Below are 72,089 nucleotides of genomic sequence, written 5' to 3' on the forward strand. Positions count from 1 at the left end.
ATGAAATGAGTGAATTTCACCTATTTTTGATGAAAAAAAACAGAACTTAACAAAAAGTTTGATCTACAAATATAGAACTCAAGAGAAACCTAAAAAGGTAAAACGAAATCTTGGGAACTATATTTCTGCTATACAGATGTATAAAAAATATATGTATACCTGGTTCTAGAAACTAGAGGTGTACCAGAAAAAGGGTAAAGTGAGGGTACTACATCTCACAAAGAGGCAAAGGAAACTTATTATATCTGAGAGAAAGAATGGAGGGGGATAAACATAGTGGGTATCTTACTGCCATCAGAATTGGTTTTAAGAGAAAAATTTTTGACATATTCAATCTGTGGTGAAACTTCTCCCACCTCATTGAAAAGTGAGAAGGGAAAAGTGAAAAGGGAAGGAATAAGCTAAGTGGAAGGGAACACAGAAACTGGGAGGGAAAGGGGTAAGATAAGGGGAGGAACTCTAAAGTAGGGGGGAGGGATACTAAAAAGGGAGGGCTTTGAGAAGCAAGTGGTGCTCACAATCTTAATACTGGAAAAGGGAGTAAGGAGGGAAGAAGGGAGAAAAGCATAAGCTGCGGTTTAACAAGATGGCAAGTAATACAGAATTGGTAATTTTAACCATAAATGTGAATGGGTTAAACTCCCCCATAAAGAGGAAGCGGTTAGCAGAATGGATTAAAAGCCAGAATCCTACAATATGTTGTTAACAGGAAACACACCTGAAGCAGGGAGATACATACAGAGTAAAGGTAAAAGGTTGGAGCAAAATCTACTATGCATCAGGTGAAGTAAAAAAAAATAAGGGTACCCATCCTGATCTCAGATCAAGCAAAAGCAAAAATTGATCTAATGAAAAGAGATAAGGGAAGGCATTATATCTTGCTAAAGAGCATAGATAATGAAGCAATATCAATATTAAACATATATGCACGAAGTGAAGTAGCATCTACATTTTTAAAAGATAAATTAAGAGTGCTGCCAGAAGAAATAGACAGCAAAACTATAATAGTGGGAGATCTCCACCTTGCACTCTCAGAATTAGATAAATCAAACCACAAAATAAATAAGAAAAAATTCAAAGAGGTAAATAGAATATTAGAAAAGTTAGATATGATAGATCTCTGGAGAAAGCAAAATGGAGACAGAAAGGAGTACACTTTCTTTTCAGCAGTTCATGGAACCTATATAAAAACTGACCATATATTAGGACATAAAAACCTCAAACTCAAATGCAGTAAGGCAGAAATAGTAAATGCATCATTTTTAGACCATGACGCCATGAAAATTACATTCAACAAATAGCCAGGGGAAATTAGACCAAAAAAGAATAGGAAACTAAATAATCTCACACTAAAGAATGATTGGGTGAAACAGCAAATCATAGACATAATTAATAACTTCACCCAAGAAAATGACAATAATGAGACATCATACCAAAATGTATGGGATGCAGCCAAAGCGGTAATAAGGGGAAATCTCATATCTCTAGAGGGCTACTTGCATAAAATAGAGAAAGAGAAGATCAATGTATTGGGCTTGAAACTAAAAATGCTAGAAAAGGAACAAATTAAAAACCCTCAGTCAAACACTAAACTTGAAATTCTAAAAATAAAAGGAGAGATCAATAAAATGGAAAGTAAAAAAAAAACCTATTGAATTAATTAACAAAAACTAAGAGTTGGTTCTATGAAAAAAACAACAAAATAGACAAACCCTTAGTAAATCTGATTTAAAAAAGGAAAAAGGAAAATCAAATTGTTAGTCTTAAAAATGAAAAGGGAAAACTCACTGCTAATGAAGAGGAAATTAGAGCAATAATTAGGAGTTACTTTGCCCAACTTCATGCCAATAAATTAGAAAACTTAAATGAAATGGAAGAATATCTTCAAAAATATAGCTTACCCAAACTAACAGAGGAAGAAATAAATATCGTAAAGAGTCCTATCTCAAAAAAAGAAATAGAACAAGCTAACTCCCTAAGAAAAAACCCTGGGGACCAGAGGGATTTACATGTGAATTCTACCAAACATTTAAAGAACAATTAACTCCAATGCTAAATAAATTATTCGAAAAAATAGGGATTGAAGAAGTCCTACCAAACTCCTTTTATGACACAGACATGGTACTGATACCTAAACCAGGTAGGCTGAAAACAGAGAAAGAAAATTATAGACCAATTTCCCTAATGAATATTGATGCTAAAATCTTAAATAAAATATTAGCAAAAAGATTACAGAAAATCATCCCCAGGATAATATGCTATGACAAAGTAGGATTTATACCAGGAATGGTTCAATATTAGGAAAACTATTAGCATAATCAACTATATCTATAACCAAACAAACCAAAACCATATGATCATCTCAAAAGATGCACAAAAAGCATTTGATAAAATCCAACATCCATTAATAATAAAAACACTTGAGAGTATAGGAATAAATGGAATTTTCCTTAAAATAGTCAGGAGCATATTTTTAAAACTGTCAGTAAGCATCATATGCAATGGGGAAAAACTGGAACCTTTCCCAGTAAGATCTGGAATGAAGCAAGGTTGCCCACTATCACCATTATTATTCAATGTTGTATTAGAAAGACTAGCCTTGGCAATAACAGTCAAGAAAAAGATTAAAGGAATTAGAGTAAGCAATGAGGAAACCAAACCATCACTCTTTGCAGATGATATGATGGTATAACTAGAGAACCCCAGAGATTCTACTAAAAAGCTGTTAGAAATAATTCATAACTTTAGCAAACTTGCAGGATACAAAATAAATCCCCATAAATCCTCAGCATTTTTTATACATCACCAACAAAATCCAACAACAAGAGATACAAAGAGAAATTGTATTCAAAATAACTGTCGACAGCATAAAATATTTGAGAATCTATCTACCAAAGGAAAATCAGGAATTATATGAGCAAAATTACAAAAAAGTCTCCACACAAATAAAGTCAGACTTAAATAATTGGAAAGATATTAAGTGCTTTTGGATAGGCCGAGTGAATATAATAAAGATGACAATACTCCCTAAAGTAATCTATTTATTTAGTGCTATACCAATCAGACTTCCAAGAAAATATTTTAATGATCTAGAAAACATACCAACAAAATTCATATGGAAGAATAAAAGGTCGAGAATTTCAAGGGAATTAATGAAAAAGAAAATCAAATGAAAGTGGCCTTGCTGTATCTGATCTAAAACTATATTATAAAGCAGCAGTCACCAAAACCATTTGGTATTGACTAAGAAATAGATTAGTTGAACAGTGGAATAGATCAGATATACAAGACAGAATAGTCAATTATAGCAATCTAGTGTTTGACAAACCCAAAGATCCTAACTTTTGGGATAAGAATTCATTATTTGATAAAAACTGCTGGGATGACTGGAAATTTGTATGGCAGAAATTAGGCATGTACCCACAATTAACACCGTACACCAAGATAAGATCAAAATGGGTCCATGATTTAGGCATACAGAATGAGATTATCAATAAATTAGAAGAATTTAGGATAGTTTATCTCTCAGACTTGTGGATGAGAAAGAAATTTGTGAACAAAGATGAACTAGAGACCATTACTGATCACAAAATAGAAATTTTTGATTATATCCAAGTAAAAAGCCTTTGTACAAACAAAACTAATGCAAACAAGATTAGAAGGGAAGCAATAAACTGGGAAAACATCTTCACAGTTAAAGGTTCTGATAAAGACTTCATTTCCAAAATATATAGAGAATTGACTCTAATTTATATGAAATCAAGCCATTCTCCAATTGATAAATGGTCAAAGGATATGAACAAACAATTTTCAGATGATGAAATTGAAACTATTACCACTCATATGAAAGAATGTTCCAAATCACTACTGATCAGTGAAATGCAAATTAAGACAACTCTGTGATACCACTACACACCTGTCAGATTAGCTAAGATGACAGGAAAAAAATAATGATGAATGTTGGAGAAGATGCGGGAAAACAGGGACACTGATGCATTTTTGGTGGAGTTGTGAAGGAATGCAACCATTCTGGAGAGCAAACTGAAATTATATCCAAAAGTTATCAAACTATTCATACCCTTTGATGTAACAGTGTTACTTCTGGACTTATATGCCAAAGAAATACTAAAGAAGGGAAAGGGATCTGTATGTGCCAAAATGTTTGTGGCAGTCCTGTTTGTAGTGGCTAGAAACTGGAAATTGAATGGATGCTCATCAATTGGAGAATGGCTGGGTAAATTGTGGTATATGAACATTATGGAATATTATTGTTTTGTAAAAAATGACCAGCAGGATGAATACAGAGAGGCTTGGAGATACTTACATGAACTGATGATAAGTGAAATGAGCAGAACCAGGAGATCATTATACACTTTGGCAATGATCTTGGATGAGGATGTATTCTGATGGAAATGGATTTCTTTGACAAAGAAACCTAACTGAGTTTCAATTGATAAATGATGGACAGAAGCAGCTACACCCAAAGAAAGCACACTGGGAAATGAATGTAAACTATTTGCATTTTTGTTTTTCTTCCCGGGTTATTTTTACCTTCTGAATCCAATTCTCTCTGTGCAACAAGAGAACTGTTCAGTTCTGCATACATATATTGTATCTAGGATATACTGCAACATATTTAACATATATAGGACTACTTTCCATCTAGGAGAGTGGATGGAGGGAGGAAGGGAAAAAATTGGAACAGAAGTGAGTGCAAAGGATAATGTTGTAAAAAATTACCCTGGCATGGGTTCTGTCAATATATAAAATAAAATAAAAAAGAAAAGAAAGGGTTGGATAGGACTGAAATGACTGAGCAACAATATTTTGAAAAGTCACAATTCTTTTATTTTAAGAATATGTTTGTGTGTGCAAGTGTAGTTTAAATATGTGATTCTTTACAGCCAGAATATCTAGTAAGGCCTTTTCCATACTAAATGTGGGAAGCAAACTTTCCAGGAGACTTTCCATAATATAAAGGAATAATCACCAAAATGTTAGTGTTGGTAAAAGTGGTATGCGTGAACATAATGAACTATTATATCTGCCTTGCATTTGGACTACTTTGTATGGATTACAACTTCTCAATATAAATGAATCTAAACATTTTGAGGATTATCTGGTATGTTTCTTATATAATTATTTCAGTCTTCATTCTTCTTTCCTACTTAATAGTTCTAAGACACTTCAAACATGTAGGTACATAACACTATTACAATTCATGAAATGTAGTAGCTAATGAATACAAATAGAAAAGGGTGATCACTAAATTGTATGTGAGTCTTGTAAGCATATAATGACTTGGAACACCAACTTAACATTTTCTTTGTCTTTGCTAAATACTTCATAATTAAATTTTTATTTTGGCTCCTGCCACATTTGAGAACAGGCTAATAACTATGTGTTTCTAACCACAGATAAAATACATAAAATTTTGGGGAGAGAAAATTGTATTCAAACATTGTCAAAAACAAGTTATGCTGTGAAACCAAAAGGAAAATGGAATTAATCTGGGGCAAAACAGCTACCTAAAGTTTATTCTTAGCATGAGTGTTTTTCAAATGAGTTAGAGAGGAAACTGGAGTAGGAGGATGTTTTTAGGATCATGTTTGGAGCCTGAGAGTTTTTAGGTTGTACAATGTTAAAGTGCAGTTAAGGTCCAAGATGATTCAGTTAAATATAGAACAAATAATTTCAAGTGAGAAAAGTATTTCAGTGGTTGCACAACAGATAATGACTGAATCAGTGCAAGACAGGAATAATGCAAATCTACATTGCATTGTATTGGCAATGGATTTGGCAAATATGCCCTGAATGTCTTTTGGGATTCTATGTGAAAAATACAATGATTAATATAATATGCTGCCTGGGTTCAGATAATCTGCATTGCCATAAATTGCCAATGAAACTGTCATACAATTAACCCCAGTTCTATTACTAGAACCCAGATTTTTATAAAACAACATTAAAAACAAGACCTGGAGGAGTTTGACTTAACTTTTCCTCCAGGTAGATTGATGTAAGACCTATCTCTGTTGTCCAACCATATTTTAATTTTATTTTTATTGCTGCTTATTTGCTTTCTATTTTGAGGGGGTTACTTAACCTGGGGATTATTCAAAATAAGTTTATTAAAGGAATCAGGTATCTTAATCTCCAAGCTCCAAGTATTCCATTGCACCAAATATGACAGCATGCCTAAGACTCTGAACTACTTAGTTGCTGAGAATGCAGATGAAAAATAGTAATTTCATATGTCTCATATTATATTATTTAGCACATGAAATAATTATAACAGCTGTGTGACAAAAGCCATCAGTTACAAAAAATTCTTTTCTGAAAAGAAAATGGACATAAAGCTTTTTTATGAAACCAGTAAAATCATTTATTAATTTTTCATAGTATTCATAACATATTGGGAATTTCAGGAAAAATATAAAAGAAAATATGCAATCCCTGCCATCACTGAAATTTCAATGTAGCTAAAAAATTGGAAACTGTTGTTAGTACATATTGTCAGCCATTTTGTTTGTATAAACTTACTAAACTGAAAGCCCAGGAACACTGTTATTTTATACTGAACCTTAAAATGCTGTTTTGCATGTAGTGAAATTTTAAAATATTTGTTGAATACAAAAATATGATATGACTTTATACAATTTAAATATCAAAAATATTAAAATATAGTATAACTCCAAATATAAATATAATTAAAATATAAATCCAAAATAAAAGTATCCATTATAATTATTATGAATATAGATAGATCTCCAAATATAAATCCAACTATCTACTTTTAATGGATTTTAATATCATATGTAAATTGAGAGGCCTGGATGAGATAACTCTAAGATACTTGACAAAACCTACCAGAAATCTATAAAATTATAGTCAAATAATTATTGCTTAAAAGTTCTGATAGAAATTGATTAAAATAAAGATTATTTTTAAGCTCATAGTCACATTTTAGGCTTAGTTGTGACCATGTGATTTCTACTAAGACAATAGACATGGGTGTTCAGAAGAAAAAAAAATGGAAAATAATCATCATTGTTATTATTAATATTATTGTTAATCTTATCAGTCCTGAGTGACAGACCTCAGAATGTGCATCATTTCCTCTCTGAATTCTCATCATTTTGTGACTTCAATTCAGTTTTGAATTCATCCATATTCTCAGAGATGGACACATTAAATTACATGTATTTCCTCCCTCTTCAATTGTTAAAATCTAGGAAAGACAGATTAGAGAAGAAAACTGCAAGAAAAAATTCATGATCAATAGATAGCAGTGATCTAACTGAGTGTTTCTGATGCTTAGAAAGCAAGGGTAATATACTAACAGTTTAAAAAATACAGAAACATAATAGTACATTGTCTGTGGTTTTAATAAAAAACACTAGTTCTTAATTCATTCAAGCATATTGTCTTTAGTTTTTTGCCCTGAAACCATGGTGAAATTCCTATTTAACTTACCTTGATATTACTTTTTCCCATGTGTTTCTCTTTTTTACTTATGGATTTAACATGAAGGTGCTATTTCCCACAGCCTTCACTACTTTGACATGTTTAACACAAATTGTTGGAATGACTGGAGCTTCAGTCTTTCCGACAATCTGTCTATAAGATAATCCCTTTAACTTTTCCCTAAGAGCCTCATGTCTTTATTTCCTTCAGTTGTTTTTCTTCTCAGTCATGATTATCAACATGGCTGATTGTTTTTGTGATGGCTCTTACTAGGCTAAGAGGAGCTCATGACATAAAGACAAATTAAAATTGGAGACATACTGTCCATTGCCAGCCTTAGGGAATTTTGAGTCAGTCATTTAGAAGTTAAATTTACTTATCAATCACCTCATATGCCCAGGGATAACAGAAACTTTTCAAATGGAAAAAAAATATATTTTACGGATGGTTTTGGTTTGATACTGAGAACATGTATTTAATAACTAGGTTGAAAAAAATAAATTGAAATAAATGCTCAGTTTCTATCCTCTAGAAAATTTAAATTATGACATATCAATAATAATATTATTTTAATTTGTGAACAACTTTCATTGAATTAAATTTTTTCATGATTTTTTGATTCATTTTGTTTTCTATAACAAAAAATTCCAAAAATATGCTCCCTAATCCCATTAGGCTTCTTTACAACAAATAAAAATGATTAAATAAAAACAATTGAAACCATCTGACAGGATACTCAAAATTGCATTCATATGGCATGCTACTGGTCTATTCTGAGAAAAGAGTATATTTCAGAACCCACAGAAGTTACATGAGCTTACAATGGTTAACTAATAAATCAATAAACAAGTATTAAATAAGTGTTTGTTATGTGGCAATCATTGAATTAGGCATTATAGTTATTATTTAAAAATAAAATCCTTATACTCAGGTAGCTTACATACCAGCCAACAAATATATATATATATATATATATATCCAAGTTTAAACAGAATAAATTTAAATTTTACAAATGCAAATAAATACTAAGGAGTTAAATAAAAAGTGGGGGGAAGTGCTATTAATTTGGGGAAACCAAAAAAGTTTTCAGGTAGAACATGACAGTTCAGCTGAATATCAAAGAAAAAACTCCTTTTTGAGGCAGAGGTGAAGAAGGGGTTCATTCTAAGCATCATTTAGTACAAACACATGTGCAGAAAATGTAATACTATGTTTAAGTAACTGAAATTTTCTTGAATTAAAAGCTATGAGATTAAGGAAAACATTCAATGAGGCTAGAAAGATAGGTTGGGAGCAGCCTTTGAAGAGTTGTAGAAATTAAACAAAAAAGTTTATGTTTTATCATAGAAGGGAATTAAAACATTAGGAGACCCCATATATATTGAGTAACATGGTAAGATCTGGACTTTTAGAATTTATATATATATGTTTGAAACTTCAATTGGAATGCAGAAAAAAAGAGAGGAGGAAAGGAGAACTGTTAGGAGTCAGGGTTTTTTTTTTTATTTTCTAGGCATGCATTTTTTTTTTTTGCAGTTGAGCTATTTTTTTTTTTTTAAATAGCCTTTTATTTACAAGTTATATGTATGGGTAATTTTACAACATTCACAATTGCCAAACCTTTTGTTTCGATTTTTCCCTTCCTTCCCCCCACCACTTCCCCTAGATGGCAGGATGATCAGTAAATGTTAAATATATTAAAGTATAAATTAGATACACAATAAATATACATGATCAAACCATTATTTTGCTGTACAAAAAGAATCAGACTCTAAAATATTGTACAATTAGCCTGTGAAGGAAATCCAAAACGCTGGCTGGCAAAAATATAGGGATTGTTAATTCAATGTAATGGTTCTTAGTCATCTCCCAGAGTTCTTTCACTGGGCGTAGCTGTTTCAGTTCATTATTGCTCCATTGGAACTGGTTTGGTTCATCTCATTGCTGAGGATGGCCAGATCCATCAGAATTGGTCATCATATAGTATTATTGTTGAAGTATATAATGATCTCCTGTTCCTGCTCATTGCACTTAGCATCAATTCATGTAAGTCTCTCCAGGCCTTTCTGAAATCATCCTGTTAATCATTTCTTTCCAAATAATAATATTCCATAATATTCCTATACCACAATTTATTCAGTCATTATCCAATTGATGGGCATCCACTCATTTTCCAGTTTCTTGCCACTACAAACAGGGCTGCTACAAACATTCATGCACATACAGATCCCTTTCCCTTCTTTATGATCTCTTTGGGATATAAGCCCAGTAGTAACACTGCTGGATGAAAGGGTATGCACAGTTTGATAACTTTTAGAGCATAGTTCCAAATTAGGCATGCATTGTTAAGAATACAAAATAAATATCTGGCAATGAGAATACAAATGAAGTGGCATATGTGAGAGATGGTGCACTGAAATGTATAACAAGATTTGGAAATTGACTAGATAATGTAGAGAGGAAACAAAATGAGCTAAGGATGATTCCAAGATATAAAACTCCAAACTGCAAATAGTCATAGCTTCCACAGAAATAGGAAAATTCAGAAATATTAGGTTTGGGAGGAAAAAAAAATAACTTCTTTCTAGTTATTTCCATTTGAAATGCTTGATAGGTACTGTGTGTCGTGGAAATGAAGCCTGAGTTAAAGAGATTGACATTTTATATAGAAGAAACCTGGAAGCCATTTACCTTAAGATAATAATTTAATCTATGGTAAATAATTATATCACTAAAAGAAAAAGGATAGGAAGATAATAAAAGAGGAGAAGTGACATAGTTTTGGGGAAGACCATCATAGTTAAAGGGCACGACACTGATGAGAACCAAAAAAAAAAAAAAAAAAAAGAAAAGAAAAGAAAGAAAGAAAGAAAGAAAGAAAAAAGAATCTAAGGAGTGACTAAACAAGTAGAACCAGAAGAGAGTATTGTTATGAAAAACATTGAGAAGAGAGTACTCTTTAAAGAGCATAGTCAACATTGTCAAATATAGCAGAGAAGTAGAGTGAAGACTGAAAGACCAAAACATTTGATAATTAAAAAGGTAACTGGTTATTTTAGAAAAGTAGTCTCAGCTTAGTGATGGGAATGGAAATCAAATTACAAATAATGAATGAGAGAAGTGGGAGTAATATGGACAGATTTTTCTAGGAATTTGGATGAATAAAAGAGGTGAGAAACTAAGGAGTTGGTAAAATCTAATGAAAGTTACTAAGTTAGTAAACAAGAAACTAAAATTGAAAATGGATCCCCTGAATTGATAAAAAAAAAGTTCATATTTTTAATTAAGGACAAACTTTTAATTAATATGATTTTTAAGAGAGATAACATTAAAATCAACAAAAAGAAAAAGAAAAATTAGAAGAGATGAAGAGGAAATGAAGAAAATACATTCAAAACAATTTTGCCCAATTAATCCCAATGAAATAGATAACTGAAGTGGAATAAACATATTTTACATTAATATAAAATACACAGATTAACTAAGCTTGAAATAGAAATTTTAAATAATTTGTTTGTAGAAAAATAAAGTGAATAAGTCATAAAAGAGCAATCATAGGAGGAAAAATCACTTCCAGATGGATTTAAATGTGAATTCTAGAAAACATTTTTAGAGAAATTTCTTCCAATGGAACATGGTGTGCAAAGATAAAGAAAGACAAGTTTTTATAAAGCTCATTTTTTGAGACAAATATGGCTCTAATGTCAAATTAGAGAAAAATTGGAAAAAAATTCTAGAACAATATCTCAAATAGCTCTAAATACAAAAATACTGACTAAAGCAATAGCTCCATTAACCAATTAATAAGTCTATAAATTATATCTACATTAGGTTTATACTAGGAATAAAATGTGTATATGTAAATATATACCTTTGAATTAGAATATATATTTACACAAACATATATAAATATATATCTAGCAATTTTGGAAGTCTATGTTAAAATATAGAAAGCATGAGTAAATTTCAATTCAAGAAAGAGTTTTTTAAAGTATTATATCCATTTATGTTCTTTAAAAAATATTGCTTTTCCTAAATGCAATGAAACAAAGATATATTGTCAGATACATTAGCCATGGTCTATATTCAATCTTCAACACAGCTGAAATTGTGCTAAATCAAATAAAACTTTAATTAGAAAATATTGAACAAAATAAATAAAAATGCAGTAAGATATAGATGATAACATGTAGAATTCTAAGTCAGCATGCATCTCCAAGAATCTTTCTATAGTTTTGTTAAACATCCCAACTTCTTCTTTATAGTAGAGTTTCACACCATTGACATACACAAATGTTCTATAACTAAAAACTAGTATTATTCCTTTTCTGGGTTTTAAATTATGATTTATATTTAACATGCTTTTTAAAATTTGAGTTTGATTCTGTTTACTTTCATCCCTCACTCACCTACTGAGAAGGCAAAATATTTGATACCAATTATACATATGAAATCATGCAAACACATTTCCATTTTAGCCAATGAATAAATAAAGATTTAAAAAGCGAGAATATTATAATTCAAATTGCAGTCGGCATTAATCACTTTTTCTCTCTGGAGTTGTAGAGCATTTATTTTTTTATCATGAGTCCTTTGGAATTGTCTTTGATAACTATGTTGTTCAAAGTAGCCAATTCTTTCACAGGTGATCATCATTACATTAAAACAACTTCAAGTTCTTCTCAACTGCACTTTTCATAACTTCATATAAGTTTGCCATGATTTTTTTTCTTCTGAAACCACCTATCATTATTTCATAGAGCAAATAGTATTCCATCACAATCTTATGCCACAATTGGTTTAAGCATTACCAGATTGATAAGCATCCCTTCAATTTCTTATTTTTGCCACTAGAAAAAGGAACTGCTATAAATATTTTTGTTCAAATAGTTTATTTTTATTTTCCTTTGTATTTGAGCTCTTTGGGAAATAGACTTAGAAGTTGTATTGCTGTATCAAAAGTTATGCTTCATTTAATATTTCTTAGGGCATATTTGAAAAATATTTTTGAGTGACTAAAGTACTCTGAGTATTATTAATATTTAAATCAACTACAAAGGAATTTATAAAGGAAGATGTATTCAACTTGCAGAGAAAAAACTGATATAGAGAAGAATGATTTTACATTTAATTCTATGTGTCAAATGATGATCTTCTCTAATGTGAGGTGGAGAGAAAAGAAGGGAGACTTCAGAACTTAAAATGTTACAAAAGACAAATTAAATTAAATTTAAAAATAATTCTTTGGTGCAATATTGCTTTCCAGACTGATTGGACCAATTCATTACTCCATAACCAATTCATTAAAAACCTATTATTCCTCATCTTCTCAAACATTTGTGATTTCTGATAGGTATGAGATGGTGCATGAGTTGATTTTAATTTGTCTTACTCTAATCAATAGTGATTTAGAACATTTTTATGTGATATTTTATTGATAGCTTTGATTTCTTCTCATAAAACATTTTACTCTCTTCAAGTCTGTCTAGTTTCTAATTACTTACTCCCAGAATTCAGCCTTCCCCTTAAGATTCTCTGCTCCTACTATTACTACAGCTATCATATCCGTAATATCTGTACTCCTGCCATGCTCCGGATCTGAGCCCATCCTGGTATTAATACTTTTTATGTGGACCTCACAAGATGTCCTATGAAGGAAAAATGTCTACTTCTGGCTTTTTGTTGATCTATTGCACACACACACACACACACACACAACATATATATATATATATATATATACACACACACACACACACACTTCGGGTGTTGTTTTAAAGTTGGCAGGAGGGAAATGTTTGGAGAGTGCATCTGGATCTCATTCCATACTCCAACATTTTTCCTTAGGCACCAACTAGCATTATTTCTGATTGAGAAATAGTAGAGACAATTCTGGAAAGAACAAGGGCAAAACAAGCATATTAATTGTTACCTTTATATTCCGATAAAGTTCTGGAAATGTCAGCAATTGGAGTAACACAGAAAAGGAAATTGAAAGAATAATTATAAATAAAAAAGAAAATGAAACATCACTCATGTCAGATGGTGTCACAGTTTCCTTAAAGATACCACTATTTTTAGTTATTCAATGTAAAGGGCCACAGATAGTGGGGAACTCTGGGAAAAGTATACTTTTTTTTTTAATTTTTATTTAATAATTACTTTATATTGACACTCGTTCTGTTCCGATTTTTTTTTCCCTCCCTCCCTCCACCCCCTCCCCTAGATGGCAAGCAGTCCTTTATATGTTGGATATGTTGCAGTATATCCTAGATACAATATATGTTTGCAGAACCGAACAGTTCTCTTGTTGCATAGGGAGAATTGGATTCAGAAGGTATAAATAACCCAGGAAGAAAAACAAACATGCAGATAGTTCACATTCGTTTCCCGGTGTTCTTTCTTTGGGTGTAGCTGCTTTTGTCCGTCATTTATCAATTGAAACTCAGGTCTCTTTGTCAAAGAAACCCACTTCCATCAAAATATGTCCTCATACAATATCGTTGTTGAAGTGTATAATGATCTCCTGTGGGAAAAGTATACTTGAAGCAAAGATACAGCAGGATGTTTACTCAATGTGATTCATGAGATAATGGTTTTCTATTTCACATATACTTAGTGTGATATAATGATATAATCACTCTAGTTGGCATATACTTATCGTGATGTAATGGTTTTACAGTTGGCACATGCTCAGTGTGCTGTAGTGATGTAATCACACTAAGGTATTTAAGGGCTGAGAGGGCTGGAGAGGAAAGCTATCAAGCTCAGAATCTCAAGTCAAAGCTCAAGTTCAAGCTCAAGCTCAATCTCAGACTCAGACTCAGACACAGACACAGAGAAGACACAGAAGACAGAGACAGAAACAAAGATCTTCCTGGTGGCTCTCCTGCCTTCATCACTCCTCCACCTAAAACCAAGGCTCATTCAGAAATCCTTCAGAGAGCTAGTCTAGACATTACAATTCAAACAATATTTTACTATTTAAAATATAAAAGTTATGTTAAAAGTTAAATTTATAACATATAAAAGCAAATGAATATAATGGCATAGTGTTCCTTAAAGGGTAAGATATTAATTACAGATATAAGAATTCCCCATTAATTAAATACTTCTAGGAGAACTGAAAAGTATTATTGCAAAAATTGTGTAGACCAAAATCTCTTATATACTGAAATGTAGAGGGCCAGAACTTTGGAGAAATGTACTTGAACCAAGGATACTTACAACAAGGTATTAACTTTGTGAAATTGATGAGGTAATGGTCCTTTAGTATACATATTCTTAGTACTTAGCATGGTGATGTAATGGTTTTCTACTTCACACATAAACAGTATGCTGTAATGATGTAATTGCAATAGAGTATTTAAGGGCTGAGAAGGAATGGAAATGAGACATTCCATTTTTGACCATCCTTCTGGTGGCTCTCCCGCCCCTGAACTCCTCTGCTAAAATCAATATTGGTCCAGAATAAAGACTCTAGATTCTATTCCTGACTAGTCTCATGGAGTTTATCCCACTGAGATCAAGGCCTGTTCAAAGGACCTCCAGCAAGCTAGCCTGGACATTACACTGAAAGAAATTTATACTCTGTTATAAAATGTCAAATCATAATTAATGAATAAGTATTTATTTAAAACTTACTATTTAACTATTGGTCTCATAGGGATACAAAGGAAGGTGTTTGTTTTGTTTTGTTTTTTTAAAGTCTGCACCCTAAAGAAACTTACATTCTAGCAGGGGACACACCATGTAAATAAGTATCTACATATATGATATTTACAAAACATATAAGGAATCACACAGGAAAAGATACAAGCATATAAAGAAATCCATATGAAAGAGTTAAAAAATAATTTTGTAACCCTTGATATAGCATAATATCTTGATCCAGGAAAAACAAAAATAATTATAGAAGATAAAATGAATAATTCTGATTAAGTAAAATTTTTACAATTAAAATCATTATAGTTATAATTAGAAGAAACACTGTTAAATTGGAAATGATCTTTAAAACAAATTTCTCCTGTCATGTTTTTATATCATGTGTATTTAGGTATTATCTATAATTCATATTGACATTTTCCTATCTTCATATCCATCAAATATATAAAAATATTAAAATTATGTGCCATCATGCAGGAGTTAAATATTCAGAGTATATTATCAGTTTTCAAAAGAAAAACTGCAAGTTATCAACTTAGTTCCAGATTATAATGTAGTAGTAGGGAGTAAATAAATAGACACTAAATCAGTGAGGATATTATGTAATATTCTTCTAGACACAGGATCCTTGTACACAAGAAGGCTACATTCTTTTGGGAGTCAAACAACATAAACACAGATAAATTCTCACAAATTATATGCAAAATTAAAAAATGTAAGGAACTAGTCACCTGTGTAAGCAGTTAGATGATGGAATGGATAGAGTGTGTAGTGATGCCTTAAAATCAGGAAATTTTTATTCAAAACCTGTATCAGAAAATTATAAAAGAAAAAAATAGCCTCCCTTCGGAAAACTCTTTAGATTCTCTGTTTTCTATTTCTCTAGTCTCCTTATCTGAAAATCAGAATGAAAATAGGATTCGCCACACAATATTTTTTCTGAATATCAAATGAATTTACATGATTAAATTATTTATAATTCTTAAAGTGTTGTATAAATTCTTGTTATTATGATTGTAATGGTCTGAGGCTTGAGTTGATGCACTGAGGTCCCAAGCACATGAGGCTAAATAGTAACTGGACTATAATCTATTAATATATAAGCTAGGAGAAAGAACGGCCCCCGCCCACTCTTTGTGCAAGTCCTGATGTGTTGTATGGGAAATGACGATTTTGGTGGGTGGAGGCAGGGGAGTGGAAAAGGAAGGGGAAGGAGAGAATTTTGGGATTGCTATTGAGACGGTTTGCTCAGTGCAGATCTCTCTCTGTTAGCTGGCTTCCTATAGCAGCTGCCCATATTGCTATAGCAATCTTTCTTGCCCATATTGCTATTGCAATCTTTATTCACCTCTTCACTTTAATAAATATTGAAGATTTTTCCCTTAACCTGAATTCCTGACTCCGGCTGATTTTAAATACGCGGTCATTGCATATGATGGTCATTTTTATGTAATTATGCTATAGTAGATGGAACAGAGCCTAGAATATTAGAGATTATAAGAGGCAACAATTGATTCAATTGCTATGTAGATTAGATAAGACATACATAATCTAAAGTTACATCTTGTATAGAATACTGTAAAACCTTTTTGTACAAAGATAGAAATGTTTCCCTAAAGAGTACATGCACACATATTTTCCCTTTAAAAATTGCTTTGAAAAATAAATATACTTTATATATTTATTAAGGAAAGCAGCACATTTCTGTGGTTTTCATGTCCTGCTGTTGTACAATTTTAGATATTAAGGTTTAAGTATGGAACAGGAAATCATCAGACAATACTCATAATTTGCCTTGGGCCTAAGCATAAGACCTAATCACCCCAATACTTCATCCAACAAGGAATATAAGAGAGAATACAAAAAGAAGCATATGTAGTTCTTTAGTGACTGAGATCCTAAATATGATTAATGACATATCAACTTCAACTTGCCCAGAGATTTCTCTTGGACAAAAGCCAAAGAATAAATTCTCATATTAAAGGAGAATATGATCAAATAAACACACTATTCCTTAATGCTATTTTTCCACTAGTTTGTTAAATACCTTCAGTTTTATAATAGTTTATGTGAATTCTCTTGTCACCAAAAACCTGAAATGATGGAAAAACTCAATTCAAAAGAAAAAAAGAAAGAAAAGAAGGAAGGAAGAAAGAAAGAAAGAGAAAGAAAGAAAGAAAGAAAGAAAGAAACAAAGAAAGAAAGAAGGGACAGAGGGAGGGAGGGAAAAGAGAGAAAGAAAGAATAAGGAAATATAGGAAGGGGGAGGAAGGATGAAAAAAAGAAAGCAAGAATGGAAAAAAATGACTACATTCCACAAAACCTGTAGGTAGGATTATGTTGTAATAATTTAGTCTGTTTTAAAGTTAACAGAATCTGTTCTCTATTGTTCCTCTAATCTCTGATTTTTTTTCAATTCCTTTCATTTCTTCCTTATTGAGCTTATGATTGAAATATATGGAGAAACCCAAAGACCAAAATATATCATGAAAAATGTATGATTAAATTTAAATTGGTGACTGCCTTACTTTGATCACTACAGTATATATGTGAGTTCCAGCATAGGCATCTCTCCCCCTGACCCCCAAGTGTATTCAGAGTAAATAAGAGCAGGGAAACTCTCTGTATGTGTTCATATGGATCTTTCTTAAACTGTAGGATTTTCTCTATGTAAAGACAAATTCATTCTTTCATTCCAAAGGTTGTTCCCTAGATACTGTCTGCCTGAATAGTTATTTATTTGGGGATTGATGAATAATATTATTTAAAAGCATATGATATTCTTAAGACATTGTGAAATACTTGTGATTGTGGTTCCATAACTTAGGACTTTCTTTTTACTTATTCTACAGATTTATGTATACATGCACATGTAAATTATTTACTTTGTTTTTTGTGAGGGGATTACATTAAGTGACTTATTCAGTTACATATCTAATAAGTATCTAGTATCTAAGGCTGGATTTGAACTCAGATTCTCTCAATAGCAAAGCCAGTGCTCTATCTATTGAGTTCCTTACCTGCCACATAAATGATTTACATTAAAAATATTGTGTTTTACATTAATCAAATAAATTCCTAAAAAATATTTCTCCAACAATTAAGTGTTATGCTATTTCAAAATTTCTAATATAATTTATCATATTATATATTTCTCAACACATGCAAAATTTTAACATTGACTGAAAAATTCTACATTTCAAATTCTCTCCATCCTTCCCTCCCTCATATACCTTGAAAAAGTAGGCAAAATGATACAAATATCATATGTAAAGGCAGCAAAACATTTTCATATTAGCCAAGTTGCAAAAGAAAACAGACAAAAAAAGAAAAGAAAATAGGGTAAAATAAATATTCTTCAATATACATTTAGAATTTATCATTTTTCTCTCTGGAAGTAAAAAGCATTTCTCTTCATAAGTTCTTTAGAATTGTCTTGAATTGTTGTGTTGATCAAAGTAGATAAGTGTTTCACAGGTGATCATTTTTACAATATTGATATTACTATATGTAATGTTTTTCTTAGGTTTCATTTTACTTTGCATTTATTCATGTAATTCTACCCAGGTTTTTTTTTTTTTTTAATATCCTATTTATCATTTCTTGCAGGACATTACTATTCTGTCACAGTCATATACAAGAACGTGTTACTCTATTTTCCAATTAATGAAAATTCCCACAATGTTGAATTCTTTTACATAAAAAACAAGTATCAAAATCAATAGTGCAGATAGATATAGATATGTTATTGATCAGAGAAATGTAAATTAATACAAGGTACCACTACATATCTCATAAACAAAACTAAAAGTTGATTTTATGAAAAAAAACTAACAAAATAGATAAGTCTTTGATGAATTTGATAAAAAAAAATTAAAGAAAAAAATCACCAGCATCAAAAATGAAAGGAATAAACTCACCATCAATGAAAAAAACATTAAAGAAATACTTAGGAGCTACTTTACCCAATTCTATGATATCAGGTCTGAACAATCTAACATAAATGGTTGAGTGTTTACAATACTATAAATTGCCATGGATAACAAGGATAACAAAAAATATATATATAAAATACTTAAATAGTCCAATTTTAGAAAAAGAAATTTAACAAATCATTAATGAACTCCCTAAGAAAATATCTCCAGGACCAGATGGATTCACAAGTGAATTCTACAAACATTCTCCATTTTGATAAATTGTCAAAGAATATGAAGAGACAATTTTCAGATGAAAGTTCTAGTATATGACTGTGATAGAATATTAATGTACTACAAGAAATGACAAATAGGGTGCTTTCAGAAAGAAAATTTTATTTTACATTTCAGGGTTCTGATAAAGTCTTTATTTCAAAAATATATAGAAAATTCATTCAACTTTATAAAAATTCAAGCCATTCTCCAATTGATAAATGACCAAAGGATATGAACAATTTTCACATAAAGAAATTGAAACCCTTTCTAGTTATATGAAAAGATGCTCTAATTCACTATTTATCAGAGAAATGAAGATTTAGACAACTCTGAGATACCAGTACATACCATTCAGATTGGCTAAAATGACAGTAAAATTTAATGCAAATGTTGGAGGGGATGTGGGAAAACTGTGACACTAACACACTGTTGTTGAAGTTGTGAACTGATTCAACCATTTTAGAGAGGAATTTGAAGCCCTAAAGTGTTATCAAAATGTGTATACTATTTGATCCAGGAGTGTCTCTTGGGTCTGCATCTCAAAGATATAATAAAGGAGGGAAAATGACCCACATGTGCAAAAACATTTGAGGCAGCCTTTTTTGTAGTGTCAAGAAACTGAAAACTAAGTAGATGTTCATCAGTTGGAAAATGGCTGAATAAGTTATGGTATGTGAATGTTATGAAATAATATTGTTTATAAGAAACAATCAGCAGGAAGATTTCAGAAAAGCCTGGAGAGATTGATGCTAAGTGAAATGATTAGAACCAGGAGATCATTATACACAGCAGCAAGATTATGCAAAGATCAATTCTGAGGAATGTGGCTCTTTTCAACAGTGATATGATTCAGACCAGTTCCAATGGTCTTGTGATAAAGAGAATCATCTGCACCCAAAGAGAGGACTATGGGAACTGAGTGTGTTTTACAACACAGCATTTTCAATTTTTTGTTGTTGTTTACTTGCATTGCATTTCCTTTATTATTTCTTTCTTTTTTGTTCTGATTTTTCTTGTGCAGATGATAACTGTGGAAATATGCATAGAAGAATTGCACATGGGTAACATATATTACTTGTAGTCTAAAAAGGAAGCATTTACTATCTCTGCCTTTTTGCATTTTATTGTGAGGTTCTTATGGTTTAATACGTGTTTTTTTTTTTTTTTTTTTTTTTTTTTTTTTTTTTTAATGTGAGTGTGTAGGTGCCTAGTTCCGGGGATGGAACCAAGATGTGGGAAGTAAAGCCAGAAACCTACTCAAGCTCTCCCAGTTTCCTTCAAAAACCCCATAAAACAAAGCCTCTGAATAGAGTCTTAATAGAATGAAATCATTCTCCAGCTCAAGATAGACTGAAAAAATTCAATAAAAGTCAGCCAACCCAAAGAAAGAACACTGGGAGATGAATATAAACTGCTTACATTTTTTGTTTTTCTTCCCAGATTATTTATACTCTCTGAATTCAATTCTCCCTGTGCAACAAGACAACTGTTCAGTTCTGCACACGTATATTGTATCCAGGATATACTGTAACCTATTCAACATGTAAAGGATTGCTTGCCATCTGGGGGAGGAGGTGGAGGGAGGGAGGGGAAAAATCGGAACAGAAGTGAATGCAAGGGATAATGTTGTAAAAAATTACCCTGGCATGAGTTCTATCAATAAAAAGTTATTTAAAAAAATAAATAAATAAAATTAAAAAAAAAAAAAAAAGTCAGCCAAACGGGGGTGAAAAGGGTGTTCAGCTCAGGTCAGACAGACGGCCTGTGAGAGGGTCTTAATCACATAAAATCAGTAACTAAGACCTTCAGTCCTGGCTCAGTAGAGGAGTAGATAAATGGAGCAGTTTCCAGTCCCAGCTCAGAAGACAAATTCTGGAAAACCAGGCTGTTTCCTGAAAAGAATAGGCAAAGCTAGACACTGCAAAAAGAAACTCCCCCTGTGCTAAAAGCCAAGGCTCAGAGAAGCATAGGAAGTTTGGGACAGAGCTACCTCTATCTTAATAGCAGAGGTCACCTTAAAAGTAAAAAAAAAGAAAGAAAAAAGAAAGAAAGAAAGAAAGAAAAAAAAGAAAAAAGAAAGAAAGAAGAAAGAAAGAAAGAAAGAAAGGAAGGAAGGAAGGAAGGAAGGAAGGCAGGAAGAAAGAAAGAAAGAAAGAAGAAAGAAAGAAAGAAAGAAAGAAAGAAAGAAAGAAAGAAAGAAAGAAAGAAAGAAAGAAAGAAAGAAAAGGGAAAGAAAAAAAAGAAAAAGAAAAGGAAAGAAAATGAAAAAGCAACAGAAAATAACCTTAATCATAGATAGATATTATGGTGACAGGACAGACCAAAACACAAACTCAGACTAGGACGGGATATCCACAGCAGAAATCTCAAAGAGTGATATAATTCGGTCTGAAGCCCAAAGAGGCTTCTTGAAAATGCTCATAAAAGAAAAATAACAGAGATAGAAGAAAAATTGAGAAAAGAAATGAAAGGTTTGTATGAGAGAGTCAACAATTTGGAAAAGTAGGGGGAAAATTGTCTGAAGAAAACAACTCCTTAAACAGTAAAATAAACCAACTGGGAAAAAAGAGATATAAAAGATAATTGAAGAAAATCACACATTAAAAATAAGAATAGGACAATGGAAGCTAATGACTTTGTGAGACAGCAAGAATCAGTCAAACAAACTAAAAAGAATGAAAAAAATGCAAGAAAATGTGAAATACCTCAGAGGCAAAACAGCCAATTTGGAAAATAGATCCAGAAGAAATATTTTTTTAAATTGGCTTACCTGAAGGCCATAATCAAAAAATGATCCTGGATAGCATTCTGGAAGAGTTCATTAAGGATAACTACCCAGATATTATAGAAATAGAGGGGGAAATATTCATTGAAAGAATTCACCCATCACCTCTAGAAAGAAATCCCACAAGGCAAACTCCAAGGAAAATTGTTGCAAAACTTCAAAACTATGTCTCAAGGAAAACATACACCAAGGTGCCAGTCAAAAGAAAAAAAGGTTTGGAGGGCCTGGAATACCATATTCCAGAAGACAAAGGATCTGGGGTTGCAACCAAGAATTAACTATCCAGAGAAACTCAGCATCATCTTTCCAGGGAGGACATGTAACTTCAATGAAATAAAAAATTTTGAATCACTTCTATTGAAAACAACAACAACAACAACAACAACAACAACAACAACAACAACAACAACAAAACAGAGGTAAATGGAAAATTTGATTTATAAGCACAGGGCACAAGAGAATTATAAAAAGGTAAATGGGGAAAATATACATTTAAAAGTTAAACTGCTTATATCCCTAGAGAAAATGTACTTCCTCTTATTACCTCTTTTAATGAAATCTATTTTTACTTTTCTTTTATCTAAGATAAGAATTGTTACCACTGCTTTTTTTTATTCAGCTGAAACATAAGAAATTATGTTCCAAACTCTGACCTTTACTCTGTATGTGTCTCTCTGTGTCAAATGGGTTTCTTATAAACAACATATTGTAGAGTTTTGTTTTTTAATCAGCTCTGCTAATTGCTTATGAAAGAAAGACAGAAAAGCACTGTGAACAAAGAGAAAAAAAAACCTCAGATCTACTAAAGAACCTTGCATTTTTTTCTGAAATGAAAATCAGAGAATTAAGAGTATGAATGGTTTGCAACCTATATTTATAAATGGAGCTGTACAAATTGTGTAGGCATCCTTCAAAATAATACCTTAAATCATTTTACTTACTTGAAGCCCTTTTAGTATTGACATCTAATTAGTGTTCTCTTTACATTAATTCGTTAGAAAGTTATCAACTATCTCCCATTCTCACTAAATTATTCCAACTTTTAAAAACTTTTCTTTAAAATTCAATAAAAGTAAATAAATAGAAAGATAAATTACAGATAGATACATTCATAAAAGTTTTTTTATCACCTTATTGCTTTTTAGTGAACTTCATGATTTATATGTAAGACAATGAAGAAGGCTGATGTCTTTATTATTAAAACAAAATCCTTGTCTAATGTTAATAGATGACACAGCAAACAAATTCACTTTCCAGTTTTAGGTATGTCGATTTTTTTTTCCTACTCTCTTAAGTTTCCTGAAGGAGATAATTTGGAGACTCTTCTTTCTTTTGGAGGTCCTATAGAATTTTCATATTCTCCAAGGTACTAATAATTAGGTAATTTAAAATAATTTCATTTTTTGCATTGAAAAACATCAGCTTAAATGTTTGCATAAAAAGGCAGAGCCAAAATCTGTAGAGGGAAGCCAAAAAGCTGCTTGGAGTCTCTAAGTTTCATCAACAACCACATGAAACCAAACCTCTGAACAAAGTCTAGAATGACAGAGACTATCAAGAGACATATTGAAGCAATTTTCCAGTTCAAGATAGGTTGAAAGGACTTCAAGAAAAATGATGCTCTGAAAGGAGTGTGAAACCCAGCTCAGACAATGTCTGGAAAGACCAATGGGAGCATCGTAGACATTAAGGATCAAACACTGAGGATCAATAAGGATATTCTTGATTCTGACTCAGTAGAATAATATAAGAGCAAATTAGTGGGGCAGCCACAAGTTCTAGTGAAGAAGGAAAATTGCTAGTCTTGGAATGCAGACAATAACATGTGAGACTAGGCTACCCCAGCACTGTGGGAAAATCACCAAACAGAAGGGGCCTTTTTGCTCAAAACCAAAGCTCAAATGTTAAGAGTTCAAATGTTGGAGTTTGTTCTCAGAGGACAGCCGGTTTAGAGGCTTAGAGCCCTTCGGATGTCTCCAAATCCAAAGGTTCTGTCCTTCAGCCTCTGCCTCTGCCTTCTTCTGCCTCCAACAGAGATGGAAGATCTCTCTTATCTCCTTCTGGGGGGCCCAGCCACCAATTTGCCGCGGAGAGAGGGCTTCTGGCGTAGCTCCACTGAAGTCCGTCAAAAGTGTTCTCTGCAGCAGAGTCGTTTCTCTCGAGTCTAGCGCGATCAGCCAGCCAAGAGGAAAAAATGTGTATTCTGGAATGGCTGTCTCGCCTTATATGTGAACCTTCTGAGAGAATGGGATTATGGGTTTTCTCCCATAGTGCTCTCTGGCCCAAAGAGCTTTAAGGTGTGGACTTTGAGTAAAGGTGGGAACACAAGCCTTGTCTTGATTAGTTCTACTTAGCACCTTGTTTCAGGTTCTGGCCAAAACAACTTCTTGTAAGATTAGATCAACTCTAATTACTTAGCAGTTAGTAAGGATTCCAACACAAAGCTACCACAAGAAGCTTGAGAAAGCAATCTCTGTGCCCCAGGAGCAGAGCTTAAAGATAAAAGTCAGGAAACAGGAAGAAAGGATAAAAAAAAGAAAGAAAAACAGACAAAAATAAACAAATAAACAACAACAACACACAAACAAATCTTGACCATAGAAAATTACTATGGTGACAAGGAAGACTTAAAAAAAAAAAAAAAAAAAAACAATTGAGAATAAGACCAAATGCCTAACCTCAAAAGGGGATATGAATTGGTCTCAGGCCCAAAGAACCTTCTTGGAAGATCCCCAAAATGATTTTAAAAGTTCAATAAGAGAGAGAGAAGAGATATTGGGAATAGAAGAATAGAGCAACAGACTGGAATATAAAAAACCAAAAAAATGACTAAAGAAAACTGTAGAGGGCTGAAACTATTGGGTTGATACACTGAGGTCGGGACTTCTAAGTGTTTGAGGCTAACTACTGATTGGATGATATTCTATGATCATATGCTTGGGAAATGGTCCTTTCCACTATCCTTTGCTGGCTCAATGATTGGAGTATAAAGGATTGTAGGAGGGACTAGGGGGCAGAGTAAAACTAGCCAGACACACTCTCGGTGGTAGAGGGGGAGAAGGCGGTTGTGGAGATTCTGCTTCCATCCTGTTCAATCCCGAGTCTAAGACCGAGAATAAAGAAGGACTTGTGCTTATCCTGACTCCACTTGATTCTGGGGTGTCCTGGATGTGAATGTGGTCATTACAGAAAATGATTTTTAAAATAATTCCAAAAACTATCTTAGCATATATTTTAAACATTAAATATATATATATATATAATATATATATATATATATATAATATATATATATATATATATATAATATATATATATATATTACAATTGGCCAAATTAAAAAAAAAAAATCACTGAAATAAAATTAACCAAGCAGAAAAGAACATAAAAGCTAATTGAATAATATCATACATCAAAAAGTAGAATCAGACAACTAATGATTCCATAAGGCATCAATAATCAGTGAAATAAACTAAAAGACTTGGGGAAAATAGAAAAAAAGTAAAATAACTCATTGGAAAAACCACACACCCAGAAAATAGATCCAGAAGAGATTATTTTAAAATTTTGCAGTACCTTAAGCCAAGGCCAAAAGAAAATGATTCTAGACAGCATATTTCAAAAAGTCATCCCCCCAAAAAAAAAAAAAAAACTCTCCTAATATACTAGAACTAGAGGGGTAAAAAGTCATTGAAAGAATTCATTGATCAGCTCCTGAAGGAGATCACAGAAGGAAATCGATAAAACTTATAAGGTCAAGGAAAGGGACTTCCAGCCAAGATGGCGGAGAGCAGGCATACAGCTGCATAAGCTCTGCGTTTTCTCTCAGAATCCATTTCATTACAAGCCTCAGAATTAAAGCTTGACTGAAAAAAAAAATACCCACAAATAGTTACCAGGAGAAGACATCCTTAAAATTCGCCAGGAAAGGTCTGTTTTAGTTTGAGGGCAGGGATGGTTTTAGATTGGGTACAGGCTGAGTGCAGGCAGCGGCAATGAGAGCATGGGAGGCAGCTCAAAGCCGAGCACACTGGAGCAGGGTGGGGTGTGATCTCAGCCGTCTCTGAGGAGAGATTTGCTACAGGACTGGATATTTTGCCCTGGCAGCAAGCCAGTAGCCCAGCAGAGAAGCTAAAAATACAAGGGGTGAAGAATACAACCCAGAACAGCTAGAATCTCTCAGGACCTGGCCACCCCTCCCCCACAGAGTCTCAGCTCGTTTTCAGAGAGCAGGCCCAGCACAGTCTTGCTAGTGCCTCGCTGCTGCCCCCGCAGTCTGTAGAGGAAACTCGGTAACACCACCCCCGCAAAAAGCAGATTCCATTTGGGGTTTTTTCCTTCTTTTCTTTGCTAGTTTGTCTTTGATACTTCTCTGACAAAATGAGCAAAAAATTGAAAAGGACCTTAACCACTAACAGCTTCTATATGGATAGAGAACAGACTCTAAACCCTGATGAAACACACTGTCTTCAGGTGATTCCCCAAAGGAGGAGATCATCTGTTCCTCATCACAGATGAATTGCATAGAAGAAATTAAAAAGGCTCTCAAAAGAGAGCTGGAAGAAAAATGGGAAAAGGAGAGGGAGGCTTGGCAAGACAGTCTGGAGAAGTCATCCCACTCATTTAAAGACAGAGTGGATAAAGAAATCAAATCCTTGAAAAATAGGATTAGTGAACTGGAAATAGAAAATAGCTCTCTAAAAAATAAAATGGGTGAAATGGAAAAAATCCATAGAACAAAAGAACTCAATTAGATGATTAAAAAAAGATGTTAAAAAGGTGAGTGAAGAAAATACTTTATTGAAAATCAGAATCGAACAAATGAAATTAAACGACTCGAGACAACAAGAATCAGTCAAGCAAAACCAAAAAAATCAAACAATGGAAAATAATGTGAAATAGCTTCTTGGGAAAACAACAGACCTGGAAAATGAGATCAAGGAGAGACAATCTGAGAATTGTTGGACTCCCAGAAAAGTATGATGAAAAAAAGAGCCTGGACACTATTTTCCAGGAAATTATCAAAGAAAACTTCCCAGAAGTCATAGAAACAGAGGGCAAAATAGACATTGAAAGAATTCATTGATCACCTACTGAAAGGGATCCTAAAATCAAAACACCAAGAAATATAGTGGACAAAGGCCAGCACCCTCAGACGAAGGAAAAAATACTGCAAGTGGCTAGAAAAACCCAATTCAAATATAGAGGAGCCACAGTAAAGATTACCCAGAATCTAGCAGCATCCACATTAAAAGATTGAAGGGCCTGGAATATGCTATTCCAAAAGGCTAAGGAACTCGGTATGCAACCAAAAATAACTTACTCAACCAGAATGAGCATCTTTTTCCAGGGAAGAAGATGGTCATTCAATGAAATAAGTGAATTTCACCTATTTTTGATGAAAAAACCAGAATTGGACAAAAAGTTTGATCTACAAATATAGAACTCAAGAGACACCTAAAAAGGTAAAAAGAAATCTTGGGAACTATATTTCTGCTATAAATATGTATAAAGAATATATGTATACCTGATTCTAAAAACTAGATGGGAAAGGACATAGTACCAGAAAAAAGGGGAAAGTGGGGCTACTACATCTCACGAAGAGGCAAAGGAAACATATTATATCTGAGAGAAAGAATGGAGGGGGATGAATATAGTGGGTATCTTACTGCCATTAGAATTGGCTTTAAGAGAAAAAATTTTAGACATATTCAATTTATGGTGAAACTTCTCCCACCTCATTGAAAAGTGAGAAGGGAAAAGTGAAAAGAGAAGGAATAAGCTAAGTGGAGGGGAATACAGAAACTGTGAGGGAAAGGAGTAAGATAGGGGGAGGAACTCTAAAGTGGGAGGAGGGATACTAAAAAGGGAGAGCTGTGAGAAGCAGGTGTTGCTCACGAGCTTAATACTGGGAAGAGGGGTAAGGGGGAAAGAAGGGAGAAAAGCAAAAACAGGGGTTAACAAGATGGCAAGTAATACAGAATTGGTAATTTTTTTTCTTTAAATAACTTTTTATTGACAGAACCCATGCCAGGGTAATTTTTTTACAGCATTATCCTTTGCACTCACTTATGTTCTGATTTTTCCCCTCCCTCCCTCCATTCCCTCCCCCAGATGGCAAGCAGTCCTTTACATGTTGAATAGGTTACAGTATATCCTAGATACAATAGAATGTGTGCAGAACTGAACAGTTTTCTTGTTGCACAGGGAGAATTGGATTCAGAAGGTATTAATAACCCGGGAAGAAAAACAAAAATGAAAATAGTTTGTATTCATTTCCCAGTGTTCTTTCTTTGGATGTAACTGTTTCTGTCCATCCTTGATCAGTTGAAACTGAATTAGCTCTCTTTATCGAAGAGATCCACTTCCATCAGAATACATCCTCCAACAGTATCGTTGTTGAGATATATAATGATCTCCTGGTTCTGCTCATTTAACTTAGCATCAGTTCATGTAAGTCTCACCAGTCCTCTCTGTATTCATCCTGCTGGTCATTCCTTACAGATCAATAATATTCCATAACGTTCATATACCACAATTCACTCAACCATTCTCCAATTGATGGACATCCATTCATTTTCCAGCTTCTAGCCACTACAAACAGGGCTGCCACAAATGTTTTGGCACACACAGGTCCCTTTCGCTTCTTTAGTATCTCTTTGGGGGTATAAGACCAGTAGAAACACTGCTGGATCAAAGGGTATGCACAGTTTGATAACTTTTTGAGCATAGTTCCAAATTGCTCTCCAGAATGGCTGGATGTGTTCACAATTCCAGCAAAAATGTATCAGTGTCCCTGTTTTGCCACATCCTCTCCAACATTCTGCATTATCTTTCCCTATCACTCTAGCCAATCTGACAGGTGTGTAATGGTCAGAATTGGTAATTTTACCCATAAATGTGAATGGGATAAACCCTTCCATAAAGTGGAAGCAGATAGTAGAATGGATCAAAACCCAGAATCCTACAATATGCTGTTTGCAGGAAACACATTTAAAACAGGGTGATACATACAGAGTAAAGGTGAAAAGCTGGAGCAGAATCTATTATGCTTCAGGTGAAGTCAAAAAAGCAGGGGTAGCTATCCTGATCTCAGATCAAGCAAAGACAAAAATTAATCTAATTAAAAGAGATAAGGAAGGGCACTATATCTTGCTAAAGGGTAGCATAGATAATAAGCAATATCAATACTAAACATATATGCACCAAGTGGTGTATCATCTAAATTCTTAAAAGAAAAATTAAGAGAGCTGCAAGAAGAAATAAACAGCAAAATTATAATAGTGAGAGATCTCAACCTTACACTCTCAGAATAAGATAAAACAAACCACAAAATAAATAAGAAAGAAGTCAAAGAGGTAAATCGAATATTAGAAAAGTTAGATATGATAGATCTCTGGAAAAAACAAATGGAGACAGAAAGGAGTACACTTTCTTTTCAGCAGTTCATGGAACCTATATAAAAATTGACCATATAATAGGACATAAAGACCTCAAACTCAAATGCAGTAATGCAGAAATAGTAAATGCATCCTTTTCAGACCATAGTGCAATGAAAATTACATTCAACAAAGAGCCAGGGGAAAGTAGACCAAAAAATAATTGGAAACTAAATAATATCATACTAAAGAATGATTGGTGAAACAGCAAATCATCGACATAATTAATAACTTCATCCAAGAAAATGACAATAATGAGACATTATACCAAAATGTATGGGATGCAGCCAAAGTGGTAATAAGGGGTAATTTCATATCTCTAGAGGCCTACTTGCATAAAAATAGAGAAAGAGAAGGTCAATGAATTGGGCTTGCAACTAAAAATGCTAGAAAAGGAACAAATTAAAAACCCCCAGTCAAACACGAACTTGAAATTCTAAAAATAAAAGGAGAGATTTAAAACAAAAATTGAAAGTTAAAAAAAAACTATTGAATTAATTAATAAAACTAAGAGTTGGTTCTATGAAAAAACCAATAAAAAAGAAAAACACTTATTAAATCTGATTTTAAAAAGGAAAGAGGAAAATCAAATTCTTAGTCTTAAAAATGAAAAGGGAGAACTCGCCACTAATGAAGAGGAAATTAGAGCAATAATTAGGAGTTACTTTGCCCAAATTTATGCCAATAAATTCGACAACTTAAATGAAATGGAAGAATACCTTCAAAAATATAGCTTGCTCAAAATAACAGAGGAAGAAATAAGTATTCTAAACAGTCCCATCTCAGAAAAAGAAATAGAACAAGCTATCAGTCAGCTCCCTAAGAAAAAATCCTCAGGACCAGATGGATTTACATGTGAATTCTACCAAACATTTAAAGAACAATTAACTCCATGCTATATAAATTATTTGAAAAAATAGGGATTGAAGGAATCCTACCAGACTACTTTTACGACACAGGCATGGTACTGACACCTAAACCACATAGGCTGAAAACAGAGAAAGAAAATTATAAACCAATCTCCCTGATGAATATTGATGCTAAAATCTTAAATAAAATATTAGCAGAAAGATTACAGAAAATCATCCCCAGGATAATATACTATGACCAAGTAGGATTTATACAAGGAATGCAGGACTGGTTGAATATTAGGAAAACTATCAGTATAATTGATCATATTAATAACCAAACAAACAAGAAACATAAGATCATCTCAATAGATACAGAAAAAGCACTTGATAAAACTTGATAAAACTTGATAGTTGATCAGTGGAATACGTCCATTCCTATTAAAAACACTTGAAAGTATAGAAATAAATGGACTTTTCCTTAAAATAGTCACGAGCATATATTTAAAACCATCAGTAAGCATCACATGCAATGGGGAAAAACTGGAACCTTTCCCAGTAAGATGTGAAGTGAAGCAAGTTTTCCCACTATCACCATTATTATTCAGTATTGTATTAGAAACACTAGCCTCTGCAATAAGAGTCGAGAAAAAGATTAAAAGAATTAGAGTAGGCAATGAGGAAACCAAACTATCACTCTTTGCAGATGATATGATGGTATACCTAGAGAACCCCAGAGATTCTACTAAAAAGCTATTAGAAATAATTCATAATTTTAGCAATGTAGGAGGATACAAAATAAATCCCCACAAATCCTCAGCATTTTTTATACATCACCAACAAAATCCAACAGCAAGAGATACAAAGAGAAATTCCATTCAAAATAACTGTCAGCAGCATAAAATATTTGGGAATCTATCTACCAAAGGAAAGTCAGGAAATATATGAGCAAAATTACAAAAAACTTTCCACACAAATAAGGTCAGACTTAAATAATTGGAAAAATAGTAAGTGCTCTTGCATAGGCTAAGAGAATATTATAAAGATGACAATACTCCCTACACTAATCTATTTATTTAGTGCTATGCCAGGCAGACTTTCAAGAAAATATTTTCATGATCTAGAAAAAATAACAACAAAATTCATATGGAACAATAAAATGTCGAGAATCTCAGGGGAATTAATGAAAAAAAAATCAAATGAAGGTGGCCTAGCTGTACCTGATCTAAAACTATATTATAAAGCAGCAGTCACCAAAACCATTTGGTATTGGCTAAGAAATAGATTAGTTGATCAGTGGAATACGTTAGGTTCACAAGACAGAATAGTCAACTATAGCAATCTAGTGTTTGACAAATGCAAAGATTCTAAATTTTGGGATAAGAATTCATTATTTGATAAAAACTGCTGGGATAACTGGAAATTAGTATGGTAGAAATTAGGCATGGACCCACACTTAACACAGTATACCAATATAATATCAAAATGGGTCCATGATCTAGGCATACAGAACGAGATTATAAATAAATTAGAAGAATTTAGCATAGTTTATCTCTCAGACTTGTGGATGAGAAAGAAATTTGTGACCAAAGATGAACTAGTGACTATTACTGATCACAAAATCAAAAATTTTGATTACATCAAATTAAAAAGCCTTTGTACAAACAAAACTAATGCAAACAAGATTAGAAGGGAAGCAACAAACTGGGAAAAATCTTCACAGTTAAAGGTTCTGATAAAGGCCTCATTTCCAAAATATATAGAGAATTGGCTCAAATTTATAAGAAATCAAGCCATTCTCCAAGATAATTGCTCAAAGGATATGAACAGACAATTTTCAGATGATGACATTGAAACTATTACCACTCACATGAAAGAGTGTTCCAAATCACTATTGATCAGAGAAACGCAAATTAAGACAACTCTGAGATACCACTGCACACATGTCAGATTGGCTTAGATGACAGAAAAAAACTATGTTCAAAAAATTGTAAAATTGTGCATAACTTTTGCTATAGCTATCTGACTTCTGAGGCTAAAATCAAAGGGAATCTTAAAGTATAAAGTCCAATCTAGCTCCCTGGAGACCTCAAGATCAGGCAGAGTCAGGAAAAGCAAAAGTCTTTGGTCTTTAGGAGGAAAAGTGAAGGAGATGGACAAAACTGCCAGGAGTTTTGCCAAGTATACCTCCTTGATTCTAGATTCCAGAATCTCCACACTTTTCTCCTCATCATCCTGTAGCCAAGTGAAGTTATTTTGCCTCTCTCACTTCACCCCCTAATCCTTCTTATGATTATCTCTATACACCAAAAATCGAGCCAGCATGGAGCAGTGAGAAAGGCCATTTTCCCAAACATATGCTAGGAGAATCATTGTCCAATAGGTAATTAACCTTAAGTACTTGGTTGTATGATTCAAGCACACATTTTAAGAGTTTCAGCCCTTCTGGTTCAATATTAGGAAAACTATCAGTATAATTGATCATATTAATAACCAAACAAACAAAAACCATAAAATCATCTCAATAGATACAGAAAAAGCATTTGATAAAATCCAACATCCATTCCTAATAAAAACACTTGAAAGTATAGAAATAAATGGACTTTTCCTTAAAATAGTTAGGAGCATCTATTTAAAACCATCAAGAAGCACCATATGTAATGGGGACAAACTGAAACCATTCCCAATAAGACCAGGAGTGAAACAAGGTTGCCTACTATCACTGTTACTATTCAATATTGTATTAGAAATGCTAGCTTTGGCAATAAGAATTGAGAAAAGATTAAGACTAGGCAATGAGAAGACCAAATTATCTCTCTTTGCTGATGATATGATTATAAATTTAGAGAACCCCAGAGATTCTACTAAAAAGTTATTAGAAATCAAGCCATTCTCCAAGATAATTGCTCAAAGGATATGAACAGACAATTTTCAGATGATGACATTGAAACTATTACCACTCACATGAAAGAGTGTTCCAAATCACTATTGATCAGAGAAACGCAAATTAAGACAACTCTGAGATACCACTGCACACATGTCAGATTGGCTTAGATGACAGAAAAAAACTATGTTCAAAAAATTGTAAAATTGTGCATAACTTTTGCTATAGCTATCTGACTTCTGAGGCTAAAATCAAAGGGAATCTTAAAGTATAAAGTCCAATCTAGCTCCCTGGAGACCTCAAGATCAGGCAGAGTCAGGAAAAGCAAAAGTCTTTGGTCTTTAGGAGGAAAAGTGAAGGAGATGGACAAAACTGCCAGGAGTTTTGCCAAGTATACCTCCTTGATTCTAGAGTCCAGAATCTCCACACTTTTCTCCTCATCATCCTGTAGCCAAGTGAAGTTATTTTGCCTCTCTCACTTCACCCCCTAATCCTTCTTATGATTATCTCTATACACCAAAAATCGAGCCAGCATGGAGCAGTGAGAAAGGCCATTTTCCCAAACATATGCTAGGAGAATCATTGTCCAATAGGTAATTAACCTTAAGTACTTGGTTGTCTGATTCAAGCACACATTTTAAGAGTTTCAGCCCTTCTGGTTCAATATTAGGAAAACTATCAGTATAATTGATCATATTAATAACCAAACAAACAAAAACCATAAAATCATCTCAATAGATACAGAAAAAGCATTTGATAAAATCCAACATCCATTCCTAATAAAAACACTTGAAAGTATAGAAATAAATGGACTTTTCCTTAAAATAGTTAGGAGCATCTATTTAAAACCATCAAGAAGCACCATATGTAATGGGGACAAACTGAAACCATTCCCAATAAGACCAGGAGTGAAACAAGGTTGCCTACTATCACTGTTACTATTCAATATTGTATTAGAAATGCTAGCTTTGGCAATAAGAATTGAGAAAAGATTAAGACTAGGCAATGAGAAGACCAAATTATCTCTCTTTGCTGATGATATGATTATAAATTTAGAGAACCCCAGAGATTCTACTAAAAAGTTATTAGAAATAATCCACACTTTCAGCAAAGTTGCAGGATACAAAATAAACCCACAAAAGTCATCAGCATTCTTATACATCACTAACAAATTCCAACAGTTAGAGTTGCAAAGAGAAATTCCATTTAAAGTAACTACTGATAATATAAAATACTTAGGAATCTATCTGCCAAGGGAAAATCAGAAACTTTATGAACAAAACTACAAAACACTTTCCACACAAATTAAGTCTGATCTAACCAACCGGAAAAATATTAAATGCTCTTTGATAGGGTGAGCAAATATAATAAAGATGATAATACTACATAAACTAATTTATTTGTTTAACCCCATACCAATCAGACTCCCAAAAAACCATTTTAATGACTTAGAAGTAATAACACAAAGTTTATGTAAAAAAAAAAAACAAAAGGTCAAGAATTTCAATGAAATTAATGAAAACAAAATCAAATGAAGATCTAAAATTATATTATAAAGCAGCAGTTACCAAAACCTTATGATATTGGCTAAGAAATAAACTAGTTGATCAGTGGAATAAGTTACATTCAAAGGACAAAACAGTTAATAACTTTAATACTCTAGTCTTTGAGAAACCCAAAGACCCCAGCTTTTGGGATAAGAACTCACTGTTTGACAAAAATTTGCTAGGAAAATTGGAAACTAGTGTGGCAGAAACTAGGCATTGACCCACACTTAACACTGCACACCATGATAAGATCAAAATGGGTTCATGACCTAGGCATAAATTGGAAAGTTTTTGTACAAACAAAACTAATGCAGACAAGATTAGAAGGGAAGCAATAAATTGGGAAAATATTTTTACAGTCAAAGGTTCTGATAAAGGCCTCATTTCCAAATTATATTGAGAATTGACTCTAATTTATACAAAATCAGGCCATTCTCCATTTGATATATGGTCAAAGGATATGAACAGACAATTCTCAGATGAAGAAATTGTAACTATTTCTAGCCATATGAAAAGATACTCCAAGTCATTATTAATCAAAGAAATGCAAATTAAGACAACTCTGAGATACCACTACACACCTGTAAGACTGGCTAGAATGACAGGAAAAAAAATAATGATGAATGTTGGTGGGGATGCGGGAAAACTGGGATACTGATGCCTTGTTGGTGGAGTTGTGAACGAATCCTACAATTCAGGAGAACAATTTGGAACTATGCTCAAAAAGTTATCAAATTGTGCATATCCTTTGATCCAGCAGTGTTACTACTGGGCTTATATCCCAAAGAGATTTTAAAGAAGGGAAAGGGACGTGTATGTGCAAGAATGTTTGTGGCAGCCCTCTTTGTAGTGGCCAGAAACTGGAAATTAAGTGGATGCCCATCAATTGGACAATGGCTGAATAAAATGTGGTATATGAATATTATGGAATATTTTTGTTTGGTAAGAAATGACCAATAGGATGATTTCAGAAAGGCCTGGAGAGACTTAGATGAACTGATGCTGAGTGAAATGAGCAGGACCGGGAGATCATTATATACTTCAACAACAATACTATATGATGATCAATTCTGATGGACATGGCCATCTCCAGCAATGAGATGAACCAAATCAGTTCCAATAGAGCATTAATGAATTGAACCCGCTACACCCAGTGAAAGAACTCTGGGAGATGACTATGAACCATTACATAGAATTCCTAATCCCTTTATTTTTGACCGCCTATATTTTTTATTTCCTTCACAGGCTAATAGTACACTATTTCAAAGTCTGATTCTTTTTGTACAGTAAAATAACTGTTTGAGCATGTATACGTATGTTATATTTAATTTATACTTTAATGTATTTAACATGTCTTGGTCAATGTGCCACCTGGGAAAGGGGATGGGGGAAGGAGGGGAAAATTTGGAACAAAATGTTTGGCAATTGCCAATGCTCTAAAATTACCCATGCATATAACTTGTAAAAAAAAAAAAAAAAAAAAAAAAAAAAAAAACTATCATTTTGAGAGAGAGAAAGAGAGAGAGAGAGAGAGAGAGAGAGAGAGAGAAGTTTCATCCCTTTACATCTCCTGCTTTCTTTTGTGTTAGAACACAGTTGGTCACACCATCCCTGACTTCTCAGGGATATGAAAATCCAAAAAGGAGGTGATCATGCTCCCCCTTACTTCTCTGGAAACAACGTAAAAACACCAGAAAGGAGGTGATCATCTCACCCTGACTTCTCAGGAAGAGAGATGAAAAACACCAAAGGGAATTGGGGAGTCAAGCCAGATATTGTTAGTGACTTTCTGAGTTGAAGGGTCTAGAAACAGGTATACACAAACTCATCAGCATGGGCGGTATTATACAAGAACATTGCAATAAAACACAGGTTAGAAGTGATGACTCTCCCCACAGCCTGTGCAGGCTCAATGTGGTGTAACAAACATAAATTGTACATGCAAGTAGTGCAAGTCTTGCAACAGTGTTTTTAATTGTTACAATGATTGCTGCAGATTTTGAAGTCCTGCAACAGTCATCATTTCTCAGAGAATCCAATGATTCCTGAAGGTTTTCAAGTCCTAAGACAGTCTTATCTTGTCTCAGAGAATTCAATGGTTCTTGATTGTTTTCAAGTCCTAAAACAGTCTTATCATGTCTCAGAGAATCCAATGATTCCTGAGGGTTTTCAAGTCCTACAGGAGGGAAAAGGATCCACATGTGTAAACATGTTGTAGCAGCTTTTTTTGTGCTGGCAAAGAATGGGAAAAGGAGTAGATTCCCATCAACTGGGGAATGGCTAAACAAACTGTGATACATGAAGGTAATTGAATAGGATTGTCTGTTGTGATCTAGTTCAGATGGATCTGAATCGGTCCTTGTTCGGGCACCAAAATGTGGTGAGCTTTTTCTTCTCAAAGCGCAGCCAGGTGATAAAAGTTCAGATCTTTTATTATCTCCAATATAGCCCGGTTAGCTTAGAGGCCTCTCTGTTTGATTCCAAGAGCTCTCTCCGAATGTCGCCAAATCCAAAGGTTCTGTCCTTCAGCCTCTGCCTCTGCTTTCTTCAGCCTCCAGCCAGCTCCACTCTTCATGTCATTCCGGTGAAATCTCTCAAAGTGCTCTGTGTCTGTTTCTTTTATACAAGAGGGAGGAATTGTGGGATACGAGAGAGAGGGATTATGGGTTTTCTCCCATAGTGCTCTCTGGCCCAAAGAGCTTCAAGGGACGTGTGAACTCATTGAACTCCAATGAGTAAAGGTGTGAAGACAAGCCTTGTATTAATTAGTTCTACTTAGTACCTTGTTTCAGGTTCTGGCCAAAATCTTCTTGTAAGATTAGATCAACTCTAATTAGTTAGCAGTTAGTAAGGATTCCAACAATTGTCCTATAGTAAATGGTCAATAGACTTATTTTAGAAATGCTTGGAAAGATTTACATGAACTGATTCTCAGTAAAACAAGCAGAATGAGGAAAATATTATACACAGAAACAGCAAGATTATGTGATGCACTTCTCAGTAATTCTGATCCAAGACAATTCCAATAATTGGATGGAAAATGCCATTTGTATCCAGAGAGAGAATTATAAGATTGAATGCCAATTAAAATATATTATTTTGACTGTTTTCTTGTTCTTTTTTCTCATAGTTTTTTTTTCCTTTTGCTCTGATTTTTCTTCCTCAACATGACCCAGATGAAAATATGTTGAAATGAATATACATGTATGAACTTCCCCAAAGAAAAAATGAAGAAAAAATTGGGAAAAAATGTTCATAAAATCTCATGATGGTTTGCTGTCATCAATTAATATATATTGTTGTAGCATTTACTATATAATAGGTATCATGCTGGTGCTTGGAAAACAAAAAAGATCAAATTCTTGACCTCAAGGAGCTCGTGTTTTATGGGTGACAAAAGCAATTCCTTCAGAGGAGAGCATATATTGGAGATTTGAAAAACAAGTGTATATAATCAAGCAGAGGAAGATAAATAATATCTGGTGAAATTTGGAAAGATTTTTAAGTAGATAATAATCGGGCTAATCATAGGAAAGAAAGATTTAATTTCCAAGAAACAGAAGAGAGGATGACGAGTGTTTCATCTTTGAGGCACAATATTTTTGATGCAATACAGGCAGGGGCATGGAACCAATACAAAAACAGGTTTCTAGAGTTAAAGAATATGGGTGGAATAATGTATCATCTGCTTGGCAACAAAGCCAAGCATTTTTTTTTAAACAAAGACAAGACTATGACACACTTTATACCCCAAACAAAGCAGTTTGCATTTTTGTTTCCTTGTAAGCAGGTATTTTTAATTTTTTTTGGTGTTCTCAATAAGTCTACTAAAGTCTATGGAGCCCTTCTCAGAATAAAGTTTAAAAATATATTCTATATACAAAATATAAAAATATTTATTATATTTTTAAAATATATAGCATTTGAAAAGAAATTGATTTTATTGAAATTCAGATGTTAATTTTTTTAAGGTCATAGATTCCTCCATTAAGAATTCCTGTTTTAAGAGTAGAGTTGAAACCATCAGTTTGTCTTAAGTAGGTGAGAAGCTGTCTTAATTTTTAGGCTGTAGACTAAATTCTAAAAAGCCCTTTAAATAGTATGACTGTTGCATAGTTTTATGAAGCTTGGCTGATTCAAGAATCATTTACAACATATCAAGCAAATTGATCAAGTGTTTATTTCCAGAAATTGCAACAAGTATGATGTTTCCTATAAATTATTTTTTCTCCCAGAAATAATTCTTGGAGGGCATAACAAAGAAAGTTACAACAACAACAACAACAACAACAAAAATGACAGATTCCCCAAGTACAAAAATAAATTATGATGCAATAATACCATACAAAGATTTTCTTGAGAGTATTTTGGTTACAGGGCAGACTTACAATGATTCCAGTGAGAAGGATATTGGACTTCATATTTTCACTTAGGTGTACTGACTAAATTCTTTGAATTAGAATTTACCAAGGATATATGGATACAGATTTGTTGTGCATAAGAGTAATTTCCTAGGCCTATCACACAGGAAATAAAATAAAATTTACAGCCCTATATCCCTTCTACTGATTCACAAGTTCTTGCTTGAGATCCCCATTTTGTGAAAAATTCAGGTCATCCTTTCTTACCTTTCTGGTTTCTACTCCAGACTTTAGATTTCTCCACCTTATTTTCATACTGGTTTCCTCTCCTATATCAACCCACTTTGCAATTCTCTTTTATGAATTTTTATATACTTTTTATATACTCTCTTCCTCTTTATAAGCTCAACTCCTTCAGAGTAAGGACTTTCTTTTTAAAAAATCTTTTATTTGCATTAATAATACTTCAAATGGTATCTGGCACATAATAAATGTATCATTTATTGTCTATCTATCTATCTATCCATCTATCTATCTATCTATCTATCATCTATCCATCTATCACTTATCATGTGGTTGTCTATCAATATTTCTATCTTACCTATATCTAACTTCTAGAAACAAGGAATTGGTTTACACTTTTGCCATGGGAGTCTCTAAGCTGGAGGTCACTTTCCCTTAGACATAGTATCTACCAGAGAGTATATTACAAACTTTTGGGAGTATTTTTTGAATTATTTTTATTAAGCTTAAGTGATTAAATGATAATCATAAGAGTAGGAGAAAGAAGCCAATCAAGCCTGAACTTCATGCTATTAGAGAATTACTTTTCGATCCTCAGGGAATGCCTAAAACCTTGATAAGCAGATGTATGTAGCCTTGCTCCATGACCTAAAACTTATCTATGAGAGCAGGTGCTATGATAAGGTTCCTCAGAGCTTAAAAGAGATTTCTCCTTAAAGCAATGGGGAGCCCCTAAAAATTATTATAGAAAGGAGTAACATTATCATATTTTGCTTTTTGAATATCCATTTGACAATTCACTGAAAGATGCATGAGGGATGGAATAGGATGGATTCAGGAAGACATATAAAGAATGTTATAATATGTGAGTTGATAAAGACTTACATTAGGTTGTTATGGTATGAAAAAAGGTAAAAGTAAACTGCACAGCATAAACCACTCCCACATGAAGAGTTATTTAAACTTGAAATTCGCAATTATTGGTCTAAATCTTGGATACTACACTAAAAATCATTGTGTACATGTACTTATTCTTCTTTACCTTCTTAATCCATTTTATATATATATATTATATATATATATATAATATATATATATAAAACAACTTCAGAGTCATAATGAGAAAAGAATTAAAAAGAAAAAGTATTAAATATGTTATCATATATAGTTCACTATAATTGGATAATGTACTTTTTAATGTAATATTTTAGTACAATATTTCTGCAACTTTTTTCATATGTACCCACATCTAATTATTTCTCTTTAGCACTTGAAAATGAAGTTCAAAATAGTATATGTATCACAATAGAAAGAGTCATATTTAAAATGTAAGCAGTTTTGATTTTCAAAATAAAATTAGTACTCTGCCAGTTTTCTAGTATATAATGTGATTCTTACCAGTCATATAATAACCTTAGACTACACATTTCTGATTCTATCAATTCATTCATTGATGTTTTCATTTCCATATCAAAGAATAAAATAAAGAAAGAAAATGTAAGGTTTTAGATTCTAAGTATAAGTTTAAAAAAAAAAAAGCCTGATAAAGAACGAGATTATAAATAAATTAGAGGAACATAGAATAGTTTATCTCTCAGACTTGTGGAGGAGAAAGAAATTTGTGACCAAAGATGAACTAGAGACCATTACTGATCACAAAATAGAAAACTTCGATTACATCAAATTAAAAAGCCTTTGTACAAATAAAACTAATGCAAACAAGATTAGAAGGGAAGCAACAAACGGGGAAAACATTTTCACAGTTAAAGGTTCTGATAAAGGCCTCATTTCCAAAATATATAGAGAACTGACTCAAATTTATAAGAAATCAAGCCATTCTCCAATTGATAAATGGTCAAAGGATATGAACAGACAATTTTCAGAGGATGAAATTGAAACTATTACCACTCATATGAAAGAGTGTTCCAAATCATTATTGATCAGAGAAATGCAAATTAAGACAACTCTGAGATACCACTACACACCTGTCAGATTGGCTAAGATGACAGGAAAAAATAATGATGAATGTTGGAGGGGATGCGGGAAAACTGGGACACTAATGCATTGTTGGTGGAGTTGTGAACGAATCCAACCATTCTGGAGAGCAATCTGGAATTATGCCCAAAAAATTATCAAATTGTGCATACCCTTTGATCCAGCAGTGTTTCTATTGGGCTTATATCCCAAAGAAATACTAAAGAAGGGAAAGGGACCTGTATGTGCCAAAATGTTTGTAGCAGCCCTGTTTGTAGTGGCCAGAAACTGGAAAATGAATGGATGCCCATCAATTGGAGAATGGCTGGGTAAATTGTGGTATATGAATGTTATGGAATATTATTGTTCTGTAAGAAATCACCAGCAGGATGAATACAGAGAGGACTGGCCAGACTTACATGAACTGATGCTAAGTGAAATGAGCAGAACCAGGAGATCATTATACACTTCGACAACGATATTGTATGAGGACATATTTTGATGGAAGTGGATTTCTTTGACAAAGAGACCTGAGTTTCAATTGATAAATGACGGACAAAAGCAGCTACACCCAAAGAAAGAACACTGGGAAACGAATGTGAACTATCTGCATTTTTGTTTTTCTTCCCGGGTTATTTATACCTTCTGAATCCAATTCTCCCTATGCAACAAGAGAACTGTTCGGTTCTGCAAACATATATTGTATCTAGGATATACTGCAACATATCCAACATATAAAGGACTGCTTGCCATCTAGGGGAGGGGGTGGAGGGAGGGAGGGGAAAAAAATCGGAACAGAAACGAGTGTCAATATAAAGTAATTATTAAATAAAAAATTTAAAAAAAAAATAAAAAATAAAAAATAAAAAATAAAAAAAGCCTGGAGTAGTTTATTTGGAGCCAAAGATTCTTAGTTTAAATTCTATTTCAAATCTTTATTTCCTTTTTGAATATGGACAAACCACTTATCCTTTCTGAACCACAGCTTATTTTTAAAAATAGTGTAATATTTATAATACTATTTACTTCATATGAATCAAAGACATTCTTTACCTTAAAAATGTTAATGACAGGAATTACTTTTTTGAACTGAAATAATGTCCATTAAGCTTTCAGATTAATCAAAAATAATCTAAGAAATGATAAAAATGAAAACATTTCAATTTCAAATACTTCTATCCTGATATTTGGACAAATGCTCCTATGAATAAGAATGAGCATTTATACAACATTTCAACATTTTCAAAGCACTTTACAAAAATTATCTAACCTCACAACAGATCTAAGAGGTAGGTATTATTTCTATTTTTCAAATGGGGAAATTAAGGCAGTCAGAGATCAAGTAACTTGAACAGGATCATATAGTTTCTGAATGTGTAAGAAAATATTTGAGTCATCTAGAGTCATCTTGACGCTAGATCCAGTACTTACCACTGAATCATATCTATTACCTTCCTAAGCTGTACTCTTCCAGAAGTTTTATTCAAATTAAATCAATTAATATGCAATTATACATAAAGTGTTTATAATGTAAATTTCTTACAAGTGTCTCTGATTTTTTTTCATAAAAATATTCTTTTACTTTTCATTCAACTCTTACAGCTTCATATTATAAAATAGACCTATTGTAAAAATATAACCCCAGAAAGGTTAATTCTAGAAGATTTGCATGGATTAAGATATTGATAATTAATAGAGCTCTAGTTTTCAAAAAATAAAAGTTCATGGAAAAAAGAGAACTAATGTAGATACTGTGAAATGTTAAGCACAAAATAAAAGGATTATTCTTATTTTCTCTCTCTACCACCAATTTCAATTCTAACTATAGGAAGGAGGAAAAAAATAATAAATTCTTGGAAAGAAGGGCTAAAATCTCTCATTTCTTCTTTCCATTATAGATCTTATAGCCTATGTCCAGAAATAAATTTACCTATACTTTCCTAACCAGAAAAAAAGAGAAAGACTGACAAAAACACTTGCCAAGCGAGACTTACATGAACTGATGCTAAGTGAAATGAGCAGAACCAGGAGATCATTATACACTTCGACAACGATATTGTATGAGGACATATTTTGATGGAAGTGGATTTCCTTGACAAAGAGACCTAACTAAGTTTCAAGTGATAAATGATGGACAAAAGCAGCTACACCCAAAGAACGAACACTGGGAAACGAGTGTGAACTATCTGCATTTTTGTTTTTCTTCCCGGGTCATTTATACCTTCTGAATCCAATTCTCCCTATGCAACAAGAGAACTGTTTGGTTCTGCAAACATATATTGTATCTAGGATATACTGCAACATATCCAACATATAAAGGACTGCTTGCCATCTAGGGGAGGGGGTGGAGGGAGGGAGGGGGAAAAAATCGGAAAAGAAACGAGTGCAAGGAATAATGTTGTCATTATAAAGTAATCATTAAATAAAAAATTAAAAAAAAAAAAAAAAAAAAAAACACTTGCCAAGTAGTTTAACTCAATGATTTTCCTTGACCCTTGCAAAGTACTTTTTAAATTATGTATGCTGAAGATAAGTACTTACACATGCCAGACCCATAACAGACTCCAATAATGCTTTAATTTTTATAATAATTCCAGAGTCTAGATCTTCTACATAGCATTGTTGAGAACATACCTTAACCGAATCAATTGAAGCACTAAGGCATTTCATCTAGCCACAACCATATCTAAAGTTCTTATCCTTTAGAAAATATAATTTAGATGTTATATAAACAACATTAATGACTTTTCTTTGCCTGAGGGTACAGAAGCAATCATAAGGATTTATTAGATTCAACTTTTTTCTTTTTCTGACTTATGAGTCTCATAATTTTAGAACTGACATTTTTTTCCCTTTGAATCCTTCCTTCCCCCTTTAGTTTTAACTATCTTATTAACTATATTATATATTAACTAATTGATAGGCTAAATACTTATATTAATAAATGATGTGAATCCTGACCCCAATTTTTCCAAAAGAAAAGCTTGAAAATGTATTTTAAGATTTATTTATTTTGAGTATTCAGTTAAAATTTCTGAATTATTTCTTCTCTGACCACTTCCCTATATGTTATGAAGTCTAGAACTCACATCAATTATGCACATGAAATCATGTAAGCAATATTTCCATGTTATCTAAAATGGTGCCAAAAATGAAAAAAAAGAAAAGAAAATGGGAGGAAAAGCTTAAATCTTCACTAAGATATCATCAACTATTTCTGTGGAGATAGATATCAATTTTCATTATAAGTCCTTCATTATTGTCTTGGATCACTATATTAATCAAAACAGTTAAGTCATTAACAGTTAATTATCATTACAATATTGTTTTTGCTGTTTACAATGTTCTCTGTTCTGCTCATTTCATTTTGCTTTAGTTCATATAAACCTTCCTGGATTTTTCAGGAATCATTCTGCTTACTATTTCTTATAGCACAATAGCATCTTTTTTTTTTTAATTTTTTATTTAATAATTACTTTATATTGACACTTGTTTCTGTTCCGATTTTTTTTCCCCTCCCTCCCTCCACCCCCTCCCCTAGATGGCAAGCAGTCCTTTATATGTTGTATATGTTGCAGTATATCCTAGATACAATATATGTTTGCAGAACCGAACAGTTCTCTTGTTGCTTAGGGAGAATTGGATTCAGAAGGTATAAATAACCCGGGAAGAAAAACAAAAATGCAGATAGTTCACATTCGTTTCCCAGTGTTCTTTCTTTGGGTGTAGCTGCTTTTGTCCGTCATTTATCAATTGAAACTCAGGTCTCTTTGTCAAAGAAATCCACTTCCATCAAAATATGTCCTCATACAATATCGTTGTCGAAGTGTATAATGATCTCCTGGTTCTGCTCATTTCACTTAGCATCAGTTCATGTAAGTCTCGCCAGTCCTCTCTGTATTCATCCTGCTGGTCATTTCTTACAGAACAATAATATTCCATAACATTCATATACCACAATTTACCCAGCCATTCTCCAATTGATGGGCATCCATTCATTTTCCAGTTTCTGGCCACTACAAACAGGGCTGCTACAAACATTTTGGCACATACAGGTCCCTTTCCCTTCTTTAGTATTTCTTTGGGATATAAGCCCAATAGAAACACTGCTGGATCAAAGGGTATGCACAATTTGATAATTTTTTGGGCATAATTCCAGATTGCTCTCCAGAATGGTTGGATTCGTTCACAACTCCACCAACAATGCATTAGTGTCCCAGTTTTCCCGCATCCCCTCCAACATTCATCATTACTTTTTCCTGTCATCTTAGCCAATCTGACAGGTGTGTAGTGGTATCTCAGAGTTGTCTTAATTTGCATTTCTCTGATCAATAATGATTTGGAACACTCTTTCATATGAGTGGTAATAGTTTCAATTTCATCCTCTGAAAATTGTCTGTTCATATCCTTTGACCATTTATCAATTGGAGAATGGCTTGATTTCTTATAAATTTGAGTCAGTTCTCTATATATTTTGGAAATGAGGCCTTTATCAGAACCTTTAACTGTGAAAATGTTTTCCCAGTTTGTTGCTTCCCTTCTAATCTTGTTTGCATTAGTTTTGTTTGTACAAAGGCTTTTTAATTTGATGTAATCGAAATTTTCTATTTTGTGATCAGTAATGGTCTCTAGTTCATCTTTGGTCACAAATTTCTTTCTCCTCCACAAGTCTGAGAGATAAACTATTCTATGTTCCTCTAATTTATTTATAATCTCGTTCTTTATGCCTAGGTCATAGACCCATTTTGATCTTATCTTGGTATATGGTGTTAAGTGTGGGTCCATGCCTAATTTCTGCCATACTAATTTCCAATTATCCCAGCAGTTTTTATCAAATAATGAATTCTTTTCCCAGAAGTTAGGGGCTTTGGGTTTGTCAAACACTAGATTGCTATAATTGACTATTCTGTCTTGTGAGCCTAGCCTTTTCCACTGATCCACTAATCTATTTCTTAGCCAATACCAAATGGTTTTGGTGACTGCTGCTTTATAATATAATTTTAGATCAGGTACAGCTAGGCCACCTTCATTTGATTTTTTTTTTTCATTAATTCCCTTGAGATTCTCGACTTTTTATTGTTCCATATGAATTTTGTTGTTATTTTTTCTAGATCAATAAAATATTTTCTTGGAAGTCTGATTGGTATAGCACTAAATAAATAGATTAGTTTAGGGAGTATTGTCATCTTTATTATGTTCGCTCGGCCGATCCAAGAGCACTTAATATTTTTTAAATTATTTAAGTCTGACTTTATTTGTGTGGAGATTTTTTTATAATTTTGCTCATATAATTCCTGACTTTCCTTTGGTAGATAGATTCCCAAATATTTTATGGTATCAACAGTTATTCTGAATGGAATTTCTCTTTGTATCTCTTGCTATTGGGTTTTGTTGGTGATGTATACAAATGCTGAGGATTTATGGGGATTTATTTTGTAGCCAGCTACTTTGCTAAAATTATGAATTATTTCCAATAGCTTTTTAGTAGAATCTCTGGGGTTCTCTAGGTATACCATCATATCATCTGTAAAGAGTGATAGTTTGGTTTCCTCATTGCCTACTCTAATTCCTTTAATATCTTTCTCGACTCTTATTGCCGAGGCTAGTGTTTCTAATACGATATTAAATAATAATGGTGATATTGGGCAACCTTGCTTCACTCCAGATCTTACTGGGAAAGGTTCCAGTTTTTCCCCATTGCATATGATGCTTACTGATGGTTTTAAATATATGCTCCTGACTATTTTAAGGAAAAGTCCATTTATTCCTATGCTCTCAAGTGTTTTTATTAGGAATGGATGTTGGATTTTATCAAATGATAAAGAGCATCTATTTTTCTGCATCTATTGAGATGATCATGTGGTTTTTGTTTGGTTGGTTATTGATATAGTCAATTATGCTAATAGTTTTCCTAATATTGAACCAGCCCTGCATTCCTGGTATAAATCCTACTTGGTCATAGTGTATTATCCTGGTGACGATTTTCTGTAATCTTTTTGCTAATATTTTATTTAAGATTTTAGCATCAATATTCATTAGGGAGATTGGTCTATAATTTTCTTTCTCTGTTTTCAGCCTACCTGGTTTAGGTATCAGTACCATGTCTGTGTCATAAAAGGAGTTTGGTAGGACTCCTTCAATCCCTATTTTTTCAAATAGTTTATATAACATTGGAGTTAATTGTTCTTTAAATGTTTGGTAGAATTCACATGTAAATCCATCTGGTCCTGGGAATTTTTTCTTAGGGAGTTGATTGATAGTTTGTTCTATTTCTTTTTCTGAGATGGGACTGTTTAGGATATTTACTTCTTCCTCTGTTAGTTTGGGCAAGCTGTATTTTTGGAGGTATTTTTCTATTTCATTTAAGTTGTCGAATTTATTGGCATAAAGTTGGGCAAAGTAACTCCTAATTATTGCTCTAATTTCCTTTTCGTTAGTGGTGAGTTCTCCCTTTTCATTTTTAAGACTAACAATTTGATTTTCCTCTTTCCTTTTTTTAATCAGATTTACTAAGGGTTTGTCTATTTTGTTGGTTTTTTCATAGAACCAACTCTTAGTTTTATTAATCAATTCAATAGTTTTTTTTACTTTCAATTTTATTGATCTTACCTTTTGTTTTTAGAATTTCAAGTTTAGTGTTTGACTGGGGGTTTTTAATTTGTTCCTTTTCTAGCATTTTTAATTGCAAACCCAATTCATTGACCTTCTCTTTCTCTATTTTATACAAATAGGCCTCTAGAGATATGAAATTTCCCCTTATTACCACTTTGGCTGCATCCCATACATTTTGGTATGATGTCTCATTATTATCGTTTTCTTGGGTGAAGTTATTAATTATGTCTATGATTTGCTGTTTCACCCAATCATTCTTTAGTATGAGATTATTTAGTTTCCAATTATTTTTTGGTCTACTTCCCCCTGGTTTTTTGTTGAATGTAATTTTCATTGCATCGTGGTCTGAAAAGGATGCATTTACTATTTCTGCCTTACTGCATTTGAGTTTGAGGTTTTTATGTCCTAATATATGGTCAATTTTTGTATAGGTTCCATGAACTGCTGAAAAGAAAGTGTATTCCTTTCTGTCTCCATTACATTTTCTCCAGAGATCTATCATATCTAACTTTTCTAGTATTCTATTTACCTCTTTGACTTCTTTCTTATTTATTTTGTGGTTTGATTTATCTAATTCTGAGAGTGCAAGGTTAAGATCTCCCACTATTATAGTTTTACTGTCTATTTCTTCTTGCAGCTCTCTTAGTTTCTCTTTTAAGAATTTAGATGCTACCCCACTTGGTGCATATATGTTTAATATAGATAGTGCTTCATTATCCATGCTACCCTTTAGCAAGATATAGTGTCCTTCCTTATCTCTTTTAATTAGATCAATTTTTGCTTTAGCTTGATCTGAGATCAGGATGGCTACCCCTGCTTTTTTGACTTCACCTGAAGCATAGTAGATTTTGCTCCAACCTTTTACCTTTAACCTGCATGTATCTCCCCGCTTCAGGTGTGTTTCCTGTAAACAACATATTGTAGGATTCTGGCTTTTAATCCATTCTGCTAACCGCTTCCTCTTTATGGGGGAGTTTACCCCATTCACGTTTATGGTTAGAATGACCAATTCTGTATTACTTGCCATCTTGTTAACCCCGGTTTATGCTTTTCTCCCTTCTTTCCCCTTTCCCCCCCTTCCCAGTATTAAGCTTGTGAGCACCACTTGCTTCTCACAGCTCTCCCTTTTTAGTATCCCTCCCCCCGCCTTAGAGTTCCTCCCCCTATCTTACCCCTTTCCCTCCCAGTTCCCGTATTCCCTTCCGCTTAGCTTATTCCTTCCCTTTTCACTTTTCCCTTCTCACTTTTCAATGAGGTGGGAGAAGTTTCACCATAGATTGAATATGTCTTAAGATTTTTCACTTAAAGCCAATTCTGAAGGCAGTAAGATACCCACTATATTCATCCCCCTCCATTCTTTCTCTCAGATATAATAGGTTTCCTATGCCTCTTCATGAGATGTACTACCCCCACTTTACCCTTTTTCTGGTACAATGTCCTTTCCACATCAATTTCTAGAACAAGGTATACATGTATTCTTTATACATCTATATAGTCAAAATATAGTTCCCAAGATTAATCTTTACCTTTTTAGATTTCTCTTGAGTTCTATATTTGTAGATCAAACTTTTTGTTAAGTTCTGGTTTTTTCATCAGAAATAGATGAAATTCGCTTACTTCGTTGAATGTCCATCTTCTTCCCTGGAAAAAGATGCTCATTCTCGCTGGGTAAGTTATTTATGGTTGCATACCAAGTTCCTTAGCCTTTCAGAATATCATATTCCAGGCCCTTCGATCTTTTAATGTGGATGCTGCCAGATCCTGGGTGATCCTTATTGTGGCTCCTTGATACTTGAATTGGGTTTTTCTAGCCGCTTGCAATATTTTTTCCTTCATCTGAGGGTTCTGGCATTTGGCCACTATATTCCTTGGTGTTTTGATTTTAGGATCCCTTTCAGTGGGTGATCGATGAATCCTTTCAATGTTTATTTTTTCCTCTGTTCCTATGACTTCTGGGCAGTTCTCTTTGATAATTTCCTGGAAAATAGTGTCCAGGCTCTTTTTTTCATCATGTTTTTCTGGGAGTCCAATGATTCTCAGATTGTCTCTCCTGGATCTGTTTTCCAGGTCTGTTTTCTTCCCCAGAAGGTATTTCACATTTTTCTCCATTGTTTGATTTTTTTGTATTTGCTTGACTGATTCTTCTTGTCTCCTCGAGTCATTCAATTCCACTTGTTCAAGTCTGATTTTCAGTGAAGTATTCTCTTCACTCACTTTTTTAAAATCTTTTTCTAATTGTCCAATTGAGTTCTTTTGTTCTGTGGAATTTTTTTCCATTTTGCCAATTTTGTTTTTTAGAGAGCTGTTTTCTGTTTCCAGTTCACTAATCCTATTTTTCAAGGATTTTACTTCTTTATCCACTCTCTCTTTAACTGACTTCTCCAGGCTCTTTTGCCAAGCCTCCCATTTTTCTTCTAGCTCCCTTGTGAGAGCCTTTTTAATCACTTCTATGAGGTTCATCAGTGCTGAGGAACAGATGATCTCCTCCTTTGGGGATTCACCTGGGGACTGCCTGTTTTTAGTCTCCTCAGGATTTAGAGTCTGCTCTCTATCTGTATAGAAGCTGTCAAGGGTTAAAGTCCTCTTCAGCTTCTTGCTCATTCTGTCCAATAATCAAAGACAAACTATCAAAGAAAAACAGAAAAAACTGGAGTCTTTCTTTGGGGGGGGGGCTGGGTGTGTTATCGAGCTTCCTCTACAGACTGCAGGGGGCAGCAGTGAGGCACTAGCAGGACTGTGTGTGCCTGTGCTCTGAAGTCCCAGAGCATGCTGAGTCACTGTGGGAGGGGGAAAGGGGGGGGCGGCCAGGTCCCGAGAGACTCCAGCTGTTTGGGGTTGTATTCTTCAGCCCTGGTGTTTTTAGCTTCTCTGCTGGGCTGCTGACTTGCTGCCAGAGCAAAGTATCCAAACCTGTAGTGAAGCTCTCCCCGCAGAGACGGCTGCGATCCCTCCCCACCCCCTCTCCAGTCTGCTCCCGTGCTCTCACTGCCGCTGCCCGCAGCCTGCACCCGATCTAAAACCGTCCCAGCCCTCCAGTAAAGACAGACCTTTCTTGGCGGATCTCAAGGATGGCTTCTCTTGGTAACTATATGTGGGTTTTTTTCAGTCAAGCATTGATTCAGAGGCTTGTAATGAAGTAGATAGTGAGACAAAGCGTTGAGCTTATGCAGCTGTGAGCCTCCTCTCCGTCATCTTAACCGGAAGTCCCCACAATAGCATCTTATCAAAGTCATATACCCCAACTTGCTCAGCCATTCCCCAGTTGATGGGCATCGCCTAAATTTCCACTCATTTGCCACCACAAAAAATATAATCTACAAATATATTTTTGTATAAATAGGTCATTTCCCCTTTACTTTGATCTCTTTGGGACACAACTTTAGTAGTGGGTTAAAAAGTATGTACAGTTTTATAATCCATTAGACAAAACTCCAAATTGCTCTCCAAAATGATTGGACCACTTCATAACTCTATAGACACTACATTAGTGTTCCAATTTTTAAATATCTCATCCAATATTTTTCATTTTTCTATTCTGTCATATTAGTCAATCTTATAGATATAAATTGGTACCTCAAAATTGTTTTAATTTGTATTTCTCTAATCAACAATGATTTAGAACTTTTTTTATATGACTATAGAGAGCATTGGTTTCTTCTGAAAACTGCCTGTTTAGATTCTTTGACTATTAATCAACTGAGGAATGAATCATATATATTTGACTCAGTTTTCTATGTATTTAGGAAACGAGGCCTTTGTCAAAGAAACTTACTATAAAATTTTCTCCTGAGTTTTTTTTTTTTCTTTTAATATTGGCTGTATTGTTTCTGTTTGCACAAAACATTTTTTATTTTAATCTGATTAAAATTATCCTTTTACTTCTTCCTGTGATCCTATCTTTGGTCATAAATTTTTTCTATATCCATATATCTGACCAGAAAATTTTTACATGTATCACTAATTCACTTATGATATCCTCCATTATTTTTAGATCATGTATCCATTTTGATCTTGTTAAATGATGTGAAATAATAGTCTATGCCTAGTTTCCTGAATACTGCTTTCATTTTCCTTATGATTTTTTTAGGGTTGAATTGTGGCCCTCAAATCATGGATTTTTAGGCCTATCAAACATTAGATTACTATGGGTAGTTACTAGAGCACATTGTGTATCTAAACTATTCACACTGATCTATCACTCTTTTTTTTACTCAATGATCAGATTATTTTGATGATAACTGCATTGAAATAGATCCAGAGTGTCTTTAAGGATATTTTGATAAACTCAAATCTTCTTTGACAGGAACAAAATCTTTGACTTTCCCAATAACCCCTAATAAATTGTCATGCACACAATAGGTACCAAACAAGTTTATTGAATCTTTCAAACAACCTTGTCATTTTGATCATCTTTCTACAATAATCTTACATTCTAAATTAACTTTAGTCAAAATCTTTTCATTTTGTCAAATGACTGTTACCATAGCTATAAATGCCAACAAATTATTTTGCCATTTTTTCTTAATGAATTAATTATATTGGAACTTCTATCACCTTGTCTTTGTTAATACATTTGAAATGTTCAGTACTGAGAATATATTTGATTTTATTACATAATTCACTTGTTCCAAGAATATTTCAGTATAATGGAAGTTGCAAACAAATACTTGCTCTAAATATTTGTACATATTATATGCAGAAGAATAAAATCTGTCTGGTTTGAGATCTTCAATTAGATGGGAAGAAGCACTCAAAACTTGTCTGATACATATTTCCTCCTGGATAATTTGAATAGTAATTTTCAAATTATTTATAAGAAAAAATCCACACTTGTAAATTTGTTTTTCCCTTTGTTAAAATTTTATGATTTCTTAACATCCTGAATTACTCAAAAGGTAAATGGGTATTTCTAATTAAAACACAAATACAGTAATTACAGTTTATATGCTATTATCCCAAATCTACACTGGATGAGTTTAAACAGCAAAACAGCCATTAATTTTACTGTTCAAAGAAACGCTCATAATCTTTTTAAAATGTCATATAAAATATTCATTTCTAAATGCCCTACGGTGATTTCTGAATTTATTTAAAGTGGGCTGTTGATAGCTCTTTTTATAAATAAGCAATTACTCTGAATATATCATGGCCCATCACATTATACATTCTATAATTTCATGGATGAAAGGCCTACAGCTGATCTGCATAAATGTGCTGCATATCGCAGCAGGTGAAGGGTTTGATTACACAGGATAATCAGTGTTATTATTTATAGTAACCATTTATATCTGTTATTTATTAAAACTCAATAAATCAGATATAAGTTTCACCAAAAGAAGCACCAAGGTAGAGTTTACATGGGATATAGATCTTTATCAGATTGTTTACACAAAGCTTTTCTAATCAGAAATTAAGTCTTTAAATGTTTTGTAGTCTACTCAAAAAGAGTTTATATGTGATTATAGTTCTTCTGGGACTGAAATTAAAATCATAAGTATAATTTACAAAACGCCACTGAACTCATTTTAATTAAGTAAGTCACCTTGCAACTCAGAGCTCAAGTTGGTAATGATGAGGGCAACCTCCAGTTAATAACCTATGGGAATTTTAAAACATTCTTTCTGTATAAGAGTTCATATTATGTCAAAAAATAAGCTTTAACTTTGGTTAAGAAATTATACCATTATTCTGTACCTCAATATCCTCATCTATAAAATAGAATAATTGGATGGGATATTTTCAAAGAACTCATAGAGGCTGGATAGTCTGTAATTTTTAAAAATAATTTTGTAAAGTTATGCTTAGTGTCATCCTTTGTTAAACTAACTAATCAGAAAGGGCTTGAAAAAGTTGAAAACAGTGATACTATCATTATTTTCAGAATTCCATATGAAGTTTTGAGTTGTAATTATTTGCTACTTAGAAGGTATTTCCTTCTAAGGAAATCTCAGAAAATTCACAAAAGATTGAACAACTAAAATAAACAGGCATACAACATAAAGAAAATGAAGAAAGTCACAAGGGTTGTTACATGGATGGACAATTGTTCAGGAAGGGCATAACTTCAGATATATATGTTTAAAATAGATATTAACAGTGATGAGATCAAAGATTCAATGGGAATAATCAAAAATATATTCTATATTTTTTCAAATTAATTTACCATTAAAGATAGACAGAATTCTAGAGAGTGTTTACTATTACACAAATAATATATGGAATAAAGTCCCAAGAAATACTCTTTCAAATAATAAAATACATTTTCCTAATTTCCTAGTACTCTCTTCCCCATGAAATGTCCTTGGGTTTGTTTCATATCTGTTTGTTTCATATCTGTTTTTTTTTTTTTTTTTTTGTATATACAGGCTGGTTTCTTCCTAAAGTTTTAAATTATTAAAATTTGTATGTGTGTATATTTGTGTGTGTGTGTGTGTGTGTGTGTGTGTGTGTGTGTATATGTGTGTGTGTGTGTGTGTGTGTATGTGTGTGTGTGTGTGTATATATATATATTTATATATGTATGTATATGTATACACACACACATATATTTGTTTTCTCTCCTCCGAAGAATCTAACATTCTTCAAGATAAAAACTGTTTTATTTTTATGCTTGTGCCCCCCAGTACCTAGTGGAGAGTAGTTGATTAACTAATGCTTGTTCATTCATTTAGTGAAAATTATAAATATGAAAACTTTGTATCCCGTTGTCTATCTGTAATATTTTAAATAAGGAGCTAGCTTCAGGAAAAAAAAAAAAAAAAAAAAAAAAAAAAAAAAAAAAAAAAAAAACATTTCATCTGAGCTATTCTCACAGAACTATTTGATGATGTTACACTTGCAATTTATATGGCATTGTACATTTTAATGTAGGTGGGATTGTTTCTTTTAACTTAGTGAAGTTCAGAGTCATTATCATTTGCTTATAGTCTTCTAATAATTTTATTTAAGTGTCAATGAATTAGCAAAGTTTAAGGATGTTTCACTAAAATGCATATAATCTCTCCCTAAAAGTTAGAAATTACACGATTTTTATCTCAAAACAAAATAAAATGTTGGGCTAAATGTGGGATGGGAAACAAAAGAATTTCACCTTTTCTGTTTACCACATTGATCAAATAAAGTTGCATGCTTTTTTGTAACTGAGCCCAGATTTTTGAACGCAGGTTCTCCTGACTTCAGGGCTAGTGCTCTATCCACTACATCAACTAGCTACACTAAACTTACATTCTTGTAAATCTGTAATGATTTACAAATTCAAGTATGTCTTCTTCAGCATGTTCTAGAAAATGAAATAAAATTTCCTGTATTAAAGTAAAAAACAAAAACAAACAAAACAAACAAATAACAACAACAAAACATTAAAACATGAGTGGATAATGGATAGTTAGATTACTCATCATTGGAAGGCACTTGTGGCCCCTCTAAAATATTTAAATTACATACTTTGGAAAATACTTACTACTGCTTCTTTTCTCTGCTCAGGTAAATCTTTAAGCTTGAAATAAGGAAAATAGTCCATTATGACAAATTACCCAGTGCTTTGAATTATATCAACAAGAATTAGATCATTAACTTCTCCAGACAACTAATTCAGGTTTGACCTTGTACAGCATGTGCCAATGATATCAACTGAGTAGGAAATTGAAATGTGAACTTCAAGAGACAAGAAAATGTCATTTCTCCAAAGTAGAAGAACAAGTATCCTGGGGAATGAAACAATTGATAGCATGTATTTTAGTGACTAAAAAATAGATACATGACAACAAAGTATGTATATATATGTGTGTGTGTGTGTGTGTGTATATATATATTAGAAATTAGTGTTAGTCAACTCAATAAAATTGATTTTTGACTCACAAATTGGAAGTTAGAGTACCATGAATCTGCTCAGGAAAGACTTCTATTAGATTATTTCAAGATAAGAAAATTTGATTAATTCCTTTGGATAGCAAAGCTTGTTGGTAAGAGTTGGAACCAAGATTCAGGTCTCATGATTCCTGGTTCCATGCTTTTTTGATGTAATCATATTTCTTCTCTTGACTTGTCATGACAAAGGTTTTATATTAAGTTGGCTTTTTCTATGCATTTCAATGATTTGTTATGTGCTTGAATGGAAGATAAAAGGAATTGTCTACCTGTGCTGGGTTTTAATCCCATGAAGACACTTCATCCCTACATTCTTCTGCTTAATTGGCTAGCACATTAACCATCTATTTACTATTATAAGCACTATTCTCATATTGAATTCCTTTCACTTAAATCTTTTGAAAGGGGTTATATTTCTTGAAACATCTCAGAGGAACCCTCAGTCAGTCAGTAAGAAAGTATTTATTAAGCCATATACTGTACTTAATGCTGTCAAAAGATAATTTTAGATGGCTAATTTTTCTCATCCAAGTTATAAATATTCATTCAGAAATTTAACTGTTTGAAATAATCTTTTTTTAAGTTTTCATGTTTATATTTTTCACTAAATGAATCAACTTACCAAAAAGAAAAAAATACATTTTGTCTAACCTATCATTTTCTGTCTCTGAAATGAAACATGTTTGTTTTCTATATTTGCCAACTGTTTTTGTGAAGAGGAAAACAAAAAAGGTAGAATTTATTAGTTGTTTTTAATTAGATTTCTGATTTTATTGAGGTAAGGACCTCCTAAAGAGGAACTCTTTCTATCAAAGTGAACCATCATCTTCTTTGAAAGTTGTCTAGGCCATTGAAAGATTATACTTGCTTAGGATAATACACGCAACATGTGTCCAAGGCATATCTTGAATTCACATCACTCTAATTTTAAATCCAGCTCTCTAAACATTATATGATACTACCTCTCATAAGAAAAAAAGTGAGATATAAAATAATAAATGAAAGGAAAACATAACAAAGTGCAATTTTTTAAAAAAACTTACAAAAATAAATAATGTTGAATTTCAATGGAAAATATCATAATGGAAATATAAATTTAAATGAATCCATTTGATTTATCTATGGACATTCATTTCTTTTTCAAATAAAGAAACTAAAACAGAGAATTTAAGCAATTTGTCCAAGTACAAACTTGGTTAATGACTAAGCTAGACCAAAACTTTTAACTTTCTAATTCCCAATCTAATAATAATAATGATAATTAACTTTTATATACATTATATATCAGGAGTTTAGAGGCAACTAGGTGGTACAGAGTGACAAGCTTGAAGTCAGAAACCTTCTTCTTTCTAAGTTCAAATCTGGTTTCAGATTTTTACTAGCTTTGTGGCCACAAGCAAATCACTAACGCTGATAGGCTTAACTTCTTCAAGTAAAATAAGCTGAAGAAGGAAATGGTAATCAACTACATTATCTCTGCAAAGAAAACTCCAAATGGGATCACAAAGAGTCAGACACAACTGAAAAATGACAGAAAAAAGCCATCAACAAATCCAGGCATTGTAGTAAGTTCTTTATAATCATTATCTCATTTGGTCTTCACAATCCTGGGAGATAGGTATTATTATTAACTCCAATATTGTATAGATAAGGAAGTTGAGGCAACCAGAAGTTACTTGTATAGAGTCAAATAAATGAAAAAGTATCTAAGGCCAAATTTGAATTCAAATCTCTCTGATTCCTGATCTGTTGCTTTATCCATTGTACTGAGGCCAAATTTGAATTCAAATCTTTCTGATTCTTGATCTGTTGCTTTATCCATTGTACCACCTAGCTCAATTTTTTTTCTCTTCCCCTTTAGTCAGATTTACCAAAAATTTATCTCCATTGCACATGAAATTAATTTATCATACATTAGATTAAGGTATATTTAGATTGCCAAACTTGCTACCTAGTCTTATCTTTAGGTGTTGTACCTTACTTTGTAAAACTATTAATTCTATTTGTTCTTTCCAAAATCTAATATCCTCCTACTGGCTTTTTGTCAAACTGAACTGACCTTATCATACTTTTTCCTTTTGTGGAGGTCACAGTAAATCTTGCTCCCTAGAAAACCTACCAACATGCTTGAAGCCTTGATCTTCTTAGTCAATTCAGTTTGACTGAAAATAATTCAATTGCCAATAGTCAAAGTTAATATTTGAAAGGAATCTTAGACATCTTTATGAATAAGAAAATGATAACAAAAGACACAAACTTATTGCTAAAATTAATATAATTAGTGGTAAAAAAAATAGAAAGAAAATTTCTTTCCTGTTTTCTAATTCAATGTTCTATCCATTATACTAGGCCACCTCTCACATCTACTCTTCAGATTAATCTCAGTTTTTTAAAATCTAATATTGTGGATTGTAATGGGCTGAAACTGAGTTGATGCGCTGAGGTCTGAGCAATTAAGGCTAATTATCAATTGGACAATGCTCTATGAGCATATGCTTGGAGAAAGAATGGCCCTGCCCACTACTTTGTGCAGGCTTGATCTGATGGCTTATAGAGAGATTGGGTGGAGGATTTAGAGGGTGAAGTAGGACAAGCGAGGTGGCTCCGGGCAGAAGAAGAAAGAGGAAATTCCTGTGTCCAGTCTTCCTCTGGCTTCAAAAAAGAATAAAGATTGCTCATCCTGACTCTGGCTGATTCTAAAGAATCCAGGGTGCTAACGCGGTCTTCAGTGGACTAGAAAACAAATTGATTCTTCTAGAAGTGACAAAGCCTATAAATAAATAAATAAAGCCTACAAATAAATAAATAAATGAAGTGGTCAATAAACATTTATTTCATGTATCTTGTTGCTATGCAATGTGCTAAGCACCAAGGATACAAAAAGAGACAAAAGATGGTCCCTACTTTCAAGGAACTTCCAAAGTCATGGAAGATACAACATGGGAATAAATATATACAAAACAAGCTACATATGGGATAAATAAGAAGTAATTAACAGAAGAAGGACACTAGAATTAAAAAGTAAAAAAAGGGAGCTAAGATGGCGGAGAAGGCATACCCGACTTTCTAAGCTCCTCTCATGCCCTCACAGACAACATTAAATTCAACCTCAAAAATAGCACTTGACTGGTAAAACCCATGAAGATTAGAAGCACAACAACTCACCAGCCAAAGATACTCTGGGAGATCACCAGGAAAGGTTTGTCCTGAGGGGCTAGGAACCAGCATGGGCAGGAAAAGATTAGCTTCCAGAGCAGACCAGAGGCAGGGGTGACTTCTAAGGCTAGAGATGACTCTCCCATAGGCTAACTGCTCTGCCTTAATTATAAAGCAGTAGAACAGATAAATTAAAGCCAAAGACAGAGGGTACTCTCTAAAAAATGCCAGAACATAACAAGATCTGGCTTTAATCACTCAAAACTGGAAGTGACTCAGGCAGGCCTGTAACACAGACCTATAACCACACTCTATAGTTCAGAGCTTTGGTGGGGACAGTTACAAATCTGCACAGCAGAGGGATACAGCCCAGGGCAGCTTCTAATCTGCACAGAGTAGGGCTCAGCTTGGGGCAATAGAAGTTTTGTAGCACAACTGTGCTTCCTGGGGCAGAGATACTTCCTGTTCCTGCAGGGCTATTCACTGCTTAGCCACTAAAATCCACAGCCCCAGAGCAGGCTTTGGCTTGGGATAGTAAAACTTTCACTGCTCAGCATCTAGCCCCAGGGTAGTCCTTAACTCTCACAGTGGGGTTTTTTGCAGGGAACTTCCACAGCTCCGCAGTGCAGGCCTGAGTTACTACTGGGGGAACTCTTTCCCAGAGCTCTCCTGTGTCTCACTGCTCTTTGTAACTGATTGGCAGGACATCTATCCTTGCTCTGAAGGGGAAGCTGGTAACCTCCTGACCCTGAAGGCAGACCTTACAGGCTTTAACAAATTAAGTTAAAAAAATTAAAAGGATGATTGATAGCTTCTGTACAGAAAGAGAGCAGCTTTTCAACCCCAAGGAGACTAATAGCAGACAGTCTCCAGACAATTGTTGGTCCCCAACACAAAAGGTTTTCTTAGAAGATACTATTAAAAACCTTAAAAGAGAACTACAAGAAAAATGGGGAAAGGAAAGAGAAGCTATGCAAGAGAGCAACAACTTCCTGAAGTGTGAATTGGAAAAGGTAAAAAACTCCCAAGAAGTGCAGGGAAACAAAATTTATGAATTGGAAAAGGTTAAAAATACCCAAGAAAGTAGGATTTGTGAATTGGAAAAAAAGAAAATAACTCATTAAAAAAAATTAGTGAAATGGGAAAAAAATTCCATACAGCAAAAGAACTCATTTAAAAACACAACTGGACATATAGAAAAAGAAGGTTTAAAAAAAAGCTAATGAAGAAAATAACTCACTAAAAATCAGAACTGAACAAATAGAAGTGATTGATTCATTGACACATCAAGAATCAGTCAAGCAAAACCAAAAGAGAGAGAGAGAGAGAGAGAGAGAGAGAGAGGAGAGAGAGAGAGAGAGAGAGATTAGAAAAAAAATCAAATATTTACTTGGAAATATAACAGACCAGGAAAATAGATCTAGGAGAGATAGCCAGAGGGTCATTGCACTACCTAAAAAGTATGATAAAAAAAGAGCCTAGATACTATTTTATAGGAAATCATCAAAGAGAACTGCCCAGAAGTAATAGAAAGAGAAGGTAAAATAGGCGTTGAAAGAAAAAATATTACAAGCAGCCAGAAAAAAAAAAAATCAAATACTGAGGTGCCACAATAAGGATCAATCAAGATCTGGCTGCCTCAACGTTAAAGCTTTGAAGGCCCCTGATATTCTGAAAGGCAAAAGAACTTGGAATGCAGCCAAGAATAAACTACCCAGCTAAGCTGAGCATTTTCTTCCTCGGAAGAAGGTGGACATTTAATGAAACAGAGGATTCCACTTGTTTCTAAGGAAAAAGCCAGAGTTAAACAAAAAATTTGATCTCCAACCATAGGACTCAAGAGAAACAGAAAAAGGTAAAAGGAACTTTTGAAAATTGTATTTCTGTTGTGGACATACAAAAAAAAAAAAAAAAAAAAAAAACCACAGGTATAATTTGATATCACTGATATAAGAAAAAAAAGGGAAGTAGAAATAGAAAGGGGATAGTTCTAGAAAAAGGGAAAAGGGGAGATAAAAAGAAGGAAACTACATCCCATGATGAGGCAAAGCAAACTTATCATATCTGAGGGAACTTAGAGAGGGAGAGGAACATTATGTGAATCTTATTCTCATCAGAGTTGGCTCAAAGAGAAAATATTGACATATTTATTTTACACAGAATCTTCTCTCACCTCATTAAAAAGTGGGAGAGTAAAAGGGAAAAGGAAAAAGAGTAATAAGGGAAGGGCACATGAAAGGGGAAGAGATTCAAAGAGAGGATGAAGGGATCCTAAAGAGGGAGAGCTGTGTGACACAAGTGGCGCTCATAAGTTTTATACTAGGGAAGGGGATAAGAGTGAGAAAGAAAAAGAAAAGCACAATCCAGGGCTATTATGATGGCAGGAAATACAGAAATAGTAATTTTAACCATAAATGTGAATGGGATGAATTTGCCCATAAAGCAGAGACAACAGCAGATGGGATCAAAAGTCAGAACCCTACAATATGTTGATTACAGGAAACACATTAAAACAAGAAGATACAAACAGAATAAAGATAAAAGGCTAGAATCTATTATGCTTCAGGTGAAATCAAAAAAAGCAGGGGTAGCCATCCTTATCTCAGATCAAACAAAAGCAAAAACTGATCTAATCAAAGAGATAAAGTAACTATATCTTGCTCACAAGTACTATAGACAATGAAGCTATATCAATACTAAACATATATGTACCAAGTGGTATAGCATCTAACTTCCTAAAGAAGTTAAGAGAGTTGTAAGAAGAAATAAACAGCAAAATTATAGCAGTGGGAGATCTCAATCTTGCACTTTCAGAATTAGATAAATCAAACCAAAAAACAAATAGAAAAGAAATTAAAGAGGTAAATAGAATATTAGAAAAATTAGATATGATAGATCTTTGGAGAAAATTGAATGATGACAGAAAGGAGTATACTTTCTTTTTAGCAGTCCATGAAACCTATACAAAAACTGACCTTATATTAGGACATAAAGACCTCAAAATTAAATGCAGAAAGGCAGAAATAGTAAATGCTTTCTTTTCAGATCACAATGCAATAAAAACTACATTCCACAAAAAGTTAGGGGTAAATAGACCAAAAAGTAATTGGAAACTAAATAATCTCATCTTTTTTTAAATTTATTTTTATTTTTTTTAAATATTTTAATAGACTTTTATTTACAGGTTATATATAGGGGTAATTTTACAACATTGACAATTGCCAAACCCCTTGTTCCAATTTTTCCCCTCCTTCCCCCCACTCTCTCCTCCAGATGGCAGGATGACAAGTACATTTTAATATATATAAATTAGATACACAATAAGTATACATGATCAAACCATTATTTTGCTGTACAAAAAGAATCAGACTCTGAAATATTGTACAATTAGCCTGTGAAGGAACTCAAAAATCCAGGTGTGCAAAAATATAGGGATTGGGAATTCAATGTAATGGTTCTTAGTCATCTCCCAGAGTTCTTTCCCTGGGTATTGCTGGTTCAGTTCATTACTGCTCAATTGGAACTGATTTGGTTCATCTCATTGCTGAGGAAGGCAGGTCCATCAGAATTGGTCATCATATAGTATTGTTGTTGAAGTATATAATGATCTCTTGGCCCTGCTCATTTCACCCAGTATCAGTTCATGTAAGCCTCTCCAGGCTTCGTGTAAGCCTCCAGAAAGGCCTTTCTGAAATCATCCTGTTGGTCATTTCTTATGGAACAATAACATTCCATAATATTCATATACCACAATTTATTCAACCATTCTCCAATTGATGGGCATTATGAACCCACAATAACACAATAACATAATAACACAAAGTTCATATGGAAAAACAAAAGATCAAGAATTTCAAGGGAATTAATGAAAAAAAAAAAATCAAAGGAAGGTGGCCTAGCTTTACCAGACCTAAAATTATATTATAAAGCAGCGGCTATAATACCATTTGATATTGGCTAAGAAATAGACTAGTTAATCAACGGAATAGGTTAGGTTCAAAGGACAAAACAGCCAATAACTTTAATAATCTAATCTTTGACAAATGCCAAAACCCCAGTTTTTGGGGATAAGAACTCACTATTTGACAAAAATTGCTGGGAAAATTGGAAATTAGTATGGCAGAAACTAGGCATTGACCCACACTTAACACTGTAAACCAAGATAAAATCAAATTGTATTCATGACCTAGGCATAAAGAATGAGATTATAAATAACTTGGAAGAGCATAGGATAGTTTTCCTCTCAGACCTGTGGAAGAGGAAGGAATTTATGACCAAAGAAGAACTAGAGATCATTATTGATCACAAAATAGAAAAAAAAATTATATCAAATTGAAAAGTTTTTGTACAAACATAACTAATGCAGACAAGATTAGAAGGGAAGCAATAAACTGGGAAAAATTTTTATAGTCAAAGGTTCTGATAAAGGCCTCATTTCCAAAATATATAGAGAATTGACTCTAATTTATAAGAAATCAAGCCATTCTCCAATTGGATATGAACAGACAATTCTCAGACAAAGAAATTGGAACTATTTCTAGCCATATGAAGAGATGTTCCAAGTCATTATTAATCAGAGAAATTCAAATTAAGACAACTCTGAGATACCATTACATACCTCTCAGTTTGGCTAGAATGACAGGGAAAGTTAATGCGGAATGTTGGAGGGGATGTGGGAAAACAGGGACACTGATGCATTGTTGGTGGAGTTGTGAATGAATCCAACCATTCTGGGTAGTAATCAGGAATTATGCCCAAAAAAGTTATCAAACTGTGCAGACCCTTTTATCCAGCACTGCTACTACTGGGCTTGTACCCCAAAGAGATACTAAAGAAGGAAAAGGGACCAGTATGTGCCAAAATGTTTGTGGCAGCCCTGTTTGTAGTGGCTAGAAGTTGGAAAATGAATAGATGCCCATCAATCGGAGATTAGTTGAATAAATTGTGTTATATGAATGTTATGGAATATTAAAAAATGACCATCAGGATGAATGCAGAGAGGTTTGGAGAGACTTACATGAACTGATGCTGAGTGAAATGAGAAGAACCAAAAGATCATTATATACTTCAACAACGATAGTGTCTGAGGATGTATTCTGATGGAAGTAGATTTCTTCAACAAAGAGAAGATCTAACTTGGTCTCAATTGATCAATAATGAACCGAAGTAGCTACACCCAAAGAAAGAACACTGGGAAATGAATGTAAACTGTTTGCATTTTTGTTTTTCTTCCCGGGTTATTTTTACCTCCTGAATCCAATTCTTCCTGTTAAACAAAAGAACTGTTGGGTTCTGAATACATATATTTTATCTAGGATATACTGTGACATATTTAACATGTGTAGAACTGCTTGACATCTGAGGGAGGGGGTGGAGGGAGAGAGGGGAAAAGTCAGAACCGAAGTGAATGCAAGGGATAATGTTGTAAAAAATTATCCAGGCATGGGATCTGTCAATAAAAAGCTATAATTATTTTTAAAAAAATAAAAAAAATATAAATTCAGCCCTAATAATCCTTAAATTACAATACACTGAAGATTTCTGTTTAGTCCTTCAAGCATCCATTCCATATTTATTCCAAATCCTTGTGAAAAGGAACGCAGCATTCATGTGCATTGACAAATATACACAATTCTTTAAAAAAAAAAATAGAAAGGCTTTCTGTAGAAGATAAGATTTTGATTGTAATTTGAAGCCAGAGAGGTCAGTAGATGAACTTCCTATTCTTAAGGCCATATTATACGAGATTTTTTCTTGTCTTTTTTATTTCATAAATCTATCTAATCTCCCACTCTATTTTTATTTCCTGTGTCAAACTCAAATTCTTTGCTCAAATGCAGAGCTGACATGGCTAATATGTTTCTGAGACATCATTGAATTAAACTTTATACATACATGTGTATATGCATATGCAGACATATGTGTATATATATATATATATACACATTTATAGCTTATTTTAATGCCTACTTATTATAATTATATATGTCATCAACTTCAAAGTATATATGTGAGCATATATATATATATATATATGTATACTTGTGCATATGTATTTTAAAATACATGGGTATGCAAAATATATCAGTAGATAAGCACTCATTGTGTCCTAGCTTAACATCTCTATTCACTTCCACACAATACCATTTATATTATTATCTCTCAAGCTCTCTCAAGCAGCGATTCACAAACTGTGATCTCAGGAAACCTATATACTTTTTAAAATTATTGAAGAGCTCAAAATGTTTTTGTTAATACAATTCTAATAAATACCATATTATCATTATTATAAAAATAGTTTTTACTTCACAGATTCCATCAAAAAAGGTTTCTAGGACCACCCAGACTCCAGAGATTACATTTTGTGAATTACTGTTTTTAAGACATAATACCCCAGAGTCCTAGCATTACAATTTTTATTATTAATATGTTCTGACACACCTTTCTTGTAAAGTAACATCACTGACAATTTCCACTAACAATAAAAGAAAGGTCATTTTGTAGCATTACATAAATCTTGACTGATTGCTCTAATCTTCTGATACATCCAGAGGGTATTTAGGGAAATTGTGGCACTTAAACAACCTCATTTTTTTTTTTTTGCATTTTCATTGGTTGTATGGGGATAATTTAAAGCATCAATGTTAAAAGCAAAATAACCACATAAACTTTAATGTTAAAAAGAGAATTGCTATTTAAGTCATAAGGAATTGTTTGCAATGAATACTGACTCAGTTTTTCTTTATGCATAGTTCACTAAATTCTATTTCCACAAAATATCAAAAATAGGAAAGAGTAAACTGGAATATATAAGTGTCATAAGTAGATCTACTTGAAGAAACTTTCCATAAAAACATTCTAAGTATTCACTTAGATGTGAGGAAATGCATCTAATGAAGTAAAATTATTTATTGCATGAGTGTTAAAAATGAAGTCAGAATGGAACAGAAGCGAGTGCAAGGGATAATGTTGTAAAAAAAAAAAATTACCCTGGCATGGATTCTGTCAATATAAAGTTATTATAAAATAAAATAAAATATTTTTTTAAAAAAATGAAGTCAGAAACAAGATGCACAAAACTCTTTTTAACTATTAAAATGTATTATAGCTCCTAGCCTCAAAGTAAAAGGATATATATAATCTTTATTTTTCTTTAAAATTTGGAGGTGGGGGAGAGTTCACATTATTTTAACAATGACGGACATTTTCTTTATATCTACATATTTAATTATCATGTTTGGAAATAATAAAGGACAAAATCAAACACACATAAACACATACAAGAAAATAAGTAGCTTTAAGCCAAATGACACTATACTCTTGCATATATGAATAGTGTGTAGAGACATAGTCTGAATGTTCTCTGTTTCTGCCAAACTGGAAATAGCAAAAAAACAACCAAACCACAACCAAAAAACCTTCTATTGCTATAATGTTTGTTTGTCTTCTTAACCATTAGCAATAGCAACATTTTAAATATAATATTCATGTGTCCAGATGGCAAATAAAGACTTTTGGCTATAGACATTAAGTTACCACAATTTTGGATTACAAAACTGTCATTTCATCAGTATACATATGTAAATTTTAGATCATGAAAGCATTCTGTTTATCCACTGTTATGTCTTAGACTTTGGGGAGAAGTGAGTCTACAAACACTTAGGCTCATGATCAGTATCTAGATTTCTTCAGTTGCCTTAATTCCTTTGCTTTGTATGTACTCCCTTATGCCTTTAGTAACATGGCTGATAAAGTTGACATCAAAATCTGCACCAAAAGCAGCAGGAGAATTGTACATTATAGAATCTGGCTGAGATATTTCCTGGTTCACCTTTAAGAATGCCAATCATCCTGTATTCTTAGAATTTACACTTGGCTCAGTAACAGAATTTCCAGGTGCACTACAGAAAGGATTCTAACAAATAAAACAAAGAGAATGACTTAGATAATTTCAGGTGCAGCAAACAGAAAAGCCAATTAGAAGTTGTAAATAACCCTTTGAAAGCTAGAATTGTTCAATACTGTGTTTGGACAGCTACTTAAAACCACCATTGAGACAAAATCTGAGTGTTGGAGAAGATTTCCCTTGAAAAAATGGGGAGACCAAAAAATGTTCATTGTAAAAAGGAACCAATGAGTACTAGACATTATAGAATCTATCTTGATTAGTATGAGAAGTATAATGTGAATGGCAAGTATATTAACACCATTTTTTAAAGACAAACCTATTTTATTATTGGGTATCTCGATGGCATAGTGAATTGAGAACTGTCCTTATAATCAGAAAGAATCACTATCATGAGATCAAATCTGGCCTCAGACACTTATAAGCTGTGTAACCCTGGATAAGTCACTTAACCCTATTTGTCTCAGTTCCTCATTTATAAAATAAGTTGGAAAAAGAAATGACAAACTGAACCAACATCTTTGCCAATAAAACCCCCAAATGTGTTTATAAAGAGTCAGAAACCATTAAAATAACTGAAAATATTAATGTTACCTTTTCATTATCTTATAGTGATTGATAAAACATTAGTATGCATAAAATATGGACTGTCAGATTTTACCATGTCTGAAGTTATTCCCAGATTTTTGAATCATTAAAGGTCAGCCAAATTTAGAAGATGTTTTCATTCTGGATTGTGTCCAACTGTTATCTGGCATATGAATCATTTACCAGCAACTCTTTCCAAAGTTGTATGTAATGCCCAGCTGAAAATGAGAACATTGCTTATATTAAGTTTGAAGTATAAGTTTGGGTGGGGGTTAGAGGGACAGACAGGCTCTCCTTAGAGATCATTGGGAGTTTTTATCTCATGTGGATAATCCAAGATGACATGTAATACTAACATCACTCGGGGATTCTCTTTTGTATTTGCAGTTCAATATAGTTCTGTCAGACATTCTAGGAAATCATTAAACTGCAACAAGAATAACAAAGTTACATTAAGAATTGCCTAGTTGGGGAAGAGTGAGTGAAAAAAAATTCAATTTCTTTATTCTATGATCTTCAAATTTTTCCATGTTTATACTTTACAATGGAGGGCAACGTCCCTGGCTAAAACAAAAACCAACCCTCAATCAGAAGTGACCTGTAATCAAAATTATACATTTGTGTGTGACTTCTTCACCTGAAGGGAATGAGCAATTGATTTAATGTCTTTTTTTATGAAATTTTAGATTTATTTTTTAGCCCACAGTGGATCTGATGGTCCTGCTTAAAAAGCCTGTTTCTGTATCAATCTGGAGACTAACATATAATCTGTCAGTAGGGAACATTCCACTATTACAGATCTGGTTAAAACTCTGGTGTTATTTTATTTAACTGTCTAACTCTTCATTAATAACTTGATCTCTCTCACTTTTCTCTCTTGACATTGCTGAATTTATGTATATATATATATATATATATATATATATATATATATATATATATATATATATATATATATAATTCACAAGGAAATGTACAAAAAAAGAATGACAGAGAATTCTTCTGTAGTCAAACAGTTCCAGGCCAACAATTCTTCAGCTTTCAGTTTCTTCCATTCCACAACTAATAAGAATACTACTGATTATTGATATTACTCTTACTCTCAGTCCCTCAGGGCTAGAATTTGGCTCACTAAATTTCTATATGTGTTTGATTAAAAGTTCTCTTGGCAATACCTGCATATCATATGTATAGGCCTACCAGAAAGGGCAAATATGAGCAGACTCTAAGAATTGGACTCACATTGGCCAGTTCCTTAAATACAAATAACATTTATTTTTATTTTTAAAAAAAGTTTGTTTTTTTCCCACATCCATTATTATAATCACTTTATATATTATTTTACTCATTTTGTTTACTTCATTTTATACTCATATTTTCCCTCTATTTTTCTGTATTTGTTATTTTCATGATTTTTAGAATATATCCAATTACATTCTTTACTCAAGTTATTTAATAATTCCCTAGTGGATTATCATAAACTTTTTTGTTTATTTTCTCTCTTTGAATGAGTCAAAATAAGTCATATTTTGAGCCAAACACTCAGCTGCCAAAGCCTCATTTTTATTAAGGGATAAAAATAAGTAAACTACCTTTCAAGTCTTGGCTCAAATAAATTAGTGTGCTTAAAGTTTTTTTTTTGTTGTTGTTTTTTTTTTTTTTTTTTTTGCAAACTTTAAAATGCAAACTTTGAAATTAAATGATTTTTTTTCATTGAGTAGTGAAAGATATTAAACTACTGAAAAATCAACCAAGGGACCAATTAGAATATGCATTTATTCCATTCTCTTCACCTTAACTCTAAAACTGAACTACAGCAACTCAAAGGAAGAAGAGAATTTACAATTATTAAACTATTGAGGCAATATTGTGCTGCAAATAAAATTGAATCCAGAGTAAGAAAATCCAAAGTAAGTTGTTGCTTCTATTGCTTAACTATTATGACTGTCTATATGCAAGTTAGAAGTGGTTCTTATGTGGAAAGAACTATATTTACATTCTGCTTATTAAGAATATTGACTATGTGACCTAGCAAATATCAACCCTTTTTACCTTTAGATTCCTCATTTGTGCAATAATTTGAACTATATATCTTCTAAATTGCTTTTAATTTCTAATTTATGATTGACCATTTTACAATTCTCTGATTCTGATTTTTTTTAATATATAAAAAGGCAATAATTATTGTATCTGCCCAATGAAGTTTTTATAAGGCTAAAATGAGTAATTTTATATAAAAATCTCGATGTGATTTTTAATAATCTATGATTATTCATCTAATCCAGGCAAATGGGGAAATATACAACTTTCACTCCAAACTAAAATTTTTCATGGTGCATTATCCCATTTGGCTCTCTGCTTAGATGAAGTTAATCAGATAATTGCTAAGTTTCATTTTACTTTCAATATTAGAAAAAATCTAAGAGAAATGAATCAACCAGATGAACTTCTGAAATAGAATTTCTTACTGTGGGATTTATCAGTATTCAGGGCATAACAAATCTCTGAAGAATCTGAGTGTAATGATTTTCATTTGCTTACCACCTGTGCAAAAGCATCAAGATCTGTCATCAGAAACCAAGCATACTATTAATAGTTAAACAGACTGATCTAAAGCTGTTAAAACTGCAAATATTATACTTAATCATGTTCCCTATTACCCTCAAAGAAGTTCTCTTTGCAACAACCTAGAAAAATTGATTAAAAAGGGAATTGCCTATTTAAAAAAAATAATTGCCATAGTTAGTTTTCCTGTTTATATAATAGCAAGATTTCTTTCTCTCAGACTACCTTGTTTTTATTTGGGACCATTATTTAAAAAAATCAAAGGGTTTTCAAAACATTATCTTAGAGTCCTCCTAATGTCCCTGAAAGCTTAAAGTAATATTTACATTGCTCTTTGGTTGGTTAAAATGTCATTCATTTGTAAACTATATTGCATGTATTTTAGCCATTATCTTCATCCTGCTCATTCCTCTGGTAAAAGTGGAAGCCAAAGGAAGTTCAATCCAGCCCCAGAGAATTAACATATCAGGAACCAGACTTTCACATTGTTCCCAGATGATTTTCTCTATCTCTCCCTACCCCTTGAATGTGATGCTATCTCCAGTTAGAATATAAACTCCTTGAGAGTAAGGATAACTATGCTTGAGACAATATCTGGTGCATAGTAAGAACTTAACAAATGGTGTACCATTCCTTCCTTCCTTCCTTCCACAATAGTCAAGGTCCAAACCAGAATTTAGAGTCTACTTTCAGTGCTCAATATTCTAGAATAATATTTACCTTCCTCTGATTTCAAGAATTTTTGTGAGAAGTGGACCCAAGATTGGGATTGCAGCAAATTACCAGCAGAAGATAATTCTGAAGATCCTAGAAAAGGTATGTTTTGATTGGGTGGGGGGAAGAGAGGTGGTGACTAGGTACAGGCAGAGAGGCAGAGCACAGAGGCCAGTGCACGCTGAGCAGACTGGGAGCAGGGTGCAGTCTCCGGAATTTGGAGAATCTATGGGGAGGACTTTACAACAGTATTGATTCTCTGCCCTAGTTGCAAGCCAATAGATCAACAGAGAAGTTATGAAACATCCAGCACATATGCAGAAGATAAAGAGTGTATCCCAAAGCGCTGGAGTCTCACAGAATCTGGGCACATCCAACCAGCACCAGGAGTGACTCAGCATGATCCCAGTGAGGCTGGTTATACTTTTGGGAGTCTGTAGAGGAAGCTTGGAACCTCCTTGCCCAAAAAGCAGATCCCATCATTAAAAAAAATAATAATTAGTAAAAAGGCAAAGTAAGCTCTAACTATAGACAGCTTCTATAGTGAAAAAGAACAGATTTCAAACCCTGAGGAAATTAAAAGCAGATTGTCTCCAGATGAAGCCCCAAAAGGGGATGTAACTTGGTCCCACTACACAAGGCAATATCTCAAAAGAGAGCTACAGAAAGAATGAGGAAAGGAAAGAAAAATTGGGCAAGAGAGTTTGGGAAAGGCATACAACTCATTAAAAAAAAAGATTTGATAAAGTGGAAAAAGAAAACAATTCCCTGAAATGTGAACTGGAAATGTTAAAGAACTCCCAAGAAAACAGAATTTGTGAATTTGGAAAAAAAGAAAATAACTCCTTAATTCTTTTGTTGTTGTTGTTGTTGTTGTTGTTAAATGAAAAAAAAAATCATGGAATTAAATAACTCATTTAAAAATTCAATTGGACAAATATTTAAAAAAATGTAAAAGTCAATGAAGAAAATAATTCATTAAAATCAGAAATGAAGAAATGGAAGTAAATGGCTTGATAAAAAATCAAGACTCAGTCAAGCAAAACCAAAATAAATGAAAAAAAATACAAAAAAAAATGCTAAATACCTACTTAGGAACACAACAGACCTGGAAAATGGATCTAGGAGAGATAATCTAAGGATTATTGGATTCTCTGAAGATCATAATGAAAAAAGAGTCTAAATCCTATTTTTCAGGAAATCATCAAGGAGAACTTCCCAGGTGTCATAGAATCAGAAGGTAAAATATCCAATGAAATAATTCATTAAGCACCCCCTG

This window comes from Antechinus flavipes, chromosome 4 (assembly GCF_016432865.1).
Source record: "Antechinus flavipes isolate AdamAnt ecotype Samford, QLD, Australia chromosome 4, AdamAnt_v2, whole genome shotgun sequence".
Taxonomy (NCBI): Eukaryota; Metazoa; Chordata; class Mammalia; order Dasyuromorphia; family Dasyuridae; genus Antechinus; species Antechinus flavipes.